Source organism: Pangasianodon hypophthalmus, chromosome 19 (genome assembly GCF_027358585.1).
Source record: "Pangasianodon hypophthalmus isolate fPanHyp1 chromosome 19, fPanHyp1.pri, whole genome shotgun sequence".
Taxonomy (NCBI): Eukaryota; Metazoa; Chordata; class Actinopteri; order Siluriformes; family Pangasiidae; genus Pangasianodon; species Pangasianodon hypophthalmus.
In genome coordinates, this window is record NC_069728.1 from 3,647,775 (window position 1) to 3,718,987 (window position 71,213).

A 71,213-nucleotide genomic window follows, 5' to 3' on the forward strand; every position below is an offset into this window, starting at 1 on the left:
AGGACTGACTGTACACACTGACTTTACTTTTAACTGGTGCAGCTGGCTGCAGATTCTTACACTGATGCATGCACATATAAAGGTCACTGCTGCCTCTGTAACACTCTGGTCTTTGACTGTTATGAAAGTTCTCATAATAGGCAGATTATGCTGTAGTTTTTCTCTTCATATGATAATACAGAAGCAGCAGTAACTTTACTAACTAACCTGGCAACTTCATATGATAATACAGACAATGTGTGGTTCAGCTACATAAACACACACTATATGGCCAAAAGTATGCGGACACCTGACCATGACACTCATATGTGCTTGTTGAACATCCTTTTCCAAAGGCATAGCATTAATATGGAGTTGCCCTCCTCCCTTTTGCTGCTATAACAGACTCTCCTGCGAAGTCTTTCCACTAGATTTTGGAGCGTGGCTGTGGGGATTTGTGATCATTCAGCTACAAGAGCATTAGTGAGATCAGACACTGATGTTGGTGAGGAGGTCTGGGGTTCAGTCGGTGTTCCAGTTCATCCCAAAGGTGTTCAGTGGGGTTGAGGTCAGGGCTCTGTGCAGGACACTCGAGTTCTTCCACTCCAACCTTCACGCACCATGTCTTCATGGAGCTCGCTTTGTGCACAGGGGCATCGTCATGCTAGGACAGGTACAATAATTCTAACACATACAAAGACATCCATATTTGTGGCAACAGTTTGGGGAAGATCCACATATGTGTGTGATGGTCAGGTGTCCACATACTTTTGGCCATGTAGTGTATATTATTGTCTTTATTGTATAGAATTATGGAGCTGGATGCACAGTTAAGTTCATTAACATTGATGAAGCCAAAATTTAAAATTGGGGACATTGGGGAAGAAACATCATAGGGCCTGTTTTGAGGGGCTGTCTTTTGTCCCTTGAGTCATCCACAGACATGCAGTTTTTGCCTTATTACATACCTTCTGACAAACACTCCATGACAAACTGTCTCAACTCAGGGGCCTGAACTATTGAAAGATGTGCAAGTGCAAGAACCTAACTGGTAGGTTACACACAATGCCAATGATCTAATAGCTCTTTTTTTTTTTTTTGCACTTGCTCATGTCCACAACCTGCGTGATCTGGGCTTCATATTGGGGTGGTTGAGATGAGGTAGTTACATGAGATGAGGTAGTTAAAGTATATCCTGGTTTAAAGGCAATGAAAGTAAAACCATTTCAATAAAATAAGCTTAACATTATCTACAACCTAATGACTTGCCATCTGTTTTTGGTTAATGAATGGATCAGTTGTTGGTGTCACAAAAATAACTATATTCCTGAAATATGTGATTTCTGCAGATAAAGTTAGAAAGGAAACAGTTCTGTATGTAGGGTAAGGCTACAGTACAGAGATGAAGATAACAGTCAAGGGGGAACACTTCCAGTCCTAGAGTCCTATATTACAGCACAGTTTGGTGATATTTCCTGCTCTAACATACCTCACTGGGGTTTAAGAGTTTTGTCAGAGCAGGGATTTTAGTAAATTAGACTTCAGCGTCACAGGACTGTGTTTGTGCACCCCCCTGCTGTTAGTGGTTCATCACTGCAGCAGACTGATCCAGTGGTTTGCTTGTGGGAAGGGCCTACTGAATGTTTACACAGAGAGACAGAGGAGCAGAAGTATTTTTCTTAGTCGGGCTCAAAAGGCTCAATCTCAAACACATTTTAGAAAAGGAAGAACGAGCAAGGCAAAAGAGTTCTGAGTGGCCAGGACAAATATGACAACTGAAACAACAGAGAATGCAGGAGGAGTGCAACCAGGCACAAAAAAAGCCTGGGTAAGTGCAAACCCCAGTAGTAACTGCCGAGTAGCTTCTGAAACTGTACTACTGATATTCAGGATTAAAGTATTTACCTGCAGGTTAGGAAAGGGAATGAGTAAGACAAGTGGGAAGAGGGAGAGTTAGTCAGTAAACAAAAATGTGCTTCTGGCATAGTGAATGATGTCCACTGATAGTCTGCACCAGACTAAAAGTTGATACCAAAATGACTACTACAATTTAAACTTAGTATTTAACTCTACTTAGTATTTACACAATCAGGGGCATCATAGACTTTTTATTTAGCTCTGTTTATGTTAGTTGCTGCCTTGTGCTTGTACTGAGTTTTCTGTTTAAAATGCAATGGTCATATTTAAATAGTATCTTTAGCAAAGAATGGGAAAGCCGCTGACCTGAGTACGCAGAGCAGTATAAGCTCGCATGGTAGATAATAATGAATACAAAGTGCCATGATTTGTACTTTGACTCACAAGCAGTGTGTAGAACTTGTGTAAATGTGTGTAAATTTCTCTCAGGTATGATATTTTCTCTGCAAGCTCACTTCACTGCTCCATGCTCACGAATACACTAAATGACCAAAAGTATATGGACACCCGACCATCACACCACTATGTGCTTTTCGAACATCCCATTCCAGATTTAGTCTTTGCTGTTGAGTTCTTCCACTCCAACCTTGGCACACCATGTCTTCATGGAGCTCTCTTTGTGCACAGGGGCATTGGCATGCTGGAACAGGTTTGTGCCTCTTAGCTCCAGTGAAGGGAAACTGTAAAGCTAAAGCATACAGAGACATTCTATACAAATGTGTGTGTCCATATTTGTCGCAGCAGTTTGAGGAAGAACCACATATGGGTGTGATATTCAGGTGTGCACATACTTTCGGGCATGTAGTTCATTAGCGTGGCAACGTACAATAGGCTTACGTCCCAAAGTATCACATGGATTCAAATGTGGTTTCAGAGCATTTTTTAAAACAGTAGAAGTAAATGAACATGGTTTCAGACTGATACCAGTATCAGTATCAATGTATTCCCTAGTTTTATTTACAAAACAGTGCAACTGCCCTGAAAGAAATTCAGGACTATTAATATTTTCTTCTGATCTTTTCTTGGTTGGACTTCATTGACTGCAGTGTCCCATGGGGGACAAACATTTTCACAGCGATGAGGTGAAGCAGATCTGGAAGGAGTGCCAAGAGGAGAGTTTTTGGTACAGAGGTAAAAAATTAGTTTTGCTTAGCTCTCAAAACAATCAGATTTTTTTCTTTTTAAAAGTGAACAAAATGGGTACTAGTTCCTTTACACTGTAGCTAGTTTAAACATTATGCTTTGAGCTTCAATTTAAGTGCTCACAATACCATATTAATAAAGTATAGAATCTTTTAAATGCATTAGTTTTAGTCTAAAGATTTAACTAAAGGAGTAAAATTGGTCCAAACAGTCACTGCTTTTAATGGCTGTCTCTGGATAAAACTGGCTGCACATTAATGGTGTGTGTATGTGTGTGTGTGTGTGTGTGTGTGTGTGTGTGTGTGTGTGAGAGAGAGAGCGAGAGACAGACAGAAAGAAAGAGAAAGTGTATGTGTCATTCTTGTATAACGGCTGGCAGTTGTAGACTCTGACCTTCCTGTGGAATAGAAGGACAATAAATAAAACATTGAACTATTTCTGGATAATTTGTTGTTTTCAAACTTAAATTTTTAACTGTATTTTCTTTCCAGCTCTTCCGCTCTCTCTTGGAAGCATGGCTATCACTGGTGGCCTAATCTACAATGGTAAAATTTTGTTTTGTCTCAAGCAGTTCAGAAGACATTGTAGCCACCATCTCACTGAACAGCTGTGCCATGTAATTGTGTTTATACTGTTTATTGTGTATTTGCTTGTAACAGGGGTTTGGAAACAATCAAAGCGCTTTGGTCCATTCCCTAAACTGGCACGTAAGTCCTTCGCAAAATGAAATGACATTGGAAAATATCCACACGTTCTAAGAACAATTTAATATGAGAATATATTTCAGCACATACTGTTTTGAAGCAACCTGCTTGTGAGCAGAAGGAATCCTGCACACTTAAATAAACAGTGCGTTTGACTTCTGGCAGTAAAGGAACGCTGCATTATTACATTAATCACAAATGCACCTTTGTACACAGTATGTACATTGTTAAACACCAACGTGCTTGTGCAGACACAACCACACCTTAATAGATTTACCTCAGCTGCACCTACTGTGTAGGTGCCCCTTATATATACACATACTGTATACTGTATACTGTATATAATAAACAGCACACATAACACACACGCTGACTTCATGGAAAGACACTAACAAACTGATGTGATCTAAAAGCAACTATTATATATTAATTTAGTTTTAATTTGATATGTGATACAATTATAAATATGACAATGAATATTAGATCTGTCTTTATACCAGCCTTCATTTACAGCCGCAGATTAGTGTGTGTTTATAAGCCCAGCCCAACCACTGGTTATTGAAAGTTTAATAATAATAATAATAATAATAATAATAATAATAATATCACTTTCTTTTAAATTATTAGAAATCATTATGCTTAACTTATAAAACGGATAAAGAGTCCTCAGTATCTAATTAATAGAAACGCCTCACCTCTCTCTGCATTTGCAAATGATTTTATTTACAGAAAAAAATTTTTTTAATGAAACATCATTCAGGGATTACCGTTTTATGATGAGAAATTTTGTTACTGTGTGTTTGTGAGAATAATGTCTTTCTTTTATAATTTTATAGAGGACTCTTTTTACTGAAGTTACTAGTGAGAGAATACGGGTCACTATTCATGGCGTAATGAATGCTGTAATAATATCAGCCATTAGTGATGTATAAGTGATCTGTGCGATGTCTATTGCAGTGGCAGGTATCATTGGTTACGCAGTGGGAAAAGCTTCTTACATGGGAACATGTAGAGAAAAGTTTCAAAAGCTGGGCCCAGACTTCGGCAAAGGCTTTGGCCCAGGCTGGGGTCCAGGGTGTGGGCCTCTTTTCTTTGGAGGCAGTGGACATAGGTGAGTAGTAGTGTGGATTTCAACTTGTAACCAGTGGTGATTTATTATTTTCTTTCACCAAAACATTGCTTTTTCACCAATTCCAGCTGTCTCAATAAAACACACAATACACTGAGTTCTCAGATCTGCCTTGCACAAACCTGACCAAATTTGTTTCACTGTGATGTGATAGTGACAGGTCTTGCTGTTTTCCCCACACATTTAGAACAGGACTACCAAGCAACGCACAACTCGAACTTAAGTCTCAGTACCTGCACTTTGCCCATACACAATACACAATAGTACGATTTTCCACTGAGTGAATGAAGTTTAAAACATGACTTAAATATTTATAATGCTTTGCATTATAGGACTCTGCTCTTCTTTCCGCAGACACTGCACACATGTATGTCAGGAGTGTAAGAAAGTCGAAGAAGCTGGAACAGCGTCTGCAAAACCTACTCAAAGCTGAGGGAATTAAGCGTAAATACACAAATGTATTCAACTACATGATGCCTGCTTCGACTAATACCAGAAGTAATGCAAACACTGGTACAGTGTCATCGGTCATTATCTTATAGAACACATACTTTTGTAGGTTCATTTATGCATTAAAACAATTAAAATGAAGTATTGTCCAAAATAATGTTTTTTTTTTGTCAAATCATGATTTTTTAGCCCATAAGAAAGTGTGTGTACGAGTAAGATTAATGAGAGCAAGTGGGAGTTAAGTCTTCACTAAACACTCAGGTAGTTAAAGGAAAACCCCACCTTGATACACATTAAATATTTAATGTGTTTATACTGAAATATTTCTGATGTGCTTCATGATTCTGGTGCTAATCTGTTGGCTGTTGCTGCATTTTCAATATTTCTGTGAGAAGTTAGTCATTTGTCTGACATCACAAGGGGGATGTTAGCTGTTAGCTGTTAGCTAGTACAGCTACAATGGCATTTAATAGGAAAAGAACTTTCACTGATCTCAAACATGAGGAAAAGAAGTCAGGCGTCAGTGTTTGCTCCTAAAACCACAGACTAAGTGATTCTTTTTTTCTCACCATTTCCTAGAGACATTCAGTGACATATTAATGAGAACTCCCACAATGCAATGCAGGTATACAACACAATTGTATTTGTTGAGGCTAGTTAACGGTCTATGTGATGACGAGCGGGATTAGCATGAAAGTGAAAACTTTGGAAGTTCTTCTGATAGAGCAGAGCGTACAGATGTGGAGGGGAAAGAGTTGGACAGAAAGGATTAAAGCGCTGCTGCATCGCTCTCTTTAGGTAGAGATGAATCAGAAGTTATAAACAGGATTGTGAGTAATGTAGGAAACTGTTAACCAAACTGAAAACAGACCAACATGTCACATTATACTAAAAAAATAAGTCAATGTACAGTTTCATAATCAAATAAATATTGAATGCAGTTGAATATCACATTCATTATAAAGGCTAATATGCAAATATGTTGTTACTTTATACTTACACTGACACTATAAATGATTTTTAAAAAAATGTATTTCATATATTATATCGAACTGTTAATGTAAATGTATAAAACTTTTTTTAAAAAAATGTGAAAGTTATTCAAGAGACACTTTCAAAACAGGTCTATGCGATGACGTCACCACAAGGCAGCACAATAGAGACACAGAAGAAAAACAAAGTCTGATTGGGAGACTTTATTCACAATCCAGAGGTTTAAATAATACATTTTAGTGACTATAAACTTGTCTGAGAACTAGAAAACATGGGATATGAGATATGAGATGTGCAGTGTCTTATATCAGAGCTTTCCCTGAATAACAAGGGGCTCAGTTCCCTGTTCAAGTTAAAGCTGAAGTCTGAGGTCTTTTTTTCTTTTAAATTTTAATCTGAATACTGTGAGCTCACACAGAGACCTTCCTCCATTCGGCTGTAACCTGTTTATTGGTCATTTCATGTTAATTTTAACAGTTTCACAGTCGACGGTAAACAAAGGAAATGAATATTTAAATGAGATGTGCACTCTAGTGTAGAGGTAGTCATGGAAACCAGGGTTACACTAACGGTTATATATTTTCCCTACAATTTTTTTTTGAGTCACTGTTGGATGTAATTTAAACTTCAAGCGCAAAACAAAACAGAGTTACAACTTTCTACAAAAATATTTAGGAGGAAACGGATGCTCACACCCTACTGTAAACAAAACTATCCGTTTCCACCAATCACCGTGCGCGACACACGGATTGACGTGTGCGCTGGCCAATGACACGAATACAAAACAAGAGTTTCCGGGTGGGCGGTATCCAATCGCGTATCGCCAGAGGGCGGGCTTTCTCCTTTGCACGAGGAAGCCGCCGCGGCTGATTTGTCGAGACAAGAAATTTGTCCAATGGCCTTCTTTAGAAGGCGGGGCTTTGTTCTGAACTCGACCTATCATAGTGGACCTCGGGCGGGCGTAATGTGTTTGGGTGCAGCGGACATGATTGACTCATCTCTTAACCAATCGTTGACGTCGTGTGGGCGTGGTTAGGGAATTCGACGTCCACCTGAAACATTCGTGGGCGTGGCTGACACTGGCATGTCCCGCCTCCTGGCCGGTCTGCAGATTCGCACACAAATACAGTTGAGTGTTTGATAAAAATGCACTCAGATGCGACAAGTAAGTACATTAGTGTGTTAATAGTGCAGTTTTCTCGACATGTCTCGACACGGGCTCGCTGAGGGGAAACTTGTTGCGCGGAGAAATGCTTTGAGTTGCTTGGTGGAGCCGTGTTTTGTTGGCGTTTGACGCATTTTGTGATGTTAAAGTAGCCCTTCTGTCCGAGCGGTGATACACATCAGAGCAGACATCAGACCTGCACTGGGGCTCTTTGTATAGGTGTTTTTTCCTGCGCTGCCTTGAGGCATGACTTCAGGTCAAATCGTGCCTATTGCATTGCATTAGTCGTGTTGTTTCTGGATGGAGGAAGCAGTCTGATCGAGCTATCTATCAGATCCTATTTAGACAATGCACTTGTAGTCTAATTACCCTTAATACCCTGGGAATCTCAGAGCCCCAGTTCTGGTCACTGCATGACACACTCTAACATCTGCACTCAGTGCATCCAGGGCAGGGATTGTTCTTTTCTTTTTATTTGCACGGAAAAATACAGGGGGTGAAAATTGTGACGCAGTTGGCTAAATTTTGTAATGCCTTGCCTATGTGTCGTGCATAAGTGTGTGTCTGTGTGTGTGTGTCTGTGTATGTATATGTATATGAATGAGCCAACCAAAATGATCAGGACTCCTTTGATTACAGAAAGAGATGTTTTGTGTAGCATTCATCAGTTCATCAGAGTCAGAATTAAAATATTTCACACGGAATTGTGGGAATTGGTGTGCACTTGGCCAGACCCGAGCCTTCGAGCTGCGTCATGTGGACTACAGGCCCCACAAGTCCCTCTACTCCCCACATACTTTGTAAACTCGTCACAAGTTATAAGTGCATGCTGTTGTGTTTGGTGTGTTGGTGTGTGATTAATTCGTGTCCTGTGGCTCTGTAGTGGTGTGAATGACTACAGCATATTGACCCAGCTTGCCAAATGTGCCTCTTTAAGCTGGAAAAATACCCTCTATAATATTTGTTTTGAACAATTTATCTGCTTGTGAGTCAAAAAAAAAAAAAAAATCATTTTTGTTTGTTCTGACATTTTGACTCCCATCACAGTGTAAATTATGGATCTGAAGGATTGGATAATGGTTCCTCCTTAATAAATCTATAAATAGGCAGCCATCATTTTCTTAGTGTTCCTCTGCCTCATACTGACATCGTAATCTTCCAGACTGCAAGTATCCAGTGAACTTATTCTCACTGTGACCTCTTTATCCTCCTGAGAGATTTAAAACAATGGCTTAAAGGTACAACAATCGACTTTCGAACAAACATCTGATTAGTACAAAATATTCTAGAAATATGTACATGATAATAATAAATTGTGTAAACAATGGCGTCAGTAGAAGTCTATTACATGGCCGAGAAAACCCATGTGGACTGCGTGTCCGTGTTTACATTAGCCTCCTGTCAGTCCTTTTTTTTTTTTTATAGACACGCCCCCAATGCTTCACTCACCTTTCACTCCATCCCCATCTCAGTCTCTACAGAAAAAAACGGAAAATATAGCAGAATCTGGTTCCAACCCAGCCTGATACTTTTACCGTGAGCAGAAATATCATGCAGCGTGTCTAAACAGCTTAACGATTAACGTAGTAAAACGAGAATAAACATTGTGCTTTTCAAAGAAGGAGAAAGTGACATTTCTCCTAGACAGGTTTGTTAATGCAATATGTATAAAGCGTTGAATTTTTTAAATGGCCAGCTTTACATAACACCTCAAGTAGATACACATACTACATCTTTTTAGAAATATGTGTAATGCCAGATAGCTGCATCCACCTCCCGAGCTAACAGTGACACCTAGCTAACACCGGGAGTGATGTTCAGCTGAAAGACACATGGGAGCTCATTACAAAGAAAAACAGGACAGAGGTGACACTCTTGACCGTTCTCGCAGCAGGTAATCACTAACAGCCGAATTTCATGTATTTAGGGTGTTATAAATTGGCTGTTAAACAGTTAAATAGCTGAAAAGCCAGCAGAGATTTTGGGGACGTACTCATGTACAAGGGTGGGAATTGCAAGCAGGTTCAGGAAGTAAAAAAAAAAACAACATTTGACACCTACTCAACCGATAGAGCTCCAGTCGTTAATAATGCACCTTTACGTTACATGAGTTACAGTTCAACTCGACACGGCATGATTTCACGCAATCAACTTCCACAGCTCACTGTTTGACTTGTACCACATCAAGCCATGACCCACATCCAAACTAGGCTGAATTAGGCTGAATTAGTTGAATGTGCTGGTGTGTTGGTGGATGACTATTGGTGGATGTTAGCTGATGTTTGCCTCTCTTGCAGATTTTCAGCTGAACTCCCACTTGTCCACACTGGCCAGCATCCACAAGATCTACCACACATTGCACAAACTGGTAAATATCCTTCTTCCTCATCTTCTCCATGCACACTGACACCGGAGAAAAGCCATCTCAGAAGCTGCACACTTCAGAACCAGTTGTGGAATCTACGATTCCATTATTTGTAGATATTATTTTATCAGTCTCCTTGATATTGGTCTTGGCTAGTACGTAATGTCTGTTCACATAGGACACTGTGTATGTGTGACTAGCTAGTTAGCTATTTTGGAAGAGTTATGGTAAAACTATGATCGAGGGAACAGCCAACTGTCTGAGTTATTTTTTGACTTTCAGTTTCATATTTTTGCATAATTGTACTGGTTTCTGAATTCTGCTGAAAGCATGGTGTGTTTTGTCAATGATAATAGGCTCAGTGATAATTAACAAACATGAACGCTCATATAAAGTATATATATATAAGAGATATAAATACACACACACACACACACACAAAAAAAAAAAAAAATATATATATATATATATATATATATATGTATATGTGTGTGTGTGTGTGCATTTATGTATTTATATCTTATTTTTGGCATGAATTGAGGTAGTCTCATAGGTTATTGTGTTTTTTATTTCCTGAGACTCAGATGGGAGAAAGCAGGCAGCATCTGTGAAGGTTAGAGTCTTAAGAAAAAGAGAGGCTGCCTCCTGATTTCTCCACGCACACTCAAGCGCACACACACTTGCCTTGCACAGCAGTATGCTAATGCATTTGACAGGCTCTGCTGCTTTGTATTTTGTGTGTGTGTATAAGAGAAAGAGGGCCAGTGTATGATGCTGTTTTTTTTTTCCTCTCAGAACCTGACTGAGGACGTTGGCCCAGACACTCACTCCACAGGTAATAACTTCATCTGTAGTCCATTTATCCAACCCCTTTATAAACCTCCTGTCCTCCGCAACTACCTCACAGAACTTGATCAACATCCCAGAACCACTGAGTGTGTGTGTGTGTGTGTGTGTGTTGCTTTCAGCCTGTTGCTCCAAAGCCATGCCCCCGAGGAAAAAGAGGAGGCCCACTGCAGGAGATGACCTGTCTGCAAAGAAGAGCCGCCAGGACAAGTACACCTCACAACTCCATCCCTTCCTAATCATCTCCTCATCTGTTTATTCACTGAATCATCAAGCCCTCTGTGTGTTCGCTGACATAGCTCATATTCAGTCCATCTGTCTGGCATAGCTATCTATCAATCTGCCAATTAGTGGTTCACACTGTTGCATAGCAGAGAGTCATAATACTTTATTTGTCAGCTAATTAGTCCACATGATCCAATTTAAAATTAACTCTTAAATTAGGTGAACTCAATTTGCAGGCATTTCTGCACTTAGTTTTCTCAGTTTTATAACTCTAGCATTGTTTTAATGCACAGAAATTAGACACGCATCAGTGCAATCAGAAGTGGAAAAAGTACAGAGAAATTATTCTTTTATACTTTTCAATCATTCAGTCTGTGTATGCATTAATCCTGGTCAGGGTCGATGGATCCAAAGTCTATCCTGGGAATACTGGCGCGCCCTGCACACACACATTCACACACTCTTTCAAACGTAGGGGCAATGTAGAGCCACCAATCCATGAACTGACATGTTTTTGGGAAGTGGGAGGAAACTGGAAAACCCAGAGGAAAACCACACAGACACGGGGAGAACATGTGAAACTCCACACAGACAGAACCTGAGCTCTGGTCTGAACCTTGGAGCCTGGAGCTTCACCACTGCGCTGCCACTATGTAGTTTGCAAGTGAATTAATCAGAAGTAAAATATCCTGTAAATAACCATTATTAACCTTTAGCTAAAATTCAACTTGCTAATTGCCTAGCTAATTATTTTAGCTACTGAAATCGATGCTAGTCTAACCTGGCATTAGCAAAGAAAACACTCTAACTTGGTTAAATATGTGCCTCTGTGATCCACAATGCTCGAGAACGAGGCTGTAGAATCTGTGCATTTTAGCTGACTTTGGAGCTTCGTTTCCAGCAATAATAACATCTCAGATGCTGCCATGAAGCTCATTATGTTTCAGTCGATCATTCTTAAAGTCACCAGGTCATAGACTTTGTTTATTCAATCGATCAGTATTTTTGGAGAACCGGACTGCGGGAGCCCGACCGCCAAGTCCAGCTTCGATGCCCTCTCCTGTGCGTGTGCTCTCGTGTCACCTTCAAAGTAAACAAATGCTCTTTGACAAGAACTCAGCAGTAGCTACCATTTCTAGTGCTAGTTTGAAGCTGTTTTAATGTATATACAGTCCAACATCAAAAGTATTGGAACAGCAAGGCCAGTTCTTTTCTTTTTTGTTATACACTGAAGACATTTGGGTTTCAGATCAAAAGATGAATATGAGACAATAGATCAGAATTTCAGCTTTTATTTCCTGATATTTACAACAAAGGTGTTAAACAACTTTCGTTGCAGACCACCCAATTTTTAGGTGAGCAAAAGTATAGGAACAGATAGCAATAACTGCATCAAGCCAGCAACCCTCTGACATTATCAAACTGTTGCGTTCTACTTTTTTGTTGCTTTTCCAGGCTTGTACTGCAGCCTCATTCAGTTGTTGTTTGTTTTGGGGGTTTCTCCCTTCAGTCTCCTCTTCAGGAGGTGAAACGCTGCTCAATTGGGTTAAGGTCTGGTGATGACGTCTTTTGTTGTGATGGCTGTGTGTTTTTGCGTCATTGTCTTGCTGCATGATGAAGTTCCTCCCAATTATAGTGGATGCATTTCTCTGTAAATTGGAAGACAGATTGTTTCTGTAGACTTAAGATTAGTGAGCTCTTTCCAGAAGCAGCCATGCAAGCCCAAGCCATGACACTACTTCCACCGTGCTTGACCGATGAGCTTGTATGTTTTGAATCATGAGTAGGTTCTTTCTTTCTCCACACTTTGACAAGTTTCCATCACTTTGGTAGAGGATAATCTCAGTTCCAGAACTTTGTGGATCATCTCTGTGTTTCTTTGTGAATTCCTATCTGGCCCTCTGATTCTTACTGCTGATGAGTGATTTGCATCTTGTGGTATGGCTTCTATATTTCTGTTCTCGAAGTCTGCTTCAAACGGTAGATTGTGATACCTTCACCCCTGCCCTGTGGAGGTTGTTGGTGATGTCACTGATTGCTGTTTCTGGGTTTTTCTTCACAGCTCTCACAATGTTTTTGTCATCAGCTGCTGTTGTTTTCCTTGGCCGACCTATTCGATGTTTGGTTTTTGGTACACCAGTGGTTTCTTTCTTTTTCAGGACATTCCAAATTGTAGTATTTGCTATGTACAATGCTTGTGCAGTGGCTCTGATAGATTTTCCCTCTTTTCTCAGCTTCAGAATGGCTTGTTTTTCTCCCATAGGCAGCTCTCTGGTCTTTATGTTGGTTTATCCTTTTTAACAACAAATGCAGTCTTCACAGATGAAACCCAGGGCTCAGACCAAGAGTAGACATTCAGAGCTATTAATTGTTTAAACAGTCAATTTAACAGGGCACACCTGGGCAAAAAGAAACTTGATAGTCACATGTTCTGATATTTTTGATCACTTGAAAAATGGGTGGGTTCAAGCCAAAGGTGCCATGTTCAAAGTTGTTTAAAAGATCTAGATGTAAATATCAGGAAATGAAAGCTGAAATTCTGATCTATTGTCTCATATTCATCTTTTGATCTCAAACCCAAATGTATTCATCTGTCCATTCTGTATACCACTTATCCTACACAGGGTCACAGGGAGCCTGGAGCCTGTCCTAAACATGTTTTGTAAGCTGGTTGGCATATCGAAGTTGTCTGTAGTGTAGGAGATTGTGCCCTGTGATGGGTTGGCACCCCGTCCACGACTCACAAGCCTACAGACAATTTAGATCCAATCAGCCTACAAAGCATGTTTTTGGGCTGGGGGAGGAAGCCCCAGAGGCACGGGCAGAACAAACTCTGTGCACACACTGCGTAGGAGGGAATCGTACCCCCAACCCCGGAGGTGTGAGGCAAACGTGCTAACCACTAAAGCCACTGTGCATCCCCCAAATGTATTCACTGTATAGCAAAAGAAAAAGAAATGGCTGTTCCAGTTCTCTGGAAGGGACTCTGGGGGACAGTATCAATTTACATATTAGCTGGATAAGAGAAGTACTTTGAAGGTCTAATTAAGAATGTAATGAGTTAAAATTAATTTTTTTTTTTAAATTTCATGGAAATGTAATTAAGTAAGAGTATAGATAAGTTTTTATGTATTTGACAAATTATCAGTGAATATTTTGGCAGTTTTGAAATGACGCAAATGATCCGCAATGTTTTTGAAAGTCACGCCGTATAATTTAGATTATAATTCTTTTTTATTTATTAAAGTTTATTTAAATTTTAATTCGCTTCACTGATTCAGGCTTTACCTCTTTATTTAATGAGTTTGGGAAGTCTACAAATATAATATGCAAACGGCAGTTTTTAGTCTGTACTTTAAGCACTCTGACTATAAAATCAATCTGATAACTATGGAAACAGACAAGGGATAAGAAAATGAATTTTTTTTTTTTAAATTGTAATTTAATCATGTGATTATTTTGCAGTAGTAAAGTATAGTGTACAATATAAAATCGATGAAATATAGGCAAATAAAATCATGTTGAGATTTACATTTCAAATAGTGTGTTTTGTACACTGTGTGTATCAAGGTAGGGGTGTGTGTGTGTGTGTGTGTGTGTGTGTGTTTGTGTGTTTTTGTGTGTTGACCCATTTCTTGAGACCTGTCTTGGTTTTCAGTGTCTACAGAAGACAGGAGTCATCACATATCCAGGAAGCCGAAGCTTTCTCCAGTAAGAGATGTCTGGAGTGGTTTTATGAGTATGCAGGTAAAACTTATACACAATATCATAGTATCTTTTATTTCTGGATGACTAATATGTAATATGTGAAACATGTAGAAGAGTTAAAGCTAAAAAAAAAAGGGAAAAGAATTGCTCCTTGATATCCCTAGTTTTCAAGCTACAAGAAAGAAAAAGTTGAATATTTGATTGATGATCATTTCTGTAACACAGTGAAGTGCAGTGTATAAACTGTAATGCGCACATTTTTACCTGTATGCATGTCTGTGTCAGGTTGTGATGACGTGGTTGGACCAGAAGGCATGGAGAAGTTCTGTGAAGATATTGGAGTGGAACCAGAGAATGTAAAGCACCGTCAAATTCAAATAAATATTATGAATGCAGAATGCAGCCATTAGTTCAGCTTTGTATGTTTGTGTATTTAGTGTATTTGTGCATTGTCTATGGTAATTTCTAATTTCTATGTTCATTTATATATTTTATATCACTGTATCAGTTATATCACTACATCATTTATATCACACTAACTAGCTGGTTGCATAATAAATCACATTCTTTTGTTTTATTTAAGAAGAGAAATCGTTTCATTGGGCTTCATTTATCAGTCTTTTAGTAAAGTTGTGTGTAAATGTTTGCAAACCAAACTAAAAATTTCTGCCAGATTTACAAAAGTTTTGGAAACACTTTCTTCATGCTCACTTGTGTATATTGATGAACACCGAGTAGGATATAGTTTTTCTGCGATTTTTATGAATACCAAATCACTCGGGTAAATGCTCGTACAAAAAATTTAGGAATGAATCAGTTTGTCATAAATGAGGCCCATTGATGGCATATCTATACTAAAAATGATCTCATTAATACAAATTATAACTAAACCTTATGCTACTTTTATGAAGAGTAGTTTATACTACAGAGATTTTATTGTTCACTTGAACCTTATTCAAAAATCCATAAAACACATTAGATTGTGAGTCTATTGTCATGTGCGTGTGTGTGTGTGTGTGTGTGTGTGTGTGTGTGTGTGTGTGTGCGCGCAGGTGGTGATGCTGGTATTGGCTTGGAAACTGAATGCTCAGAGTATGGGCTACTTCACCCTGCAGGAGTGGCTTAAAGGAATGGGTTCACTGCAGTAAGACTGTTAATTTTGCCTAACCTGTGACACACATAGCCTAAAGTGTAATCCTTGCACAACCTGTGCCACTTTAGTGTACACTGGGGCTTTGCGATGAGATGATGTGTTATCAATATTGTGATATAATACCATCATGAGACACTTTTCTTCAGTGTCTATGCTTTTATTATTGACTGAACATTATCGTACTTTTAAAGTTCAGTAACTGACTTAACATTAAAATGTACCAGTTGTTTTATTTTCCCTACTTTTCTTCATGAAATACATGACATTTTTATAAAAACCTCTGAACCTAGAGTGGTGATTTTATTAGCGTTTTGTGTAGCAAAACCTCAGCAAAATTTATTATATTATATATTTCGAAGTACATCATGTATCATGAAGATGGACATTATTAATTTTCTGTGACTTTAAGCCTTGACCGCTCTGCATTTTTTTTTTTTTTTTTTTTTTTTTTAATTCCAGATTTATAATTTAAGCCTACTGTAACATTTGAACATTTGCTGAAAATGGTTCATACACTTGCTGCATATTTTCTGTACATCCGGAAGATTTAAAAGCAGCATTCGCTAGATGGTGCCTCGGACGCAAATCATCTCCCAGATACATACAGCATTCGAGCCGACAAACACACACACACACAGTATGGCCAAAAGTTACCTGACCATCACACCCATATGTGCTTGTTGAACAGTTGGATTGTCAGAGTCAAAACATCCCTGTCCATGAAGTTTTGTAAGTCGAACTGTAAAATGTTTAGTGATTTTATGCACAGTGATGTTAAACACAGTGTTGAGCTCTGTCTCTTATCGTCATCGTGATTATTGTCATGAGCTGCGTCTCAAATCGAAAACTCTGAGCTTACATTCAAATGTATTTACTAATCTAGAAAATCCAGAAGACTGGTACAGAAAACAGAGCTTCGGTAGGTTTGAAGTCTAAATTGAATTTTAAAATTCAAACGCTAACTGTAATAGGAAAACCCAGTTCGTGTTATTACTCAATAATGGTCTAGAATAGTGCATAGTATGTGATTTGAGACACAACGTTTGGTTAGAGAAAGGAGATGGATGGGGAAATTTGTCCATTTTCTTGCTCAAATTTTCTTGCTACTGCAGTGTGTCAGGATAGTGAAAAAGACTAAAATAGCATGTGTTCCCTTAAATCTTGACTCCCAGTAACATTTCAAAATATTAGCACACAAAATCCATCTTAGATATTTCTAATATTAGTATTTATTTGTAAAATAAATGAATGAATGCATTGTTTCAGGTTTCTCTTGTGACCCATTTATAGATCAAGTGACCCTTCGTTTAGGAACCCCTGCTTTAAGTCTTGTGATATTTTGGACACACCACATTTAAAGAAAGTAAACACCTGACACTTTGACTTGCATAATGAGTGGAACCTGCTCTGTTTTTGCCGTCTTCTCTTACAGTGGGTTTATCTATTCAAAAAACTTAATGAAGTTTCAAGTTTATTTGTCATGTGCACAAAATGTCAGGGACAGTTCAACATTGAAATGCTGGTTGTGTGGCTCAGGGAGTCTACAGCTGTGCAGTACTATATATATGTATATATATATATATATATATATATATATATATATATATATATATATATATATATATATATATATATATATATATATATATATAGAGAGAGAGAGAGAGAGAGAGAGAGAGAGAGAGAGAGAGAGAGAGAGAGAGAGAGAGAGATAGATAGATAGATAGATATAAAAGAATAAGGGGGAAGGAGAAGGGGGGGGGGGGATTATGTACAAATACAATATGTATACAAAATATGCAGAATATATTAGGGAACTGGTATGGATTCCTAGTAAGTATGTCGGTAATTTGCAGATCCTAAATGTAGACACTGGAACTGTAGAACCAGCTACTACTTCTGCTACTACTCAGCTGTCTTACAACGCGTATTTCGTTCCTCCCTTTTCTCAGATGTGATTCAACTGAAAAACTCAGGAACTCTCTAGACTACCTGAGGTCGATCCTCAATGATGCCACGAGTTTTAAGCTCATTTACCGATACGCCTTTGACTTCGCCCGGGTGAGTGAATGTAAATTTTACCCTTTACTAAACTCATTACAGCAAGTATTCACCCCTTTCTTCAGTGTCGTAGATAAAAAAAACTATTATATGGGTACTTTGGACTGACCCACTTCATGTCTCTGAGTTACCGGTCTACAATATGGGCTGTTTCACATCATTATGGTCCCTTTAACTCTTAACTGTGTAGCTACTCATACTTCCTTATTAATTGGTCCACAATACTGAAACATGCAGTTTTACCTAGAGTATCCAGACTGATGAGCAGTAAAGTGAGAGAGGAACGGTCTATAAGAAATGTATCAGTTTAAATAGTCCATGAACAAAGCCTGACTGTATTCAGTATTGAATAGTAATATGAACAGTAATGTGCAGTTCTGTGAGATGAGCTTAGGCACCTGTACAAGACGCACAAAGCTAAAAAGGCTGTGATTTATGGCAAAATATTGGTTGATTAAAACTCATGGTATAACTTCTAACGTCTGACCTCACTGTTTACGTGCCTTTGCAGGAGAAGGATCAGAGGAGTTTAGATTTAAACACTGCCAAGTGCATGCTGGGACTTCTACTGGGGAAAACCTGGCCACTATTTCCTGTGTTTAACCAGTTTCTAGAGGTACTGCTTTCATTCTTCACATTAATCATTTATGCCCAATTCACAATAATGTTCTTCGACTTCGACTTCTACTTCTACAGTGTGGCTAATTTAAATGGCTTAAATGGCTTATCCTGAGGCAAATGCATTATGTTTTTTGATACGAATATTATCCCATAGCCACAGTACTGTGGTCTGATCAGTAATCAGCAGTTCTATATCTGAAATCTGTTTTTTCTTTCTCTTTGGTTGCAGCAATCCAAGTATAAAGTAGTAAATAAAGACCAGTGGTGCAATGTTCTAGAGTTCAGTAGGACCATTAACTTGGATCTCAGCAACTATGATGAGGACGGGGCTTGTAAGTACACACATACACACATGATCCACACATAGTGTTCCCCCCCAAAGCGTTCGCCCTATCGTCGAGAGATTGCGAGTTTGAATCCCGATGATGCCACAGACATCCATGACCGGGAGCCAAGGGAGCAAAATGTGCTGTGCTGTCTGGGTGGGAGGGATGGCATACACTCTCTGCCCTGTCAGTCACAGTGACACTAGCCAGTGTGAGTTCATGTATGTGGAAGAGGGCGGATAGCGCTTTCCTCTGAGTGTGTTACACCGCCCTGTGATGCAGCATGAGCAGCAGTTCGAAAAGATGCTGTTGGCTGGCTTCACACGTCTTGGAGGAGGCCCCGGTTGGTAGCTGTGGTATGATGGGGAGAGATGGCTGGTGGGTGACCAAATTGGGGAGAAATCTGGGGGAAAAAAATCTAGAAATATTGCTATATAGGATTTACTGTTTTGTATTTCAGGGCCAGTTTTGTTGGATGAGTTTGTGGAGTGGTACAAAGACCGAGAGATGTCATAGCAACAACCGTCATTGCCTCTACCATCACCAACATCTAGAAACTAATCGGCAACAGGCACCGTGGCATCAGTGAAAGAATTGACTTAGAAATGGTCCTTACAAACAAAACATACCCGGACCAGGTGGGGCAAACTGTAGGTATCCTGCCAGTGAATTGTGTGTGTGTGTGTGTGTGTGTGTGTGTGTGTGTGTGTGTGTATGAAAGTGTGTAAGTGTGTGTGAGTGAAAAAGTGTCAGCGTTTCATAGTGTAACGTTCACATGTTGCCCTTCTCATAAGGGTTATGTGTGAGCGTCAACACTGATGATAAATAGGTAAAACAGCACCTCAGCCCTAAATTCTCACCTGATGTCCTGACCAACCTGCAGTGCATCATGGGAAAGCACATGGCCAAGCTCAGTGCCGCTTCCTGCCACCCTACTGTGACGTGTCTAACTGTGAATGTTTGAATGGGTGTTCAAGAGGGGTGATCTGTGATATCCCACATGGTAGGGTAACTCCTAAATCCCTAAATAGTTCCCTTCTTATCCTAGGTGATTAAACATCATGGGGTCTCATTTAAAACACAAACACGTATAAAAATAATCTATAATGACGATTTTAAAAAATCTGTCTTGTAAATGAGTCAAAATAGCCATTGCTGCTGATTATGATCTGAAGTACAGTGACCAAACATCAGATCCTCACCTGTTACATTACATTAAATCATTAAAAAGTCTCACTTATTACAGTGTGTAGTTAAAAAAAAAAAAAAAAAAAAAAGTCATTCCTTTAAAAAACTGATTAAAAGTTATCACAATGGACAGTGGCGTTTCATTAACTGTGAATTATAAATGATAAAAGTGCTAAATCGGCCCTCCTTACAGAATATTTTCTGAACTGCTCATTGCTATGTCTTTGTACAGATTAACTTAAACTGATAAATTACACAGGGTAATTATTATAAGTTTATCATATTTAATAACTACCTGCCATTGAGCTTTTTTTCCCCCTAAAATATGTATTTGACTTCTTTTATTTATCATCGTTCTTCCTCGTTTAGTCCGCATCTTTAAATAGCACATAACTGAACTATGTGCGTTATTGCTGTAAAGTTTCAGACTTCGCCTCACGTGGTTGCTGTTCTCGAGAAAGAATGCCAGAGGAGGTGACTGTTAAATAGTGACTTTTATCCTTTGTTGTCTTTTGAGGTATTGAGTTTGGGGGCATGACACAGAAGTGCAAATCTGAGGTTCTCTGTTAGAGACAGATCTCTTCTCTATGTCCTTGGTATTACAGACGAAGCAATGGTTGTAAAAAAGTGGAGGCTAAAGATATTTGTGTTCTTCATGTGATTAAGTAATGTAACAGGATTTTGTTAACCATACAAAAGTTATGATATTTCTTGGGCAATATAGTAAAAATCTTCTAGTGTGCCAACGTTAAGAGAGGATTATTGTTATTAAGTAGTTTTGCTGTCATTCTTATCTCATTGTTATTTTTCCTTAGTGCACCAATTATTTAAGACAGCATTGTTAAAGGGAGTTAAAATGCTCGTATTGGACAAGTAAGAGATTTAAGGCTAGAAATAAAAAAAAAATCTGCAGATTGCCCTTCCTTGGTCACTCCAATTCTACGGATGAAGTTACTATCAGAGCTGTATGTTTCATTGCCCCTCTGTTTTACGCATTGGTGTGCCCATATAGTTTCATGCTCTCCAGTAGAATCTACATGGATACTTCGACTCAAGCCGATTTACTTTAATGGATCACCCACAGACACGGTTTTTCTCTTCCTGTTGTTCCAAACAAGTGTTCCTTCAATTCACGTATTACGCAGATAAAATGGCATGATGAGGCTGTCCCTTGAAGTGGAAGGGACATGTGATGGGAAACAAGCTTCCACAGCAAGACCTTAAGCCCATAGTGACTGTTGCATAGCAACTGTTTAACATTCTAGATACATTTGTAAAATGTTCAGTTTTGTCTCTGGCTGTGGTGTGAAGCTAACTTGTCATCTGAGTGGACAAAAAAGTGCATGCGTACTTCATGCAGAGCTGTCTGAGTATAAATGATTTTTATTTTTTTGTAAATGTTACGGTTCTTTTTCCTTTTTTGTACAGGTATTTGTGAATTTATTGTGCTTATTTTTTTTTTCCACAGCCATGGAGTCATTGTTTTATGAAAATCATGATTGTCATGGTATCTAACGCTTAAATACACTTTCAACCTCATTTGCTGAAGCGTTTCTGTTTGCTTTCTTTTACTCTCCATTTTCACCACGTGCTAAACCACACCAAACAGAAGTCATTGCGGCACCTGAATTTATGCACAACTCATGTTGAATTTAAGCGCTTGCAAGAATAACATAATGACAAATTACAATGGCCGATGTATTGTTTTTTTTTTTCTTTTATGATTTGATACAGCTGTTTCATTGTCTGTATGTAATGCACAAAAATCATAAAAAAACACGAACATATACAGTGCAAAGAGCATAAATTTAATAAGTAAGTTGTTAGATGTAGTTAGAATGTGTAGTGGGAGGAACTACATGTCATGACTATAATTAGGTAATTACAATTAGAAAATCAGATTCAGAAATGTGTAATTACCTTAAATAATGTAACTGAAGTATATGGCTGGGATAGTTTTATTATTAGATGTGTTTCTTTTCATGTATGTAAATTCTAAGCACTGAACACATAATATCTGAGCACCACTAAAAGAGTAACAGCTTCTTTGGGGTTATGATTTTGCTTTTCAGTGATTACCAAATGTGTTCTTTTACAGTGTTTGCAAGAATAGGTGAGCTGACGTAATAAATCCAATAAGCCGTGCATTTTGGGAAAAGCAAACAATTTTGTAACGGTGAAACGGTTTGAATTAGCTTATAATCAGTATTTGGCAACGAACGACTATGATGTGCAATCTGGAGATAATATAACCTAACGTTGCTATAGGCACTTTTGTTCCTGTGGCTGCGGCAGTGTTTGATCAGCAGATCTCTGTGTTATGACTGTTGCTAAGACTGTTTTGCTAGCAATGTTGGCTAATGCAGGGAGGACTGGCTGACTATCTCATCTGACTGTGTGTATGTATGTATGTGTGTATATATATATATATATATATATATATATATATATATATATATATATATATATAATGTGTGTATGGATGTGTGTATATGTGTCTGTTTTCACTGTAACCTAATCTCTACATTCAGTATATAAAGAGGTTTGTTAATGAATTGTGCCATTTAATCTTTCATACATTTTCTGCTTTTGCCATAATACTTTTTTCCTGTGCTAGGTATATGCTGCTGTCTAAGACCCGAGCATGCTCTTCTATTGTAATAATTCTGCGTAATATTAAGATAAAAAACATACATTTCCCAACATACATTTCCCAAGTGTTTAGATTTTAATTATGTGTTGCTTTAGACATTTAATCTTTACATACATTCCTTTTTATTTGTTTTAAAATGTGCTTTTGTGAACAATATCCAAGAATAAAAAGAAACAACTACAAGAGATATAAGATAAATGCTAAAATTAATTTGTATAAATGTGAAAGACCCTTTGCAGTCAGTATATATGTTTGTATATTTAGTGTATCACTAGAAGTAAATGAAAAGTAACTAAATATCAATTTAGTCTCAATTAGTGAAGTTTTTCGGTTTCTAATATCAGTATTCTCTTGTGATTTACTTAAACACATGTACATTAATGTATAAAATTATACAGTCTTTTTACATAGTTAAATAGTTTAGGAAATATTGAAGACCCCTTCAAATGTTGTACAGTGTACTGATGAGTTGGATCTGACAGATGAGATACTCCTGTCAGATTCTGAAACATCTACTTCCTTGAAGTTTGCAGTGTTTTTACTTCCTGTAGACACCCTGTGTTCAGTAGGAAGGGGCTCTTCCTCCGTAATTAACTGATAAGCTTCCCTACTGATTACTTTCCTGAGAGCTGAAAGACTCAGAGGTCAGACTGAACCCATCCATTGCTCTCCTCTTCTGCTGAAACAAGAATCTTCTTCGCTCCTGCCTTTGACGGGCCAGAAAGCTGTCTCTTAGATACTCTCTAGCATTGTCTTTTTCTGAAGAAGCTGCAGGTGTATCAGTGATAGATTGGGATGCATCCTGAAGTGCAGGGTCCATAACCAGACGCTTTCTTGTTTGCCTTTCTTCGGACGAGGCATGCAAACTGGGCAACTTTGATTCTAATATGGTCTCATACTCTGTTGTAGACAACACTGTTCTACTGCTTGATCCTTGTGTATTTGCATATTTCTTGTCACCAGATGAGGGATTTGAACTTGTCTTTCTGAATACCTCTTCAGCTTGAATAAATACTTGATCTGGCTGCCCATAAGCGTCTGGGTTTGATGAGAATGGAGACCTCCTTGGCTTGGGAAGTTGGTTTAACATCCTTGATTCTGTTCCTACATCCACTGATTCCCACTTCTGGGATGAGAGAGATGGCGACAAAGTCTGGGTCTGAGGTTCAGACTGCCTAAATTGAATGTATCTATTAAGCCTTGGCACTCCATCTATTTGGCCAAAGGAATAATTTTCCTTTGTAGTAAGTTTGAACTCATCCTCAGATGGGAAACTTTGTTTGCTTTCCAAATTTGAGCGACTTAAAAACTTTGATGGCACCAGAGATGACCGGTAAGGTTGTGATTGCACAGTATGAACATTCCTTTTCACTTTTGGTAGTTGATTAAAAGATAAATCTAATGATCCAGATAAATTATCAGCAGCATTACTGGATTTATCATTTGCTGCTGTTATGTTCTGATTTTCAGATTGTGTGAATTGAAGAGCTTTCTTTACTTTTGGTATATTATCAAGAGATACTCCATCAAAGAAAGTGTCTTTTGTGCTTGATTTTGCCTCATTAATGCTTGAGGAGCTTAATGTCTTCCATTCTTTTTTGGTCATTTTCTCAGTTGGAGATTGTGACTGACCTGAGGAATAAGGTTCAGCTTGTGTGAACTGAATGTATCTTTTCACCTTTGGCATTCCATCAAATGATGAACCCGTCTGACCAAAGAAATCAGCTCCCTTAATGGGACTAACTTTACCCTCAGATCTTGTAGACTGCATTTTTTCTGAGAATTCTGGTGTGACACTTTCTGTAATTACGGATGTTGAGGGTGACTGAGCTGAAGGTTGAGGTTCCGATTTTATGAACTGAATGTATCTTTTTACTTTTGGGACTTCATCGAAAGATGTGTGTGTTTGTCCGAGGAAAGTGTCTTCCTTAATGACTGTTCTGCGTTTTCTCTCAAATGAAGAATCAGCGCTACTAGACTCTGTTTTTGTTGCCAACTCTGGTGTGACTATTTCAGTTTTGAAAAATGGCGATGGAGACTGATCTCCTTTGATATGTACAGAAGACCGAGTTGGAGGATAAGCTTTGGCTTGTGAAAACTGAATATACTGCTTTACCTTGGGCACTTCATCAAGGGATACACCAAGTTGCCCAAAGAAGTTGTCTTGTTTTTTTGAAAGGACTTCTTTGTCAGATTTTGCGTCATTATTGATTGAGGAGCTTAATCTCTTCCATTCTTTTTTGGTCATTTTCTCAGTTGGAGATTGTGACTGACCTGAGGAATAAGGTTCAGCTTGTGTAAAGTGAATGTATCTATTGACCCTTGGTAGTGAATTAAGATTTGTTCCTAGTTGACCAAAGAAATTGTCTTCTGTTACAGGAGGTTTGACATCAACCATGGATAAATTTGATCCCCATAATTCTCTTTTCTTTGCTACTTCTTCTGTGACTCTGTGGGTGTTTGAAGACTTTGGTGGAGTTGAATGCTGATGTGTAAACTGAATGTATCTCTTCACCTTGGGCAGTTCACTAACAGATGCATCCATTTTCAGAAAGAAAGTGTCTTCATTATTTGACTTGCTATCAACAGGCGAAGAACTGGACCTCCCTAATTCTGTTTTTGTCAAAACTGGTGTAGCTGTTTGTCTGTGTAAAGACAGAGATGAAGGCTGAGTAGAAAGCTGTGAGAACTGAATGTATCTTTTCACTTTTGGTATCTCAGTAGATGCACCAATTGGTCCAAAGAAACTGTGTTCACCAGCAGCTGGTTGGATGTAATCTTCAGATCCTAAAGCCTTCATCTTTAATTCTGAGCTAGCATGTATTATTTTTTCTGTCCTGTTGGTTAAAGAGTGCGACAACGGAGGTTGTAAGCGAGGTTCAGATTGTGTGAACTGAATGTATCTTTTCACCTTTGGCATTCCATCAAATGATGAACCCGTCTGACCAAAGAAATCAGCTCCCATAATGGTCGGACTAACTTTATCCTCAGATCTTGTAGACTGCATTTTTTTTGAGAATTCTGGTGTGACAGTTTCTGTAATTACGGATGTTGAGGGTGACTGAGCTGAAGGTTGAGGTTCCGATTTTATGAACTGAATGTATCTTTTTACTTTTGGGACTTCAACAAAGTATGTGTCTGTTTGTCCGAGGAAAGTGTCTTCCTTAATGACTGTTCTGCGTTTTCTCTCAAATGAAGAATCAGCGCTACTAGACTCTGTTTTTGTTGCCAACTCTGGTGTGACTATTTCAGTTTTGAAAAATGGTGATGGAGACTGATCTCCTTTGATATGTACAGAAGACCGAGTTGGAGGATAAGCTTCGGCTTGTGAAAATTTTATATATTGCTTTACCTTGGGCACTTCATCAAGGGATACACCAAGTTGCCCAAAGAAGTTGTCTTGTTTTTTTGAAAGGACTTCTTTGTCAGATAAAGAACTGGAACTAACAGATTCTGTTTTTGTCACTGACCGAGGTGTGACATTTTGTGGGACTTCTGTCTGAATTGAATTCTGATACTCAGATTGTGTAAACAGAAGCGCTTTCTTTACTTTTGGTATATTATCAAGAGATGCACATATTCCATCAAGGAAAGTGTCTTTTGGGCTTGATTTAGCATCATTATTGATTGAGGAGCTTAATCTCTTCCATTCTTTTTTGGTCATTTTCTCAGTTGGAGATTGTGACTGACCTGAGGAATAAGGTTCAGCTTGTGTAAAGTGAATGTATCTATTGACCCTTGGTAGTGAATTAAGATTTGTTCCTAGTTGACCAAAGAAATTGTCTTCTGTTACAGGAGGTTTGACATCAACCATGGATAAATTTGATCCCCATAATTCTCTTTTCTTTGCTACTTCTTCTGTGACTCTGTGGGTGTTTGAAGACTTTGGTGGAGTTGAATGCTGATGTGTGAACTGAATGTATCTCTTCACCTTGGGCAGTTCACTAACAGATGCATCCATTTTCAGAAAGAAAGTGTCTTCATTATTTGACTTGCTATCAACAGGCGAAGAACTGGACCTCCCTAATTCTGTTTTTGTCAAAACTGGTGTAGCTGTTTGTCTGTGTAAAGACAGAGATGAAGGCTGAGTAGAACGCTGTGAGAACTGAATGTATCTTTTCACTTTTGGTATCTCAGTAGATGCACCAATTGGTCCAAAGAAACTGTGTTCACCAGCAGCTGGTTGGATGTAATCTTCAGATCCTAAAGCCTTCATCTTTAATTCTGAGCTAGCATGTATTGTTTTTTCTGTCCTGTTGGTTAAAGAGTGCGACAACGGAGGTTGTAAATGAGGTTGAGCTTGTGTGAACTGAATGTATCTCTTCAATTTTGGCATTCCATGAAGAGATGCGCCTATTTGCACAAAGAAATTATCTCCCTTAATGGTTGGACTTATTTCAGCCTCAGATCTTGTAGACTGCATTTTTGTCAGTAGCTTTGGTGTGACACTTTCTGTAATTACAGGCAATGAGGGTGACTGAGCTGAAGGTTGACACTCAAATTGTGTGAACTGAATGTATCTCTTCACCTTGGGCAGTTCACTAACAGATGCATCCATTTTCAGAAAGAAAGTGTCTTCATTATTTGACTTGCTATCAACAGGCGAAGAACTGGACCTCCCTAATTCTGTTTTTGTCAAAACTGGTGTAGCTGTTTGTCTGTGTAAAGACAGAGATGAAGGCTGAGTAGAACGCTGTGAGAACTGAATGTATCTTTTCACTTTTGGTATCTCAGTGGATGCACCAATTGGTCCAAAGAAATTGTGTTCACCAGCAGCTGGTTGGATGTAATCTTCAGATGCTAAAGCCTTCATCTTTAATTCTGAGCTAGCATGTATTATTTTTTCTGTCCTGTTGGTTAAAGAGTGTGACAACGGAAGTTGTAAGCGAGGTTCAGATTGTGTGAACTGAATGTATCTCTTCAATTTTGGCATTCCATGAAGAGATGCACCTATTTGCACAAAGAAATTATCTCCCTTAATGGATGGACTTATTTCAGCCTCAGATCTTATAGACTGCATTTTTGTCAGTAGCTTTGGTGTGACACTTTCTGTAATTACAGATGTTGAGGGAGACTGAGCTGAAGGTTGAGGTTCCGATTTTATGAACTGAATGTATCTTTTTACTTTTGGGACTTCATCAAAAGATACATCTATTTGTCCAAAGAATGAAGGGATTGACTGATTTGAAGGTTCAGCTTCAAACTGTGTGAACTGAAGAGATCTGTTCACCTTTGGTATATTATCAAGAGACACATGGATTAATTCAAAGAAATTAGTTTTGCTCTGGCTTGATTTTGCATCATATATGGAATGTGATGTTCCTTTTGCTGTGACCGTAGGTGTCACTGGTTGTTTGAGTGGGGACAGAGGCTGTGAATCAGGAGGCTGTGGTGAATGTTCTGTGAATTGAATTCTTCTCCTTACTTTTGGTATTCCTTCAAAGATCACACCTATTTGTCCAAAGAAATTGTGCTCATCAACAACTGCATTGCAGTCTTTTGATGGTGTATTATTTCTCTTCACTTGTGTGCCTGCTTGCATGATTGGTACTGTCTTATTTAAGGGAAAGTATGGTGACAGAGTTTCAGAGAGCTCCTCAGATTGTGTAAACTGAATGTACTTCTTTACTTTTGGCACACTATCCAGAGAGGCAGCTATTTGTCCAAAGAAATTATCTTCAACATTGTGAGGTTTGGCATGATCTTTACCTGTTAATAGAGATGTTTTTATTTCATGTGTTATTTGTTCATCAATTAGTGGATATTTTTTCTTGGAGGGATGGTATGGTGAAGAGGTTTGGTGATATTCCGATTGTGAGAACAAAATGTGTCTCTTTACTTTTGGCACTTCATCAAATGATATAGGTATTTGCCCAAAGAAACTGTCTCCCTTAATGGCTGGAGTGAGTTCATGCATGGTTTGAGGCTCAGATTGTGTAAACTGGACATATCTCTGCACCTTTGGTACTGCAGGTAGTGATATACTTCGTCCTTCAAAGTAAATACTGATTGTGTCAGATGGGGATTCTGTTTTTGACACTGCCTCAGGCCTAGCCACTTGGTTAATTGATGCTGAAAGTATTGAAGGATTTGAGAGTTGTGATTCAGATGGTGAAAACTGAACATACCGTTTCACCTTTGGTAGGTCATCAACTGATATAGGTATTTGCCCAAAGAAACTGTCTTCATTAGGAGTTGGAGTGAGCTCAAGCACAGTTTGAGGCTCAGATTGTGTAAACTGGACATATCTCTGCACCTTTGGTACTGCAGGTAGTGATATACTTTGTCCTTCAAAGTAAATACTGATTGTGTCAGATGGGGATTCTGTTTTTGACACTGCCTCAGGCCTAGCCACTTGGTTAATTGATGCTGAAAGTATTGAAGGATTTGAGAGTTGTGATTCAGATGGTGAAAACTGAACATACCGTTTCACCTTTGGTAGGTCATCAACTGATATAGGTATTTGCCCAAAGAAACTGTCTTCATTAGGAGTTGGAGTGAGCTCAAGCACAGTTTGAGGCTCAGATTGTGTAAACTGGACATATCTCTGCACCTTTGGTACTGCAGGTAGTGATATACTTCGTCCTTCAAAGTAAATACTGATTGTGTCAGATGGGGATTCTGTTTTTGACACTGCCTCAGGCCTAGCCACTTGGTTAATTGATGCTGAAAGTATTGAAGGATTTGAGAGTTGTGATTCAGATGGTGAAAACTGAACATACCGTTTCACCTTTGGTAGGTCATCAACTGATATAGGTATTTGCCCAAAGAAACTGTCTTCATTAGGAGTTGGAGTGAGCTCAAGCACAGTTTGAGGCTCAGATTGTGTAAACTGGACATATCTCTGCACCTTTGGTACTGCATGTAGTGATATTCCTTGTCCTTCAAAGAAAATACTGATTGTGTCAGATGGGGATTCTGTTTTTGACACTGCCTCAGGCCTAGCCACTTGGTTAATTGATGCTGAAGTTGTTGAATGATTTGAGAGGTGTGATTCAGAGGGTGAAAACTGAACATACCGTTTTACTTTGGGTAGGTCATCCAAGTATGCATCTATCTGACCAAAGAAATTATCTCCTTTTGTGGTTGCACTGGCATCATCCTCAGAAGAGAAAGTGCATTTCTTTGATTCAGTTTTTACAACTTCATTAGGGATGATTTCTTCTGCAGCTGAATAAGGTGGAGCTCGAATTGGAGGATATGACCTACTTTGTGAGAAATGAAGATATCTCTTTACTCGTGGTATTGGATCTAAGATTTGATCAATCTTTCCAAAGATACTGTCATCAAAAGATGAACTCACATGGGGCCTCTCTGACTCAGATGTTCTGTCTATTACAGATGTAGACTCCTGTTGATGTGGAGGTTTAGGTGGAGAGATCGAGAACAGAAGAGAATTTTTCAGCTTTGGTAGTCTATTAAAGGCTTGTCCTATTGTTACAAAGAAATTATCATCGTTTGTGGTGGGGTTGACATTTTCTGAAGGCGTCATTGGTTGTTTTTTGAAAGAAAAGCCCAAGAAGCCACCAGTACCTTTACTGTTTGTGGTTGCTGTATTGGGTTCTGGCTGGACAGCTTTCTTATTTGTTTCAGACCCACTTCTGTTAAACATCAGTGCACTTAGTCCGCTAAGACCTTTAAGTATCCCTCTCTCTTTCTCTTTACTGTGCTTGTCCTCTTTATCTGTACTGCTTGAGGAGTTGTCATAGTCGATATTGAGAAGCCTGTCTGGGCTTATGACTGGTGTGGCATCAACTCTAGGAACCGTATGTTCTAATCTTATCTCAAGTTTCCTGGGGTAGTCTCCTTGTTTGTCTTCATTTTCTTCACTACAGCTACTGGTACGTGATCTGTCTTCCCCCATCAGACCGGTGGTCTTTCGACTGGTCCTATAAACAGGATGCACATGGTATTGTGTAGGTTCACCTTCATAATCACTGCTAATATTTGAGGATTGAGAGCATTCTTTGTACTCTGTAAACTGCTCATCATCAAAACTGTCTCCTCGAGTATAAGTCATGTGTATGTCTGTTGGGTCCAGGGTAATAGTGTCTTGTCTGAACTGAACACCTGTGCCTGTTTTCTGGTCTTCAGTTAGGATATCTTCTTCAAAAGGGGAAAGTCTGTTTTCACCATAGTTGATGTCATCATTTTCTGAGTAGGAAATTTGTGTTTCTGAGTGTTCATCATCCTCTGGGTTGACTGTGTATTCTGTGGGTCCTTCTTCACTTTCACTTGAGTTACAGGAGCTTGGTCTATCAGACAGTTCATCTACAGACGTTTCTTTGGTTAGTGGATAACCAAGAGCAGCAACATGTGAAACACGACTACTTGATCTTGGCGAGCCCTCAGTGAATGAAAAACTGTCTCCACTGTCATTCCATAAATCTGGGTCCAGTTCATCCACACTCTCTTCCTTCGATTCAGACTTCGGTGGAAATGCATCAGTAATAAATCCTGGTATTGTTGCCTGATGGTCCATGCTGGCTTGTTCATCTTCTTCTTCATATATGCTGCCTGTAGGGGAATCTACACTTTGTTCAGTTGAATCTTTTGCCTCATAAGACATCCGGGGTCCTTGCTGTTCACCTGAGAGAGAGGATGCAGGTGAAATACTCCTCTCCTCTAATTCTGTGGTGTCTTCTGGGTCTGGGATATATTCATACTGCATTCCTTTGCTACTTTCAGCATTTAGGCTCTCAGTGGATCTTGGCCTTGTCATTTCTTTGTTTTCCTCTGTTAGTGGCACTTCTTTGTGCACCTCAATATTCTCTGTCAAAGATTCCTTTTTCTTTACATTCTCATACGTTGCTGCAACATCTGTATTGCTCCCAGATGGACTGTCTTCCACAGTGACATAATATGGAACACCCCCTTGTTCCTGTATTTCTGTAATGCCACCAAATGTCACTCTTGGACCTTCATGCACTTCTTGTTCTTGGTCATCTGCATCCGAATAGCCTTCATTCACATATGGCCTCTGTCCATTTGTGGAAGTCCGCGAGTTTGAAGGTGATGTAGTAGCTTTCCTCTTATTTCGGATTCGTTTGTAGCATTTTTCCAGAAGTGGTCTTAATATAACACCAAGGACAAAGGCCACAATGAATGTGATCAAGACAGACAGGCAGACAGCTAATACAAACTGCGATTGTTGCACTGCTCGTACAGCTGGCACATTCCTCTGTATGTTGTCCTCTCCGTTAAGCTCAACCGGTCCAATTTGTGCTTCTCGTCGCAGTCTTCTGTCATGAGCTCTTTCACGAACACGTAGATTGAAAACTGACACGTGCTCTTCCTGGTATCCTGAGACGCAGACATAAAGTCCTGCATCACGCTCTACGGTGTTACTGATATGAAGGAATTGTCGGCTGTCAGAGATTTGGCCATGGGGTGTCCACCAACGAGTGTGCATGAAATCTGAAGAAAAGAAACAAATTTCATTATTATGACCTATATGCTATGATGGCTGTTAGTATGTAGTACTTATGCTCATTAGATAATATGTATAGCCAAATTCCATGCAAATAACTGAATTAGTACCTTGGTTGGAAGTGCTACAGGAAAGAATTAATTCCATCCCCTCATCCACAGTCACCTCTTTTTTGACACCAGGTGTGTTGTATACAGGTTGTGGACAGACAAGATCTGATTCCTCCAGGTACAGCAGGTCCTTTCCAGCATGATGAGAGGGAGAGAAACACACCACTTCCCATGCAGGATTACCCAGTTCCCTGTCAAAGCTGAGCCACCTTCTTATTGTATTTAAGTTACAGTCACACCTCCACCTATTTTCAGAAATGTCCACCAACACATTCAAGTTCCGTAGAGACAGGTAGGCTGGCACAGGTATGGTGGCCAGCAGGTTGTAGCTCACATCAAGGACCTAAGTGACAGATGCAGTAACTCTTAATGTGTCATCCACAAAATATTTAAAATATATTTAAAGACATGGTTTGTTACCTTTAGTTTTTGCAGGTCTTTAAAGGCTTCAGGGTGGATGGTGTTGATGAGGTTATGTTGAAGGTGAAGCTCACCCAAGTGAGTACAACCAGCCAAGTCAGCAGGGCCAATCTCAGAGATTCTGTTGTGGGAGAGCTGGAGTACTTTTAGGGATTTAATATTGCCCAGTCCTAAGATGGAGAAGCGAGATTGACTGTTACATAGACATCTGATTTTTCATGGTTAGCATACCCCAGGTGTGGAGATAGTGACTCCATGTCCAGAGTACATGTCTATGGCTCAAGAAGTTATGCATTTAATGTCTTTATGTGTCTTGTGCAAGGTTAATGATTCCTTGTTTACTTTAGATAAAAGCATAAAAAAAACAACAACAAAAAAATGTATCTAAATGACTAAATGTATCTATTTGTGAAAAAAAGATCCTCACAATGTTCTTGTTATGGCTTTACTCTGGTCATGTCACCAGTTAAGGTTTTAACTTGTGTTTAGGTTGTTTCTTGGCAAGACTACTTGTAGTTTTTGATCTGCCACTACAGATGTGTCCATTACAACACAAACCTGCTGGCTTTTTACCACTGTCTGTGACCATGGGTAAAGATTGAGCTAATACACATTTAGGTATCGATATATCCTGCCTCCTATCTTTTACAGTAAGAAAGATTTACATAATTATACATTGCAGGATTTGACTGTAATGTCAGATAAAAGCTTAATTAAGCTTATACCAACACTATGTAATTTCCTCTCACTGTATAATTTAATATAGAATATTAGGTAACACTTCATTCGAAGACTATCTGCTTTGGGCATTTATATCACAGGCATAAGCTCTGACTCTAGCTAATGGAATCCACAATTGGTGGACATGAACTTTGCATCTGAGGGTATCATTGCAACAGATGACAAGGCATTTAAAAACTCCTGTGTTTATGAGATATAAGGTATGTTGCGACACCTAGGACCTATAAGGATAATAAATCCTTATTAAAACTTTGGATTTCTTGATTACCACTTTTTTATATTTTTCCTCCTTTTGAAAACATATGTATGCACAGTGCTATAAAGTGACATTATGTGCCAATTTCAAAGCAATGGAAAATTTTATTTCAATTGTATGAAATTGAACAAAACCCACCCTGTATTCATTTATTCAAATTCTCATGAAGTAAGGATGATTTCTGCACACATTTTTACTAGAGGTAAGCTTGTAATGCTAAGGTGATTTTATTGAAGCAAAAGAGTACATTAATGAAACATGAACATCACAGTTCTGAGGATTGTGTAGTGAAATATAATTATGATATGGTAGCAATTTATAATTGCTGTATATAAGAGTAATCTAAATGTTTGCATCGTCTTGATTTCTGAATAGTCATCTATTCTGTTGTTAATACAGATAGCTGCTACTGTGTCCTCATTTATACATTTACATTATGAGGTAGTTTCTAATGCAACAGTATTCATGTAGAGAACGTAATGTTTTGGCTGTCAGTGCAGGATTTTGCTGCTTTTATTTTGAGAGCTGTATTGACTGCTGAGCAGAACTGAGAACTGGTCAGGGGTTTATTGGAAAAGAGTAGAACGTCTTGTGTACACAGACTCAAAAACAGCTAAAAGCACACTTCCTCTGGGAACAGCCATGTTATGCCCGAGACCTCTTACAGAAGGTTTTCCAAAAACACTGTGGTGGTAGGATCATTTTGGGAACTTCCTATATTTTAGACTGTTGTTGAGGAAAAAAAAAAAACAGCCTGGACTATAGTCTTTTAATGTCTCTGGGTTGTGAAAGCTGATCCTGGTCTTGCCAGTAGGGATGGAAAGGAACCAAAGCCCCTTGGCATTAATTAACAGTACTGTGGAAAAACAGAGAGGTCTTACCAGAAACACCAAATGACACTTTTTCAGAAAATAGAAAATAAACCCAGTTACTATCTGTTGTGGAAAATAATTTGAGTAATGCCTCCTTGACATTAGAACAAAAATGAGTAAAATAGTGGTTATACTGTATTTAATAATCCTTGTTATTGATGTGGTATTGATACTACAATTGTGAATGGTGCCAAACTGTATGCTTATTTTCCAGGCACAGTCTAATACCTTACTGCTCCTTTTAACCCCTTAAACTCCCACAATCCACCAGACAGTCCAGACTTGTATTATACTATAACTATATACCTTTTCTAATAGTTTCACTATTGTTCTTGAATATTTCAAAGTAGCTACCAGGAGTTATTTTGGAGTGGGAGCAACAACATATATACATTTATGACCCTTCTACTCCCTTAATCCCAATTTAAAACCTGGTTGTTACTGAAAATATGCTTATTAGGATGAATAATGAAATAATAAACTGAGGTTTTAAGCACAATTGTACCAGGTGTTCAGTGTTTGTGATAATTTGGTTAATTCGTTGTGATAAAAGCTGGTATAGATGGCATTACATACTTTTCCTAGTATGTAATGATTTTAAACAACTCCTAAACCTATTATTTTCATATGGTAATATTTAGTCTTTGGTCTACTAAATATGGTAGTCTTTGGTCTACTAGTTGATTATGTGAAAATTAGAGATATTATCCAATGATGCTAATAATCACTGAATAGTTATTTACAGTATAAGCCCATCTTTTTCCTGTACCTTAAAAGAAAAAGAAGAAATGTTCCTTATTCCACTTTGCCTGGGACACACCCATGTGAACACACATATGGCAGGCAGAACATGAACAACATAATGACAAAGATAACCATGGAATGTGATGAGACACGTCTTTTCTTTACAACCCGTAATAAAACACTGAAATGATTGTGCCCAGCCCTTTAACACTACGTGGAGGTGTTTTCATTGGTTAAATGATACCAGTGATTCAGTGTCGATAGTATTACAGAAGAAAGGTCTTTCTTTCGATTACTGTGTTAAACAGTGATTTACAACTGGGCGGAATTTTAGTTTGTTTATGTGAACGACAGAAGCACTAGAGCATTATGCTTCAGTCAGAAATAACCCCACGACCACCACAGCCAAGCTGTGATACATGTAGACTATGTATGTTTTAGAAAAGGGCCTTGTTAGTATATGAACTCCTTGTCTTAGTACTTATTAAAACTGGCTTATGAGCTGCTGAACTGTTTCTCTGACTAAATCAAATATTTAAGGTGGTCATAATATACACTGACCATCCACTTTAATAGGAACACCTGTACACCTGCACATTTATGCAGTTATCCAATCAGCCAATCATGAGACAGCAGCACAATGCATAAAATCATGCAGATACAGGTCAAGAGCTTCAGTTAATGTTCACATCAAACATCAGAAGTGTGATCTCTGTGACTTTAACTGTGGCATGGTTGTTGGTACCAGATGGGCTAGTTTGAGTATTTCAGAAACTGCTGATCTCCTGGGATTTTCACACTCAACAGTCTCTAGAGTTTACACAGAAAGGTGTGAAAAACAAAAAACATTGAGTGAGTGACAGTTCTGTGGGTGGAAACACCTTGTTGATGAGAGAGGTCAGAGGAAAATATCCAGATTGGTTCGAGCTGCCAGGAAGGATGTAGTAACTCAAATAAGCGCTCTTTACAACGTGGTGAGCAGAAAAGCATCTCTGAACACAGAACACATCGAACCTTGAGGTGGATGAGCTACAACAGCAGAAGACCACATCAGGTTTGACTCCTGTCAGTCAAGAACAGGAATCTGAGGCTATCATGGGCAAAGACTCACAAAAACTCAACAGTTGAAGATTAGAAAAAGAAAATCACCTGGTCTTTTTCCAGTCTTCAACTGTCCAGTTTTAATGAGTCTGTGCCCATGACAGCCTGAGATTCTTAATACTCAAACCAGCCCATCTGGCACCAACAACCATGCCACAGTTAAAGTCACAGAGATCACACTTTTCCCCCATTCTGATGTTTGATGTGAACATTAACTGAAGCTCTTGACCTGTATCTGCATGATTTTATGCATTGTGCTGCTGCCACATGATTGGTTGATTGGATAACTGCATAAATGATCAGGTGTACAGGTGTTCCTATTAAAGTGGCCAGTGAGTGTACATTTATTATAATACAGTTGAATTTTCAAATTTAACTTGTCAAAAGATGATTAATTTTCTATAAAAAGCAGTTCTGTCTGCAATGCAAATCACAGGCTTATATTAATGAACTTGTCAATAGAAACAGCTAACTCACATGGACATACTGCTTATGGTGTATGATGAACATAATCTAAGCCTAATAATAAATGGATTAAAACATGCTGTTATTTAACAATGAAAAATGTATAATTGTTGGTATGGTGATGCTTTCTTTAAGGAGATGTTAACTGAACCTTTAACTGAATTTTATGGAAGGAGTCTACAGTGTCATTAAGTTTTACAGCATGTTGAAATCTTCAGGACTTTTCCAGTTTCCTGCCAACACGATGAGCTGCATTTTGTCTTATTGGCTTAAAGAGAAAGAAAAAAGAGAGGCGGGTGAAGGGACTATTTATAGTTTCTATAATATAAGTGATAAAGTACCACGTCATTCTTTTATAAATAATAAAATGCAATTGTTGGAAAAGTGCCTTGGTATAAGAGGAATAAAACACTTCGGGCCATTCTGTTATAGGAAAATAATGAACTTTGGGTTTAAACGACCCTCCACATCGCGTTGGATCACATCTCCCCACCGGTTGATGTTTATCTTGCTATAAGACCCATCATATTTTATTTCTTACTTAATGACTGTGGATTATGATATCACTGTTGCCACAGTGGCATGATTTTTGGAGCTGGTGTGCAAGTGGGTGACATTCTCACCTCTTGGCAGACATTTGAGCTGGTTTCTGTCAGCAGACAGCGATTGTAGATCAGGTGCCCAGGACACACATCTCTGTTTTCTTCTAGTCAGGGTCCTTGTGCCCACAATACCTTGGATCCCTGAACACATGGATAGACTCTCCAGTGAATTATTTCCCACCCACAAATGCTGAAGCCCTCGCAAATGCATGTGGCCTGACCCAAGAGGAGCCAGAGAATGCAAGGCATTATGTGATAGATCCAGGGCAGTCGCAGTTACTGGGATATGTGCAGGGGCCTTGGATAGGCCCAATGAGGCACAGTTGACGAGCAAAGTCTTTTCACATACGCAGGAGGCTGGACAGGTAGAGATGGGGGAGAGGGTTTGTACTCCCCACAGCTGGAAAATCAGAACTGCAATGCAGTGCACAACGCTGGACACTAACATCACAGCAAACCCTATACAATATAGAGACAAAAGATTTGTACCAGCAGGTAGGTCAGAAAGACAATATAAATAATGTGATTTCAGAGTGTGTTCATCATGCTCTTTTTAATCCCTATGGTGTGAAGTTCTTCTGAAGTTCTCCATATGATCAGTTTCTATTTTACGTTTTGTCATTTTAATGTCAGTATGATTTTGCCTTAAACCTTTGAGAAAACTGTGTAAGAATCTGTGAACACCAACACCAAATACAAAAAAAGATCAATCACAAGTCAAGCACCTTTTTAAATAACTTTTCTGTCATGACAATATAAATGCAATTTGTTTACACGGACAGATACTGTGTATATTTAGGCTTTGAGATTTTCTTAAAAGTGTAAAATTACAATTAAAAAGAAAATATTTTTACGTACCTCAGACGGCTTTCAAAGCCACTTCAGAGGGAACTCTATAATACTTGCTCAGAATGTATCATCCAAACACTTTTGCTTGCGACTGGGAACTTCTTTGACTTTGACTCGAACCCACCTAAGATCAAAGTCTGCACTGTATTGCTGAAGCATATGAACACACACATGCACACAGATGCTGTTGTAAATAACTTACAGTCAATCACGTGTGTAAGTTAATTTCTTACTATGGTTTTGCTCCACCAGTGCATTTTAAATAATAATTAAAAAAACTCTATAAGGAAAGGTATCATATTAGTAAATAATCACCACGTTTTTTTAAATACTCAAATGTATTTATTCAATGCAAACATTTTAATGAAAAATTATTTCCCTTTTACACTGCACCTGCATGTATGCATGTTACACAAGTTAATGACCACTAGTGAAAATGCAGCATGGTCATCATCTGAACACTTCTTAAAAAGAAAACATCATCATTCAAATAAATACTACACATGAAAACTACGATCCAAACAAAAATAATGTGTTATATTGCACAAAATATCAAACAACTCAAATACCATATGTTTTCTATTTTCATCTTATCAAGGATATTATTTAAAGCACACATAAGTTCATATATGACTGACAAATATTTTTATCTTTAAGCTGAAGTGTATCCATGCCCATTTTTTTTGCAGCACACGTTATGGTTTTAAAATCATATGGCACTGTTAAATAAAGTAAACCTAACTGGGCACTTAGAGCACATAACATTTCGGATGCAAATCAAATAGTAGTGCCATTGTACTATGACTGGTGCTATGACTGGTGCTAACAGCAGTTAAGCAGATTAAGTGACTTGTGAGAACAGGGTTAAGCTATATGGTGAACAGGTCATCCCTTTTAACACAGAGCAAAGACTCATATATCATATATATTGCTAATACATTTCAGTTTCTTGAGGAAGTGAACTGAGATTTGTTTTAAAGTGAATCTTGGACAAATAAGCCATATACAGCTGCCAACATACATCTGTATAGGAATATATAAAACATATTAAGTGGCATAAATATCTCAGACAGCCTGTGTAGTACCTCACGACCCACAAGGCTGCCTGGATTTTCCATAAGAACTTTCATTAGTCTGATGATGCACCATGTTCTAGAGAAATAATGTGGATTTCATAAATTGTTACAATCAGAAAAAGATAATACTGCTATTACGAAAAACATCCGCCAGAAATCTTGATCAAACCTTCATAAACAACATACTGCATGTACGAAAAGCTAAAGAGCATTCAGCTGTAAAAACTATAAAAATGCCAAGGTGAATCAACTGTAAATCACTGGCAGCTCTTTGGCCAAATCGTTACGAGATAAAAAGAGGAGTGCTTGTGTAGGGTGGGGTTTAGAGTAATGAGTAATCCTAAAAATGAATGTGTGTATGATCAAGACTTAAACAGAGCAAAATCAGAATATGAGTGTATTTAGGTTTTATGTAATTATGGCTATAGACCAATCTCTATATAACGATTACCAAGACTTTGTGTTGAAGTACACAACTTAATCTTGCAGAGCTGTTATCAATTCTCAAAAACACTGACAGGTGTGTTAGTGTGTGGGTGTGTGTGTATAAGTCTTGTGGAATTCCCCTCCTCTCAGTGCGCCACTGCACAGGGGTTGTCCGTAGTCTGGCAGCCCATGTTGGGATATTTGACCTGCACTCTGAACAGGGTCCCATCTGCACACATACAGAGCTTGTACCTCTCCAGGCCTTCGTTGAAGTACAGCTCACCCCCCACAGAGGTGTTAGGGATGCGCGATGTACTAAACATCACAGAGCCATTCAGAACAATGCTGTTCTCCTGTGTATGACATGGTAAACAGGGATTACCTGGTGAGGTTGAAGGGCCACAGAATTCAGTCATGCATCGATTAAAGTTTTATTGAAGATCGTGCCATGAAAGTGGTTCACCCAATATACATAAACACCCTCAAATTAGTACTGTACTCAAAGTAAGGACTGAGTGTCAAGGTTTCATTTAAATTTCATTCATCACTCTCCAATTATTTAATCTCTATTGTTACACAAAAACACCTGTATGGTAGATAAGTCTCTCTGAAGCAGAAGACAGTACTCACAGCTTTGAGCTCAATGTCACCACCCATCCTGAACTCAACTGTCTTGCCCATGATGAAGACGCCCTCGTTTCCACGAATGATGGCCTTGCCGTCACCTTTGATCGTGAGATCGGACGACGCATTGCTAGTGATCTGTATTTAAAAAAAAAAAAACTCACATTTTCACATTTAATATTCCCTTTATATCAATGGTTCTTAAAGTGGTGTCCGTGAACTATACACTATATAACCGAAAATATGTGGACACCTGACCAATCACAACCATATGTACTTGTTGAACATCGCATTTCAGATTTATTCCACCTTTCTGTGATAATAAGCTCCACTCTTCTGGGAAGGCTTTCCACTAGAGTTTGGAGCGTGGCTGTGGGGATTTGCTACAGCATACAGAGACGTTCTATACAACTGTGTGCTTCCAACTTTGTGGCAACAGTTTGGAGAAGAGCCACATATGCACATACAGTACTGTGTAAGTAAGTCTTAGGCACCCTATTTTTTTAGTACAAACATTTTTATAGATTTTTATTTTATGACTTCTGCATTATTGATTCAGTACAAAAAGATTTTAGATTCCAAACATTAGTTTTCCAGCACAAAATTAAATGTTACAGAAAAAATGTTTGTCTGTCAGTAAAGAAAGCAGCAGATTACATAAGAGACACTTTTCAGACAAAAAAAAACATAATGAAAGCTGCTGGGTTTCGCTGCAAAAATAAGAAGCAAGTCAACAGTCAAAGTCTCCAGAAGAACTGTGACTGCTTCTGCAAGATGCTCAGTAACACTTACAGCTCATTTCCTTATAAAACTGCACACACTGTACCTGAGACTACTATTTTTTTTTTTTAAAGTGAAGGATCGTCACACCAAATACTGACTTTTTTTCATTTATTACTGTTTACTGCTCTTTATGGTAATGCTCTTTTTTTAATGTAGAAACATTTAGTTTCATTATTTTTGAAGGCATCTTTGTTCTACAGCATTTCTTTGCATGTGCCTAAGACTTTTGCACAGTACTGTATGTATGAAAGAGGGGTTTAAGATGCTTTACCAATACTAAAGGCATAGCAGTGAAAATTAAAAAAAAAAACGTTACACAGCATAAAAATGTCATCAAGAATCATCTAAGAATAAAATGCCAGCACAATGACTGTTTTCTGCAAACTTATCTGTATCTGGAAATTCTTATAAGAACAGTGAATCCAGTTAGGTAAATTATATGGTGCTAGAGATGTTAAGAGTGAGAAAACATTTAATAGTTAATCATTTTTTCCAACCAAAATTAGCTCCTGAACCAAAAACATCAAAGGATAAAATGTACAACAAATAAATGCACAACAAAAAACACTCAATCAGAATTTGTTTTTGCTTTTCCATTCTGCCATCTTAATGATCATTAGCTAGATACCGTAATCTTGCTCTTACAGTAGCTTGGTTTCCTACTCGTTTATCCGTAATTCATTAAGAAATTTTATCTACTCAGGAGCTTACAACAAACTGATTCTTAATGACCAAAACATCATCTGACATGCTTATCTCTGATAATTTCATTTCCTTGTTTATGTGGTTAGGATTGATAGCGAACTTTCTCAAGTTCAGTTTACTTTTGTTCTGCTATACAAATTTTAATTTTTATATGTGTCCTGTTCATATATGAGTCCTGTTCATATATGAATAAAAAGTTAAGTCGGAAAGTATGTGTCAGATATAGAATACTGTGATTTATTTTGGGGAGATGAGATGAAAACCTGATAGAAGAACACTCACCCTTTCAGTGGAGGCTTTCTTCACATTGAGCACTTTGACCTGTTTGGGCAAGTGGAACTCGTGGTTATCGAAGTCTGTGCTGAAGAAGGTGGTTTGTGTGCGTGGGTCAGTGAAGGAAATGCCCAGGTCACTGGTGATAGACGTCTTGTCTTTCTCAACACTTAGTCTGGTGTTCCCTTGTTTAAACACCACCTAAAACATCCACAAATTCACACAAAGAAGCACAAAGGGACATTCATTGAAATTCAAGAAATAAAAAAAAAAGCTGTTAACTATGTAACTAGGGGACTAGTAGCACTTAACTTACAAAAGTATTAGAAGATGTATGTGACTTGTTAAGGTTTAAAGACTAATCAGTAGAAGTTTTATCCACACTCACTGGGTTGTTGTTGCCAGTGATGACAAGGTCCTGGTCCTTCCTCCCTCCCACAGTGCTCTTGTGCAGTGGGTGAACCACCCCCATGTCAGCTTTCTGCTTAAAGCGCAGCAAGCCGCTCTCGTGGAACTCCATGCTGTCGCAGCCATTAGGACCGATCCGAATAACTGTCCAGATCACCAGAGTTATCTGACACACAGTGAGAAAGCACGAGGGGAGCCATTAAGACTTCATTCGGAACATCTGCTCATTCATGCCATTATCTAATCAGTCAATCATGTGCAGGCAGCGCAATGCACAAAATCATGCAGATACACGTCAAGAGCTTGAGACAGTGGTCACATCAAACATCAGAATGGAGAAGAAAATGTCATCTCAGTGACGTGGCATAGTTGTTGGTGTCGGACAGGTTCAGAAACTGCTGATCTCATCCAGAGTTTATACAGAATAGTGTGAAAAACAAAATACTAAACTCAAAAAAAAAATAAACTCTCAAGACTCTTGTGATTGGCAGTTTCTTAAAACTCAAACCAGCCAGTCTGACCCCCAGACATGCATTTTTGTCTCATTATGATGTTTGGTGTGAACATTAACTGAACTGAAGCACTTGACCTGCATCTGCATGATGCTGTCTAAGTGTAAGAATGTGAAAAGTGTAAAAACAGTAACACACTACAAAAAATGACAAGTGAACACAAATCTCCTCTTCAAATTCACTCACAATGAGGTTGATGAGTGCAAGCAGGAAGAGCAAGACTATGATGCACACGGCAATGTTGCCCTTTCGACCCCTCAGCCCTGTCTTGTGCAGTCTCTCCTCCTCGATGGGCACATATCCAGCCTTAAAGTTACTGTTGTGTTCCTTACTAACAGTCCTTCGCTCGATGGCCTTCTCTCGCATTGACTTCTTCACCGGACCATTTGAGCTCTCCTGTAGGGAGGGAAAGGGAGGATAGTTATTTTAGACACATTTACTTATACACTTATATTTCTATATTATATGCTTATACACTTACTCTAACACTCAAAGGTTTGGACAACTGCTCATAGAATGCTTTTCTATTTTCTACTATTTTAGAATAATAATAATGGCAATTAACAGTATATTTCACACTATATGGCCAAAAGTATGTGGACAGCTGACTATCACACCCATAAATGCCCATTCCAAAACTATTGGAAATTAACAAAGAGTTGGTCCCGCCTTTGCTGTTATAATAAGCTCCACTCTTCTGGGAAGCTTTCCACTAGATTTTGGAGCGTGGCTGTGGGGATTTGTGTTCATTCAGCTACAAGAGCATTATGCAGCTGTGCATAAATGAATGCTCTAAAACATCAATGAACTGAAGCAATGTTGTAAAGAAGAGCAGGTCAAAATTTCTCCAAAACGATGTGAGAGACTGATAAACTCCTACAGAAAATGCTTACTTCAGGTTAGTGTTTCTAAAGATGGTTCTACATGTTACTGAATTAGAGGGTGTACTTATTTTTCCCTCACCTGGTTTCTGAATGTTGGTTTACTTTTTGGAAAAAATGACTACATATTGAAATCTGTTGTGTTTTTTTCTGCTTGTTTGTTTGTTTACAGAAGGTGGTTCGGACCACACCGTGCTGATTTACTTTAAAATGGATTAAATGTACTTTTTTGGCATTACTCTATACACAATAATCCATAATAACAAAGTGAAACATGTATTTAGAAATTTTTGCAACTTAATTACAAATCAAAAACTAAAATTTCTCATTAAATAAGTATGTAGACCCTTGGCGAATGGCACTCCGAATTGTGCTCAGATGCATCTTTATTGCTTTGATTATCTTGAGATGCCTCTAGAACATGACTCGAGTCCATCCGTGGCATATTCAACTGATTGGAAATGATTTAGAAATGCACTGTGAGGTCCCACATTTCCCAGTGCACATCAGACAAAAAAAAAAAAAAAAAACCCATGCGATGAAGTCCAAGGAGCTCTCTGTAGACCTCCGCAATCAAACTGTGTCAAGACATAGATCTGGGCAAGGGCATAAAACCATTTCTCAACATTTTAATGTTCCATCATTGTTATATGCTAGAAGTTTGGAACCACCAGGGCTCTTAAGGCAAAACTCAGTAACTGGGCTAGAAGGGAGGTGACCAAGAACCCAATGGCCACTCTAACAGAGCTTCAGAAACCCTCCGCAGTGATGGGAGAACCTGCCAGAAGGACAACAATCTCAGAAATACTCCATCAATCAGGCCTTTATGGTAGAGTGGTGAGAAAGAAGACACTCCTGAGTAAAAGGCATGTGGCAGACACTTAACTGACTCTGAGAGCTTGAGGAAAAAGATTCTCTGGTCTGAAAAAATGAACTCTTTGGGCTGAAGTGCAAGTATACGTCTGGCAAAACCAGGGACTGCTCATCAACTGGCTAATATCATTCTTACAGTGAAGCATGGTGGTGGCAGCATCATGCTGTAGACAAGGAGATTGGTCAGAATTAAAGGAAGGATGAATACAGCCAAATATAGAAAGTTCTTTGAAGAAAACCTGCCCTAGAGTGCACTCGACCTCAGACCTCAGGCGAAGGTTCACAGTTCAGCACGGCAACAACCCGAAGCCAAGACAACGCTGGAGTGGCTTCGGGACAAGTGGCCCAGCCAAAGCCCAGTTTAACTGTAGAGAGACCTGAAGGTGCTTCTACAAAGAACTGAATAAAGGGTCTGAATACTTGTCTTACTGAGAGATTTCAGGGTTTGATAATACATTTGCATTTGCAAGAATAGAGAAAAGCATGCTGCTTTGCTGCACATTCATGAACAGACAGATGAAGCTGATTCGCAGCTCAGCCACACAGTGGCGCTCAGGAATGCAGCACGCGCCAGTCTGTCTCTCCACTGAGTAACGGTGCGACTAAAAATAAATCACACCCTCCTGTTTCGAGCTTCTATACAGCAACCGATAAAACTCAACACTTTCTGTTTCCTGTCGGGAAGAAATAAAACCAGCAGTCGAACGAAACAAACGAAAATGGAGACACTGTTTAAAAAAATTAGTATTTTTTTCCCCCATAAACGGTATGAACACGAACCATGCAGAAACCTGCACTTTTACACATTCAGATAATCAGCTAACAACACAGCCACATCTCGCACTGAAGCAATGACTCAAAACCCAGAGAATGAAGGTAATAAAGCAGGTTATTTGACTTTATAAACAGACCTGCTCGGACGCCATGTTGACCCTCCCTCCCTGTCCTGCGTCTGACAGCGCCGAACAACACGCACAGGAATGATCCACTGGACAACCGGGGAGGGGGGGGGGACACTACAACCACTATATTATTAACACAAATTGCACCAATTGTAGTGCGATGACTATAAAATATACAACTTTAAACACAGTACTATACGCAACTGAGGCATATAAGATAGGACCATCCTCAAAAATGTGATTATTAGATAGATTTTAGGCACACAGCTCACGTTTTGAATGGTTTGGTCTGTGTCGTAGGAGGCCAGTTGTTATGGGTCTGTACTGAGCTCTCCAGAAATGGGAAGCCCAGATATAGCAATGCCCATGTATTTATCCAGAAGCCTTTAGACTTTGGGTGGTAATGAGGGAGGCAAGAGCACAAAACATGACACCACCAAATTATGTACACAATATAGCCAAAAGTTTGTGGCCACCTGATCATAACACTCATATGTGATTGTTGAACATCACATTCCAGATGTATTCTCCCTTTGCTGTTATAATAAGCTCCACTCTTCTGGGAAGACTTTCCACTAGATTTTGGAGCGTGGCTGTGGGGATTTGTGTTCATTCAGCTACAAGAGCATTAGTGAGATCAGGCACTGATGTTGGTGAGGAGGTCTGGGGTTCAGTCGGTGTTCCAGTTCATCCCAAAGGTGTTCAGTGGGGTTGAGGTCAGGGCTCTGTGCAGGACACTCGAGTTCTTCCACTCCAACCTTCACACACCATGTCTTCATGGAGCTCGCTTTGTGTACAGGGGCATCGTCATGCTGGAACAGGTTTGAGCCTCTTAGTTCCCGTGAAGGGAAACTGTGAAGCTACAGCACACAAAGACCCTCATATGGGGAAGAACCTCATATGGGTGTGATGGTCAGGTGTCCACATACTTTTGGCCATACAGTGTATTTGAAAACACATTACTGTACTGAAACAAAATACATTACTGTATTGGTTTCAATGGCTCTACAGTTTGTACATTTGTACATTTGTGTCAGCATGAGCTAAATATGATTCATTAAGCTGTCATTATTTACATACAGGAAGTACTAGAATTCACAGAGATGTTTGAGGTCAGAGCTGGCATGGCACTTTAGGTACACTTATGTCAAGTCATGCCAGTTGTGTGTTTATTTTTTTCTTTCTTGCATTTGTGTAAAACTTAATTTAAAATAAATATTAAATGAAACAATACACTTCAAATCTCCTGTGTTTAATTGTAGCATTTATGTAGATGAAAGATCATGTCATGTCCAAAGTATGTGGACACCTGACCATCACACCAATATATGGTTCTTCCCCAAACTGTTGCCACAAAGATGGAAGCACACAATTGTATAGAATGTGTCTGTATGCTGTAGCTTTACAGTTTCCCTTCACTGGAACTAAGAGGCTTAAACCTGTTCCAGCATGACGATGCCCCTGTGCACAAAGCGAGCTCCATGAAGACATGGTGTGTGAAGGTTGGAGTGGAAGAACTCGAGTGTCCTGCACAGAGCCCTGACCTCAACCCCACTGAACACCTTTGGGATGAACTGGAACACCGATTATGTGCCAGGCCTCATCGCCTGACAAGAATGGTCTAATCCCCACAGCCACACTCCAAAATCTAGTGGAAAGCCTTCCCACAAGAGTGGAGGTTATTAAAACAGCAAATAAGGGATTAAATCTGGAATGGGATGTTCAACAAACACATATGAGTGTGATGATCAGGTGTTCACATACTTTTGGTCATATTCAGTACATACAGGCTTTATTACTTTTTGCATTATATATCATATAAGGTAATGCATTTTGTACCAAATGTCAGTTTGTTCTATTAATTCAAATGCAAGATTAGGAGAAATTCATCATGCTTGGAGCATTTAGATTTTTTTTTACAATGGTGTGCTTTTAAATTTGTATATGCTTACCATGGTATATACACTCACTGGCCACTTACCCAGCTTATATATACAACTAAGCCCTATGTAGCTAAGTCAGGGGTGTCAAACTCAGCATTTTTGTCCACATCAGCATTTTTATGAGACCCCAAAAGGCTTCTATCAATGAACACTAAAAATGTAGGCTCTAAAATTAGAATTATTCTTGAAAAATTTAATATTCAACATATTCTTTAATATTGTGTAATCACAGTGGACTGAGTCCTGTTATTGAAATTTGATTTATTAGTGCCATAAATAAGTATGGTACAAATAAATAATGTGTTAAGCATTTTTTTTTGAGGCTTGAGGATGAAAATATGTGTCCCAGATTACCAAACATGTCATTAAATTATGGCTTTCAGTTGCTCTTGACAAAAGGGTGAGCCTTGGTTCTTTACAATAGGAAAAGGTATAAACTTTCCCTTCAGCGTGAAGATTTCTGAAATGTATCATGTGATGGGGATTTTGTTTTATTAATGGCAAGAAAGCTTAGACAAAGTGGAAATTCCAAAACTGTCCCAAAATACCTATCCTACTACAACTAAGTAACACATCACAATCCTTATAGGTTTAACTGTAACGTTTATGTAGTTGAAAGAGATCTTCACACACCAGTTACTTTTGCAGTTTAGCAGGGGAACTAGACTAAACAACACACCACCACATACATGTAAACAAACTCCGACATCTAACACCCGCTCTACAATAACAGCGTCTTCTTTACAACACTACAGGCCTGAAGTTCCTCTCAGGAAGTGGACAACTTTGAGCACTCAGAGCCTGGGGGTGGGACAATTAACACTGTTGCTACAACTAAAGAGCGTCCGTAGCATCCTATCCAACGGCAAGTGCAGGATTGTGTGTGTGTGTGTGTGTGTGTGTGTGTGTACAAAGGCAGGAGGGCAGCTGTCGTGCAGACTTGCATCGGATTAAGAAGTGCAGTGCTTTGCTCTGGGACATCCTGAAGTCTTTAACAAGATTAAAGGCGAGTTAGATACTGTGTAATATGGCAGACACGTTGCGGAGGCTGGTGAACACTTCATCCTACAGCATCCTGCAGCAAAAACTAGAAACCTGGTACAAAGACTATCATGTAAGTTCATGCACTAATGGCATTCACACCATATTAAGGTTAACTCACCATGTAGGCTAAGTGGTCAAGTCTTAAAGGTGTGTGATTACAGTCTGATCTGATATGGTACAAAGCATTGTGTTGGAGTTACAAGGTGTTTAGTCTACTTATAGTTAATGCATTTAGAGGCTATAACAAGTTATTAAGATATAACTACACCGAAAGTCCCAACTGGACAAAAACCAACAAACTTTACAATGGAATGTTTGGATTTAATGGCAAAGTTAGGTTGCTATGGACACCTGTAGTCAGGGCAGCCACACAACCATCCAGGGTTTCAGTAAAGCCAACCTCCATGCCTCAGACTCGGTAGTGAATGAGTCTGGACTTGTAAAGTCCTCACACAGTCTGCTCTGTGTACACACCGCATATTTTTACCAAAAAAAGCAGATGTACAACTTAGGATTTTGAAGCACGTTACAGGAACAATTAAATAAAAATATAAGCCACAGTTTTGCTTAGTTGCAGCAGTTTTACTTCTATACTCTCTCATACACTCCTGTAGCAGCCTATGGGAAGTGCTGGTAGAAATGAATTACTGTTAATTAATGTTATTGTAGACAAGTTGTTATAAAGAAAGTAACACAACAACATTTAAAAAAAAATCAAACAGTTGTTGATCAAAATAACTTATCAGCTGTCATACACTATATGGCCATAAGTATGTGGGCCTTCCGCTAACTTGTTGGAGGCACATGACTGTGTAGTATGTTTTTGTGTCGGAGTGGAAGAACTCGAGTGTCCTGCACAGAGCCCTGACCTCAACCCCACTGAACACCTTTGGGATGAACTGGAACACTGACTGGCTCTTGTGCTCTTAATAGTCATCCCAAAGGTGTTCAGTGGGGTTGAAAAAACAAAACAAAAACATACTACACAATCATATGCCTCCAAAAAGTTTGGGGAAGGCCCACATATGGGTGTCATGGTCAGGTGTCCACGTACTTATGGCCGTATAGTGTAGTCTACCGGCTTGATGACCTCGGCCTGTAGCTGATCAAACCAAGATGCATTTTTCAGCAGGGCTGTCACTTACTCACTGAAGTGAGAGCTATTTAAAAACCGTTTGGCGGTCTCAAAAGAGCTTATAAGACCCTATGTTGTGGCTTATGACCGATGGCTGGGTGACATTTGCTTGCGGCAGCAGATAAAGGTGCAGCCTTTTAGTCCCATATTAACTAGCTGATTTAACTGACTAGAGTCAGACACTTCTCCGATCAGCACTGGATCATATTGATCTGTTCCCACAGGTGATCTCATGTGACCAGAACCTGAACCGGTGCTGTGAGCTAGTGGAGCTCACCTCAAATATCCAGGGGCAGCTGTTCACTATACTCAACCTTACTGCACAAGAAGGTACAAATCCTGGTGAAAATCAAAGCTTTGCCTTACTAAGTTTATGAGATGTTCTAGACTCTGCATGATGCTCTTTTATTTTTTTTATTTACTTGAATTATGTTTAGCCTTCTTCTTTAAACACAGGTTTCACTGACACTACAAGCAATTTGCATATTCGTGTTACCCACTATTTGTTTCACCATTGTAATAAACTCAGGAACATTACTGTTTTTTTTTTTTTGGCTGTCTGCCCAAGGCGGTCACTATGCAGGAGTGGACACGCTTAAATCCCGCTTGCTGCCATGGCTTGGTACATGCTTCACCATGGCAAGCGCCTCTGTCTCTTCAGACACCAGTCTCAATCTTATTCAGGTAACTTCCAAAATTGTGCTTGAATATTGCAAGTACTTTCTTAGCTGGTGCAGAACCTGGTTTGGATCATTTCATTGTATTTGCAGTTTTTGAGCCATCCCTTTGTGTCATGGATACTGCCTGGGTGTAATATACTGTACTGTACGTGTATATGTGTGTGTGTTGATTAGGATAATGTGGAGAAGGAGCGAAGGATCCGTGAGCTGTCGTTGTCCCATGAGAGTGACATGCAGAAGATTGAGGACCAGCTCTGCTCTACACGCATAGAGCTGGATTCTGTCAAACAGCAGTCAGTATCAGTTCCACTTACCTAGCAGACCAAGCTGCACTTCTGCAATCACTGCTACTTTGTGTCACTTACCCAAAACATGGTTTCAGTTATACTAGATGCATAGATTAATGGTAGCATTAGGTCACAGCATATATAAGCCTGGATTTTATATGTCCTCAGACTTGCTGATGCTAAGATTGAACTGGACTCCACCAAAAACAGATCAGCGACTACCCTTCTTGCCACAGAAGATGAGATACTGCACCTGAAAGCAGAGTGAGTTACATGCCTTCCACTAATCAGAGGACACAAAAGTAGATATATTAGATAAGATAATACATTTTTGCACCCAATGTCTATTTATTGTATTAATTCAGAAGCAAGTTCATCGTTTTTGCCACACTTCGATCTTAATATTTATAGGATTGTGCTTGGACATTCATGTATGCTTGCCATAGTATATACAGTACACTCAGTGGCAACCTACCATATATGTATTTTGCTGGTGAGTAATTAGTAACTTTAACTCATCTATTGCAATTCGTCAGCTCCCCATTACCCCATGCATCAAGGACTACCATAGTGGCTGGTGAATCAATCTCAGAACAACACTGACTCTGACGTGATAGTGTGTGTGGTGCTGAGTGTAACTGGCAGAGGTGGAAAATACTTGAGTAATTGATTGTACTTTGTTATTATACTTACGCATTGTTTTGGTGTATTTATACTTTACTTGAGTATTATTGAGTAATACTTACACTCTTACCTTTTTATTTAGACATTCAAAGTACTCATTTACAAATCATGAACGTCTTTTCTTCTCTCATTGAGTCATTGTCATTCGAATGGGCTCAGTTTAGCATCCTATCATTTCAGTTCAGTATCCAAAAAAAAAAAAAAACAAACAAACTGGTGACACACTGTATTTAGCGCTAGAGCTAGCTGTGTGTGTCTGAATGATGCCAGGTTAGACTAGCATCGATTCCAGGAGCTAAATGATAAATGATCTAGGCAGCAAGTCAAATTCTAGCTAATGGTAAATATTGATTATTTTCATGATCTCTTACTTCTGAATAATTCATTCATTATCTAACTGCATAGTGTTACTGATGACCAGCAAATTTATACAGATTGAATGAAGTTTTCAGGCAAAACGTTGTAGTTGGTTTAAAATGAAAATCATCTTTTAGAAAAGTATTCATTGTTTGAAACATTTAGTTTTTATTTTTAATACTTTTTAATACTTTAGTACATTTAAAAGTAGCAACTTTTTTTTTTTTTTTTTTTTTTTTTTACTTTCACTCCAGAACATTTTTTTGGCTGGATACCTCCACTTTTAATTGAGTAAGATTTTGACACATTATCTATACATTATTATCTAAACATTATCTATATATATCTACATTTCCTCATCCCTGATATCAGGTCTGATATCATTATGATCTCCTTAGTGTCATTAAGAGTGTTTAAAAACAATCAATGATGCTGCCATATCTGATACCAGTGCCTCAGATACTACCATGTCATGCCATGCTTAGAATAGTCCAACATTCAAATAATATCCAATCAGTTGTGAACCCACTCCACTGATGGATGGGGTAGAAATGGGCCTGAAAGTCTAGCAACAGAAGGACTAGAGTCAGTAATTGTACACCTAAAAAAAGGGCAAAATTTGCAGCTGTCAGGAGAAGAACATGCCTCCCACCCCCCAGCTTCATTGTTGAATGTTTTTTCCTTTTCTGAAGCACATTCTTTTGAGACATGTGAAGACTTTTTAGCCCAGGATTTCCATTACTAAAGTGTGTTGTGTGTTGGTGTAGGTTGCGGATGGCCTATGATCAGGTGGACCTCTATAAGAAGAAACTGGACGTGCTGGAGGACTATGAGAGGCAGGTCAGATTACTGAGAGATGAGGTCACATTTCTCACTGCTGAAAAATCCATGCTACAGGAAAGGTAACACACACACACGCACACTCTTGGGTATCATCTGTACAATGTTCTAATTCAAATTCTAACATGTTCTTCATCTAGTCACAGATTAGACTGGCAACTAAATTCTACTGTTTAGTACTGGGTGATTTACTTCCTCCATGTCTCAGGCTGGTGAGGAGTCGTTCTCCCAGTCCTCTTCCCCGGCGGAGTCGTAACAGCAGTCCTGTGAGGAGCGAGTCTCCTACACGTGCCCAGCTCACCAGCTCATCTCGGCATGCCCGGCTTGTGTCACGCTTCTCTGACCTGTACGCCATTGAACGGCTGGAGGCCCAGAGCCTCCTCCGCCGCTACATCGACGACTTGGAGAAAGTGCAGAGGATCATCTTCATTGCTGCGGTGGTATGAAGCAACTGTTACTGCTTTACTCTGGCATTATCAGCAATGTCAAACTTTTGCATCAATTTCGTGTTTGCTTTTGTCTAATTATGTCAAATTTCTTGCTTATATTCTTATTTCTATTCAGATTTAATTATAAACATCTTAGTATTATGCTGTAATAACTACGGTATGTTAAAAGATTAAATCAAAATGCCATCATGTCAGTACAATTAATTTGCTATAATGTGTCACAGTACAATGATGCATAAAGAATAAATACTGATTGACCTTACTGTTGAACCAACAGGAATCATTTCAGGCAGCTAAATTGGCCTATCGTCAGTTTAAGCTGCGTGTGAGGAAAACTCTTTCTCCTACACACGTGGGTCCTGAGAGTCTGGAGGATGCCGTAGTGGACTACATCGTCAGAAACCTTGACCTTTACGATGTGCAGACAAGTGTTAGTGTATGTCCTTGGCAACGGCCTAAACATCTTACTTTTAAAGATTTTTTTTTTACACATAATATATAATAATAGCATTGTGAGTACAGTGCTCCATTTATCCTCTATCTAATACCATTTAATTAAAAAGGAGAGGTTTAAGGGTTAGTACCAACAGCACCATTCTGGGGACCACTAATGTGCAATTATTCCTCAAACAATTATATTGCTCTGATGGGGCTGTATTTTACACGCAGCAGTTACTAACACTAAACGCAATAAGTAACAGTACTGCCATAAAGAGAGACCACTCCACACCTTCCTAACCACTTAAAGGTGCAATAGTTGATTTTTAAAATGACATACTTATACAAATAACCAGGAAAATATGTCGAACATAATAAAAAAATGGGTTAAGCCGTGGCCTCAGCACAAGTGAATTAAGTGTAACTGTTTGGAAAACTGGCTTCTGTCCAGAATGGTTGCATGGGTTTGGATGAACCTGCTGTCAGTCAATTGTGTCAGCCACTGTAGATTTTGGGGCGGAGCTTTGGGAACATGGGCGGGAATGGGGGAGTAGGTTCAAGGATAAAAAAAAAATCATTCAAATGTCCAACCCACCTACTAACCATTAGAGATCTAATCTTGAAAAATGGACTAATCTTATGTAATGCACCTTTAATCATAAATAGCTAATTCTATGTTTCAATAATAGCAACACTGATGCAAATGTCACACATAATTAAACGGTCAGACTACCGTTTTCCCTTTGTTGCAGGATGTGATCAACTCAATGAATGTGAACCCACGTATATCCTTCCCTCCAGAAGTGGACTTTATGCTCATCAGTAGTTTCATCAGAGAGATGTGTAGAATTGCCTTCGACATGCAGACGCTGGATCTTCCCCTAGACCTCGCCTTTAGCTCTGATGGAGAACTCTACAATGACATCAAGTGAGAGGATATCCATCCTTTCGTTATTTTCACACACTACCATGTCACAAATGGTGCAGAATGAAAACCTCAACATCAGTATACACAAAAGTTTAGATGGACTAATAGCACTTTTCTATTGAACAGTGCATTATGGGGTGGCTCGCTAAACTCACTATGATCCAGCAGTTTGTTGTTATTTATAACTTAGTGCAGGTGTCAGAGATAGATGAAAATCTTTGAAATTAGCGATTTTATTTTTCCTCAAAAAAAAAAAGCTTTACTGCAAATTATTTTTTTAAGTTGCTACCTTACATTAGCTACTTACGCTATTTGATTAATGGATTAGCCAGCGCCAGCTAGGTAGCAAATGGGAGCTCAATCAGTCATGACTCAAAGCTCTAAAATCTTTTATACCAGTGAAAGTTTTACGACTACAATTTGACATTGTACATACAGTATTAATCAATTAATAACACTGTCCTTACCACTTTGAGATAGTATTTGATGTGCTATCTTATGTTGCACTTCAGGTAATAGCTCTCAACGTGAGCATGACTGGCATGAAGCAGGGGAGTTCCATGACCAGTATGGGCAGGCGAGTAGGAGAGAGTAGGGGTGAGTAGGGGTAAGTAGGAGAGAGTAGGGGTGAGTAGGATCAGTAGGGGTGAGTAGGAGAGAGTAGGGGTGAGTAGGGGTGAGTAGGGGTGAGTAGGATGAGTAGGGGTGAGTAGGGGCGAGTAGGAGAGAGTAGGGGTGAGTAGGATGAGTAGGGGCAAGTAGGAGAGAGTAGGGGTGAGTAGGAGCGAGTAGGGGTGAGTAGGATCAGTAGGGGCGAGTAGGAGAGAATAGGGGTGAGTAGGATCAGTAGGGGTAAGTAGGAGAGAGTAGGGTTGAGTAGGGGTGAGTAGGGATGAGTAGGGGCGAGTAGGAGAGAATAGGGGTGAGTAGAATCAGTAGGGTTGAGTAGGAGAGAGTAGGGGTGAGTAGGATCAGTAGGGGTGAGTAGGAGAGAGTAGGGCTGAGTAGGGGTGAGTAGGGGCGAGTAGGGGTCAGTAGGGGTGAGTAGGAGAGATTAGGGGCGAGTATTGGTGAGTACGGGTGAGTAGGAGAGATTAGGGGTGAGTAGGGGTGAGTAGGGTGAGTAGAGGTGAGTAGGGGCAAGTAGGAGTGAATGGGGTGAGTAGGAGTGAGTAGGGGCGAGTATTAGTGAGTAGGGTTGAGTAGGGGTGAGTAGGGGTGAGTAGGAGCGAATGGGGTGAGTAGGAGTGAGTAGGGGCGAGTATTAGTGAGTAGGGTTGAGTAGGGGCGAGTAGGAGAGATTAGGGGTGAGTATTGGTGAGTAAAGGTGAGTAGGGGCAAGTAGGAGCGAATGGGGTGAGTAGGGGTGAGTAGGAGAGATTAGGGGTGAGTATTGGTGAGTAAAGGTGAGTAGGGGCGAGTATTAGTGAGTAAAGGTGAGTAGGGGTGAGTAGGGCGAATAAGGGTGAGTAAATGCGAGTAGGAGCGAGTAGGGGTGAGTAGGGTTCAGTAGGGGTGTAAAAGAATGCAAGCTTAGGGTGAGTAGGGACGAGTACGGGCGAGTAGGGGTAAGTAAGGGTGCAACAGAATTCAAGCTTAGGGTGAGTAGGGGTGAGTACGGGCGAGTAGGGGTAAGTAGGGGTGTAACAGAATGTAAGCTTACAGATATAACCCTGTTCTATGAACACTGGACTCACTCATCAACCTGAGCTGAACTAAGGGAGAAGTCTGGGGTTCACTTATATTACTGTGCTGCACCGTCCAATGGACAAACACTATAAATATCTTCCATTGCAGACACACATGCGTACGTATAAACAGAACTTTTCTAATAAACCTAATTTCTCCTTTTTTTCCTCAGGTACAGGCGTAGTTACGATTCAGAGTTCACTGCGCCACTGGTGGAGTATCACGTGTGGCCTGCACTGATGGAGGGAGACACAGTCATAGTGAAAGGAGAAGCTGTCACCAGGAGAGGGGCATTGGTATACACACACACACACACACACACACTCAGCAGAATGCTGTCCAGGGAAATCACTTTGCTCTGCGCCACTGTTTCTGTCTGCTGGTGTTCAGGAAGACAGATAGTGTCAAAATAGAGCATCATCAATTACACACAGGTTCATTCATTAAAGCACCCACTCCTTTCTCCAAGACACCTCTCTCCACTCACAAAAAAAACACTAAACCACACTCCCAGTGTCACATGGTGTGTGAGTTGTAACTGTGCAATCTGGGAGTGTACATGTGTTTCTAATGTGTTAGTTTGTTACAGTAGTGGATGTTCATTTTAACAGTATTTTGTATTTGTCAGTATTTGGCGTAATAATAGTTTCATGTGTTGGGTGTGCTGGTGTGTAACACACTGTGTGTGTTAGTTCTGCAACAGTAATGTTCTGTGTTGTGTGTGTTAGTGGAGGAGCCGAAGCCGCAGCTGCAGTCCAGTTCGCTCTCGCTCAGGAAGCCCCAGCCGCACACTTGTAAGTTAGTTTTATCACATTCAATCACATTCCTATGATATTTGTTTACTAAGGACCGTTTAAAGGTATTTGTAAGTGTGTGTTAGATGGAATGTTAAGTTTTGCATTCCTTTTGCACATGCTTTCTTGGTCTGGGGGTAGGTATATAATATATAATATATTCTCCAGCTCATTACTAATAAATGTAAATATGTTTGTTATCCTCTCTCTCTCTCTCTTTCTCTAACACACACACACACACACTTTCTTTCAGATGTCCAGTCGTAGTCGGAGCCCGTCCCCTGGACGTCTCTCAACCAGTCGACTGTAAATTTCACGTGTAAAGCCACTCAGAAGGTGCTGAAAAGACTCTAATTTCAGATAAATACCATTACCATTAATCATATTTTCCTTTTGTCTATTTTTTTCTCTTTACACAAAGCCAATGTCAGGGGCATCAGATGGACACCAGGAATAAGCTTTAATAAATCAGGACTACTTCCACAGTCTACATGCTTAGTACATTACACCGTAGCCTTAAAATAACAATAAAGGTCTTCAGTCTTTGGCCTATAGCTATGGCTAAGGTGCTTTATCTGGCAAAGACCGCAAACTTTTTAAAGGTGCTATGGTTTCAGTCTTTCCTATACAGTATATGTGATTTTGTGTGTGGATAGTGTTCATTATTTAGACAGTATGTTGTTCTTTACAACAGGGCGGAGTCTCTGTAGTGTAGCCGTCTCCACTCCTGCACAGTAGCACTTTGAGATCTTTCTCTGATTCTACTGCAGAAGTACAGTGTGTGTCCTGTGTGATAGATTTTTATATTAAAATTCCAGGCAGCATTATTTTTTATAGTTGTCCCAATATTTGTGCTAAATTTCTCCCAATCAAAAAGCCTGATCATTTAAAATACTTACTTGGTTACTTAATTACGTGAACATTTTCAAAATGTTGGCATTTTTTAAAAGTATAATACAGATAATAGACAATAGCACTACTTCCTTAATAATCATTGATAATCACTCTACCAGTTAAATGTAATGAGCATGGGTTCCTTATTATATTTGCATAAATTTATAGCAGAATGCATGTTTTTTTTAATACATTAATGTATTTTCTGCATGCTTTGCCACTTTACACTTGTGTTAGACCACTGTGTTGGCAATGTCACATCACTGGTGCTAAAGTGCTAAAGTTTACTCATCAAGACCACTTCACCATCACATTGATCCAAATGGATTGTGGTTTTAAAATGTTTACTGTTGTCAACATCAGGGTGCTCATTGAGGTGCTCAGCGTTTTTCCTTTTATTTGAATCACTGTGTTTTATTGTTTTCTCTGTCATGAAATAATATTAAGACATTAAAAACTAATAAATCAATCCTGAGTGAGATTTTGTTAACATGAACTTGTTTTCAGGAAACGTTATAAAGTCTTTCTATGCTCAACTGTTATTTTTTCTTATTATAGAAGGTTGAACCTTGACAACTAAAACATTTCACCATAGTTGTAATTAATTTAGAGCACAAGATAGATGGAATGGAGATATTCTACAGTGCCACAAATAGCACAAACAGTATGTGGTTTTTATTTTCATTTATTAAACTCAACCCTTTAAAAGTATATTCAGCATTCTCCACTAGAGGTCCAACACACACCACAAAAGAGCACAAATCTTATGACGCATGAAAGGAGTTGTTAGTTTCTGTCAACTTACAGCTTCCAAGAACCATATAAACACTGTGTCTTGATAAAGCGCTGTAACTTTTTCTAGCCGTTTTTTCACAGAATTATTGAACCTTTCAAGAGAATGGACAAAAATGATTGCACAAAATCAACATTACACACAAACTCAAACAATTGGACTCAAACAATTGGACTCCATCAGTGGACAGTGGGTAGATTTTAACCAGCCGGACTTCTTGCAAAAACTGTGGTGAATTTATTGGTTGCACAATTGCACTATTTGTCCATATAGTACACAATAATAGAAGGGATTTATTTATAATTGCACTATCCGTTGCACACAGATGAGGATGGGTTCCCTTTTGAGCCTGGTTCCTCTCAAGGTTTCTTCCTCATTTCATCTCGGGGAGTTTTTCCTTGCCACCGTCACCACTGGCTTGCTCATTAGGGATAAATTCAGAGTGATAAATTCAAATATTTACAATATATTTTTGTGAATCCATTTATTTATGTAAAGCTGCTTTGTGACAATGTCCATTGTTAAAAGCGCTATACAAATAAAATTGAATTGAATTGAACAATTGGAGAATATGTACCTAACAAAGTAATTCCTATAGGAACTTATTCTTTTTTTTTTAGTTAAAAAAACAATTTAAAAATAATATACCCATATGAGTCAAAATAACCAAAAATACCACTAAAATACCATCAGACACAATTTGGGCCATAATTAAATCTGTGTCAAAAATCTTGAAAAGTTGAAAATGTACCTGTTTCATTAGCATACTGCATCTCGCATTGTGAGAAAGATGGTGAGGGAGTCAAAAATATAAAATGTAAATTATGGGGATGGATCACTGATGCGGTTTTATGGTTGGTGGTCCAGGGGTTCTTGTGAGGTTAACAGCATCACAAATTCTGCTTAATAACAGGATATTTTAGCCAAACACGTGGTTGCCTCTTCCACAAGGTTAAGATTTATCCATAAATGGATCTTTCAACTTTTCAAAGTATTTGACCCCAAATATCCCAATCATTCAAATCACCACAAAGTAATTGTATCACGAATTGAGGATATTTTAGACCAAAACCAGGTTGGCTTTGCAAGAAGATTAAGGCATGGCCATACCTAAGAATATAAAAGAGCTTAAAATTTTCTGCATGAAAGCCAAGATCCCTGTAGCAGTGTTTATTAAGGTGCCAATAATTATGTAATAATTTAGTAAGAATTATAAAACAAAGGAAGAATACTTATAGGGCAAATAGGTGAAGTATGTAGATTTTAGGTGTAATATATTTAAATATATACTGTTTACATGCTGTAAAGCAAAGAGATCTTCAAAAATAATGAAATCATTGATAATAATGAAACATTTTCTAAAATATTAAAAAAAGAATCTACTATAAAGTGCAGTAAACAGCAATAAACAATGTCAATATTTGTCATAACCCTTCACCTTTAAAAATGCTGACTGGTAAGTTTTCTAAGTGTCTTGGAGAACCTGTCACAGTTCTTCTGGAGAGTTCTTCTGTCTGTCACACTTGCTTCTTGTCTTGTAATATGTTCCTTTCTTCACTCACATGCAAATGTTTTTCTGGCAAATTTTTTTTTTGGAAAAGGTTTGTAAATCTAAAAATTGCTCCTTTTTACTGATGCAGTAATGCAGAAGACATCAAACAAACGTCTAAGATAAAATCTGTATTTAACAAAATAGCCTTAGTGCCTAAGACTTTACTGTATACATTACTATATGTGATTACAACTTGGTTTATTAGCAGTTCATTATCAGTTTTTAATTACAAAGTGTTCTTTATTATTGCCAGTTGCTTGTTTAAAATAATAATTCGAGCATTTCAAATGTAATCAGAAACAATCGTTATAAGATGGAGGCCGTGATGATATCAGGCCACATAAAAGCACGCTAAAATAGAAACATGCTGCTAGGGAAATGTCGCTCTCACAAAGAAAGCAAATAAAAACATTTAATGGCTGCCACAGCATTATATAACCTCCTGCTGCCAAATCATGAGCCAGGAAGCAAGACTGCTGCAGTGCAATTGTGGAATGCTTCAAGGCCAAATCAGACCAGCAAATTATAGCACAGACTGGAAATACTGCGGACACCACGTGCAATCACGTGGAGACCTTTTCAGAAAATACATTTCTGCAATGAACAGATGATTGTGTATATTATCACTGAAATACCCTGACATGAGGTTATTTTTAGTCCTGTTGCTGGCTGAACTTTTTCGGTTTGTGCTCTGTTTTATTGACTCAGGCAGAGACCCAAGACCTCCAGCAGGTTAGGTTGGATTTGGGGCCTGTATTTCTGAAGACTGTGAAGCGCTATGCTTATTATTTGAGGCGTATGTCCCACAGTCACTGTAGTTTGCAGGAAATTATGGGATACAAACTGAAATTAATATATACAGTGTTTTTGGGAAACTTCTGGAAAACACTTGGGAAGTTGGATCAACTCTGCTCTCCTAACCTTAACAATTACGACAGAAAGAGAGAAGGCTTAAAACTGGATTCAGATCAGGAGAGAAGTCTACATTGTAGGTTGCTCAGGAAAATCTGAAAAAACAATCATTTTTTTGACTGATTTTGGATAATCATGTAAAGGATCTGGTTTGAGTTCAGGTCAAACTTTGTTTGAAAGCTTGATGGGGGAATAAAAAGTTAGGGTAAGAGTTTGGCACAAGGAGGAGCTCTTGCTCTACAGGAGTGTAGCAGATGGGCAAGACAGAACGAAGGTTCTCAGCAATGACGTTTACATCAAGAGCGGAAAATAAGCCTAAGAGCTTAGCTAACAGGGTGTGTACTTGAGAGCGGACTAAATAAGGGAGAGAGAAGACAGGAAAAGGATTTTGTCTTTGAGCCGTCAAAAGCCAGTACACATCACTTTCCTAGAGCAGAGTCTGTGGGATGTTTAATTAGAGTAAGGCTGTTCCTCAGCTCCAGAAAGAAAAGATATCCACAACAAGTATTGTACAAAGGGCATCAGGGGGATAAGAATCAGGGATGGTAATCTTATTAGCCTGTCAGTTTTTAAGAACATTGTTTACACGCTTGTCTAAACTCATTAAAAGCCCAGTGATGATACCAGCATCAGTGAAGATGCTGTGGTCACAATTACTAATCAACACCAGCTAATTAGGCCATACTAATGAGACGAACAGCGTTATCATGGACTTATTAAAAACAGACTAATGATCTCCCTTTGGCAAGATATCCAGGGCCCTGGCCTTTAGCAAACCTCCTCAAAAGAGAGACAGAGTTTGGGAGAGAAAGAGAGAGGAAAAAAACACAGAAGCTTCATGATGAGTGAGCAATGGAGAAATTAGGGAGAGAGGGCATGTTAAAGGCCAAAGAACTGTGAGGCAAATAGTTTAATTACAATGTAAAATAAAAATCTAGTTCAAACCATAATTGCTAAACAAGTCTGGCTTGTGACAATACCACAGATAGCACTGGAGCTTCAAATGCAGAGGCTTGAAGTCTAGGAGAACCACAGCAATGCAAAACTAAAAAGGCTTTGCAAAGTTTGATAATTATGTGGTTGGTATAATCAGATGTAAAATAAACTTTAGTGCGGCTCTCCAAAGCTGAATGGGTCACTATATAAAGACTAATTTACTCTGTACTTGTTGGCCACCATGAAGAACAGCCAAGAAGATGTACGAAGTTTCCTCACTCCAACCACCACACTTCAAATTTTTTCCCTTTCGAAATGTTTGCTGTTCAGGTAAGTGGAATCCCTTGCATGCAGGAGCTGGTTTCTGTCTCATTAACCATGCTGTGAAACCTTTCAGTTTGACTCCTTGGGGACACGTATGGAAAAAAGTTTTGCCAGGAAGCACTTTTCCAGTAGTGGACACAGTGGGATGGAATATTCCCATAGATATCCCACACCCCAGTATAGTCAGACTGGCAGAGTGAGATGCCGGGGGTCAAGCGGAATGATTGGTGGGGTTTGGTTTGGGTCAGTGGGGCCTGGTCAGAGCCATACTGGTCTATGAGGGGATGCAGGATTTCCCACCAGTGGAGGAATGTTTACTCAGGTGTGATGTGGTTAAAGCTGGGGATGGCAGAACTTGGGTTCTGTTCCTTTAGTGTGTCTATCCATTCAAACACACTACTTTCACTGATTCTTCTCATCCATTGGCTCCTGGGTTTTCCATCAACTCCTAGGCGCCTGGTATACTGTATGTCATTTCAAAGTAATCTACATTACTTTAAAGTAAGGTACTAACTTTTATTCAAGATGTCAAATTGAATAAATTTAATATTTACAGCAAGAAAAAGAAGAAACTGGAAGAGAAAGTAAGCATTGGGAAAATGACTGGAAAATGAGCTTTTGACATTGTTCTTTTGGCCTTCCATTCTGTAAAAGACATAAAGGTCTGTGACAGGCCTTTGACAGGAAATGGGTTTAGAGAAATCCCTAAAGAACAGAGTGGACCAGAAACTAACGACACCACAGTCAGCCATGATGGATATACCTATGATCTATTGGTTTTTGAATTTACCAACAGAATTTACATTCTGACTACTGCCACCATTGCTGCATACCATGAGCTATCTACAGTATCAGGTCAACTTTGATGTAATGTCAGAGTTACAGCTATCCATTGTTAAAGCTGCTTTCAGATTGAAGAGTATAAGGGTTAAGGTTTTTTTTATTTCCCAGCTCTCCAGTGATTCAGCAGGTGATAAACCCATTAATGGCTGTAGCCTGCTTTATCATAAGGACCATCAAAGTGCCATAAAAATTTACAGATTTTTATGGATCCTCAAATCATGGCCTAATGGACAAAATAGTCACACTTCCTGTCTTTAATGTGGCTGGTGTGTCACCTGGAGAACTTTTTACCAGAGCTAATGCACATGGTGACCGGGGCCTTGCTGAAGTTTTAATGACTCTGTAGGCTGAGTGAGAAACCATATCTTACTTACTAATGATACACACTTCACTGGGCTGCCTGAGAAAACTCATGAGTGAATGCTTTTGGAGTTCACTTTGAGCAGATTTGGGGCACAGTTTGTTCTTCGGTTCACATCTATCCCTCTATCTCCCTTATCTATCTCCCAACCCTATTACAGGCCTCACTAAGTCTTCCCCCCTCTGTTCCCTCATGTTCTTCATCTACACTTCTCCCTCTCCCCCTCCCTCTGGTACAGAGAGTTTGATGTGTCCCCGTTGTGTGGAGGAGTTGTTCTGAGTGAGTTCTCCTCTGGCAGGCTCTGTGTGGTTTCTCCCTCTGGACAAGACACAGAAACCTGGCGCAAACCCCACAGTCCAGCCTAAGCGTCCTACTAAATCACCCAGCACGATGACACAGTTACGGGCGACTTCACTGAACCACATAAATCAGCTATGATGTGAAATTTAAATGAGAGTGGGAGGGAGAGTTAGGAAGATGGAGGAAAGAAAATGGGAAAAAGTGAAAACACTGTAGAAAGAGCAAATATGGAGTGTGTTAGAATAGTCAGTTGTATGTGTAATGGAAAAGATCAAGGAACATACTATTATGCATAGCAATGAATGTACACTGCAAAATACAAATGAACCAAATGCAAATGAACAATGCCCTATATACAGTGCTAGCCATATTAGTACTTACGTACAAAATATGAATACATGATAATGAAGCTGTGAAAAAACCTCGTACGAACTTTATGTCTTGGATGACGGATTAGACGTATCACTGGCTACAGAGAATTAAGAGAAGAATTGTACAATGAATTACTGAATGTCTACAGGCAAAAATGTAGAATGAATAAAGCTTTTATCAAGGTAGTAATCAGGAATTACTGAAACTGATACGTCCCTTTTTTATTTTAAAATAAGCAACAAATAACATGCAAGAAGGTAGGCTTGCAGGTAGGCTGTGATATTTTGGCGGGTCCTGATAGGGGACTTTAAATCAATAGATTACATTGGGTTACAATGCACAGGCCTACTGGATAAAAACTGAACTGCAGAACAAGGAAATAGCCATAGTCCATAGACAAGTGAGAAACCACACATAAATTGGTAGTGACAATCATGACAACCGCTAATTTAGGGTGAATTATGTTTTAACAAGTTTAACAGAATAAAAGACACATGTACATAGTTCAAAACACAGCATGAGTTCTGTTTCTCACTTGCACACACACAGGCAAATATACAAATGTTTCATGAGCAAAAAAAAAAAAAAAAATCCATGTGATAGCAGTGAAGCTGGTGTTTATGGACGGACTGAGGCTTCTGGGTGTGGTGACTGTGTAGGCACAGCCTGCTCTTTCTGAGGTAATGCACATGCACACACTCTAGCACATGCACAATCCTCACACACTAACATAGTTTTCTTCCTCTCTTAGGACTAGTTAAATTCATCTGGAGCTGAAAATTGTAGAGTGTCCTTTTGGTTAGGCTTTTCCAACACCTGGGAGATGGACTGAATGAGACCTGGGAGATTAACTGAATATGTGTGTGTGAGAGTGAAAAAGAGAGAGAGAGCAACAGTTCATGAGAGAGAAGGAAGAAAGAAACACAGCATTATCCAGTATTACTGTACGCCTCTCTTGGCTTCTTGTTTTTTTGCCTTGTTTCAGCCTCCCTTCCTGTGGCGAAATCCTCACAGGAGATGTTTTAATGTATCTGTGAAGTCATATCTGCCTCCTGCCAAAATCAGCTGGTCTTAAGAGAGTGATTAATGAAGGTATAACCCCCACAATATAAAAACACAATTAGCCGTGACAAAACAACCCTCCGGTACAGCACTGTCACAGCTCCGCATCCCACTCCAGGGATTCAAACTCAGCTCCCTGCATCTTTTGCCTGTTAGCATCGGTCATAAAACAGTTCATCTGTTCCATATCTACAGTAATATTTTACTACAGGTTCTACCATCACATTCCAGTTTACCATTTTACATCTGGACTTTCACTATTATTCAGAACACTTCTGTATGAACGTGTCATCCATTGCAGTCAATTACAGGTCAAAACACTTTGAGGCTTGTGACCAATCTTTATAAGATACAACAGGAATGTTAGAGATGGGCTTCTGTCACCCAAACAAGACTTTAACGAGAAGGTTTCCATTTTCCATGGCCATTTACTCCAGAAGAATTGAGATTCGAACTTGGTTTTGTGCTGTAGCCTGTAGTTGGACAAACAGTCCACAGAATGGCTTTAATGGATGGTAGTGATTTCCAAAAACAAATCATTTTCATTTAGAGAAAAGTGCCGGGCAAGAGCCAAATAATTACTAAAACAAATATTTCTGTCTAAAAAAAGGAGCTTGACCCAGCAGAGGATGGTACTTGAGTTCATGATATGCAAAGACCATTATATGTACATTGTAAAAAGCAAATAAACAGAACAACCAAGCACTAATGTACTGTGATCTAAGTAGGTAAGAAATCCAACATTTCAGATGCAACTTTCACTGAGGAAGCTCAATGTTTTATTCTTAAAATTTCAGTCAGTGATGAAGTTTTAATTAGTCCACAGATAGATTTGGTACTGGCTTAACATGCTGGAACTGACAAGCAAAAAAAAAAAAAGTCCAGGGTAGGGAACAGTAAGAGTGCCATTCTCCAAATCCTAACCAATGTTGACAGTAGTGTTCAGCATGGCTGCCTATATGGGCTCCTTATAAGAAACACATGGGCAATTAGGAGTAATAGGAAAAGCAGTGGTTTAATAGTGTGTGCAAGCGGGGTGCCTGTCCAGGTGTGAGTGTCCTCAACCCCACAAATCTCCTGAGATGTGTTATTAACTGTTGTCTTTTTCTAAGAATATTGAGAAGAGAAGTGAAGAGAAGAGAAGAGAAGAGAATTGTGAGTAGCATTGTAATAGAATTTGGTAGAGGGTGGGGGCACATTTAATAAATATACCATCCTCCAAAGTTTCTACTGCAAGAGTTTAGAGAGCAGCTGCAAAAGCACTCAAGCAGAAAAGAACGGGCACACACACAGACACACACAGACATGCACTGATATACATACATATATATATATATATATATATATATATATATATATATATATATATATATACACACATAAAAGTATATACAAAAGTATCCATGCACACTTGCATCTACCACCTTTCTGCCAAGTTTTACTCCTGCTCATCCCCAAAGTAAAGTGTGCCTTTATATACAACACAAACCTTCACACAAACTTGAAACTTTTTCTAAACCTTCCCATGTGTGTATACCTCTACATATTTTCATGGTTCCCCAGTGACCTCAAATCGTGTCTGATTTATTTCGTCTCAAGTATTTCATTTCGTATTTTCTTTGTGCCTGTAAACTTGAACTTGGATGAACTTTTTTCCCTATAAAGCACGTACAGCAACACAGGTTAATATTATGAGCAAAATATGAATGAGGCTCAGGTAGTCAGAACTCACACCCATTTTCTTCCCCCCAGAAACACAGAATACACAGTCGGTATGCAGACGACGCCAATGCTGAATGCATATCATATCCCTCAAAACCAAAAGAACAAGAAGTAGTTTAAGCAATGGCTTTATTGGTAAGACTGTGAAAGCAATCATAGTGTTGTTTGGCCGCACCTTTAGAAAGTGAATAAAAAAGTCATGGTTATAGAAGTTGCAACATGACACAGAAAACAGATAAAAATATTTGCACAAACATCTTCACAATAAGAAATTTTAATAAACAGACTTTAAAGCAATTATCCTATTGTAAAATTCGAACAAAAGGATTCTGTAAAGTGGTCGATCTGGGTTTGTGGCATTTCTTCTTCATAACTCCCTGGTTTGTTTCGACATCCACATGAATACATTAATGCTCCGTTCCCAGTTGTGCCCACATGGATCTGTTTAGTTCGTCATTGGATAACAGATTCAATTCCTTGAAAGCTTTGTGTCTAAACAATAAATGGCCCAGTTAAAGCTGAGTGGTGAACCCAGTGTTGTGGTGGTGAAGGTTATAATTGTAGCTGCTGTGGTTGGATCTGTCAGTGTGGTTCCAACTTTCCCAGCGATGCATCCTGATGTGTGAAAACATTTTGTACTGGCTCTGCATTTGATGTCAATTAAGGAACATTCTCACACACTCTCACACACAGAGTTTTCCTTGTGGGGACCAGCCCCCCCCACAAGGTCAAAACTGTCTGATAGACCTATTTTCAACATTCCTACACAGATATAAAAAAACAAGCCCCCACACACACTAAAGGCATTTATGTTCCTCCGTGGAGTGATGGGGGAACACTTGGAGAATATTTGCCACACACAAAGAGGACCACATCAGTTCCAAACTTCATCTCTTGATGGCAGTCTCAGTCTATGACACAGTGTATCATTTCTACACACAGACACTATATAGAGGACCAGATCTGCCAAAATAGATTAAATCAATCAATCAATCAATGCATATAGATAGATAGATAGATAGATAGATAGATAGATAGATTTGGTAGCAAGTGAACAGTCAGTTCTCGAAGTTGATGTGTTGGCAAGCGTAAGTATCTGAGCGACTTTGACAACGGCCAAATTGTGATGGCTAGACGACTGGGTCAGAGCATCTCCAAAACGGAAGATCTTGTGGGGTGTTCCTACCAAAAGTGGTCCAAGGAAGGACAACCGGTAAACTGGTGACAGGGTCATGGGCACCCAAGGATCACTGATGCACTTGGGGAGTGAAGGCTGGCCCGTCTGGACCAATCTCACAGAAGAACTACTGTAGCACAAATTGCTGTCAGAACACACAGTGCATTGCAGCTTGCTGCGTATGGGGCTGTGTAACCGCAGACCAGTCAGAGTGCCCATGCTGACCTCTGTCCACTACTGAAAACACCTACAATGAGCACATGAGCATCAGAACTGGACCATGGAGCAATGGAAGAAGGGGACCTGGTCTGATGAATCAAGTTTTCTTTTACATCATGTGGACCGCCGGGTGTGTGTTCCTACAATGCATGTCTTTGGACTTGGGGAGGAAACTGGAGTACCTAGAGGAAACCCCCAAAGCATGGAGAGAACAGGCAAACGCCACATACACAGGGAGGAGGCAGGAATCGGACCCCCAACCCCGCAGGTGCAAGGCAAACATGCTAACAACTAAGCCACCGTACCCACGTATGTGTGTGTGTATATATATATAGCAGTGTTTTAATATATAAAACATCATTACTTACTTGAAATAACCTACATGTGCTATGTAGGTTTTAAATAGGGGAGATGGCTTCCAGAGAGTGTTTACTTTGTTAGCTGCTTTGCTCCATAACAGTAATATCACATGTCTATTAAATTTTATTTATGTGCTTGCCTTGGGTTCATTAGTGTCTATTGTGCCAGACAATCTGAAAAGATGTGGACATTGAGGAACAGTATTAAATACCTCCCTTTTGTACATTCTTAAGGAGAAGGATGTATATGAGGTAGAGGTAAATGTTTTAAGACCACGTATGGTGTTATGTAGCTCTGAGATTTCCTTCAGGAGATGCCCTGCTAATTAGATCAAGTGTATTTGCCATAACTGGAGCTGAAAATCACTTACCTCAATTGTTTCTTCTTTCATTTTCAATGTTAAGTTTTAATGGTGTTGTCTGTATACATGCCCGTTTCTAAGCAGTAAGTATTTGCAAAGTCTTTTGTAAATGCTGCACACTTTTGTGTAAACGCTGCCTTTCTGGTACTTGTTTTCATTTTCTATTTCAGTTACAATCAGCAACCATGTTTAGACCCTGGATGTTTTTTTGGAAAAAACAAGAAGACTCTGTAAGTAGTAAAGACATTAAAGGTATTAAACTGCACTTATTTTACATTCTGACACTTCTATTCTCTCTGCCGACGCAGCTCTCTCTCTCTCTCTCTCTCTTTTTAAATTTGACCTTGGAGAGGTCACATACGTAAATTGATCAACAATGTTAATAACAACACAATTTCAGCTGTTACAAATGAATTGTACAAAAAATACAGTTTTTTGTCCTTCCTTACTTAACATCCATTCTTAACAACTTAACCAAATAATTCAGAAAAATGTACTAAGAAAATGTGCTAAAAATGTACTGTTAGCAGAGTAACAAACGGCGACATAAAAGCTTTTAATAATCTTGAAATATTCTAAATTTTTTAAGAATAGGTTTCATTTTTACAGACTAAAAGAATATAAGTTGATCTTCTGTTTTGAAACCATAAATAAAGCCTTAGCATTACTACATTTGAATGTATGCATATGGAATTTACATACGATATAAAAAGACATTTCTCAGGTACACACAAAAATAAAATCAATTACAAAACTTACTTTTCAAGTTTTACATAATTACAACTTCAAAATAGATAAAGCAGGATTTCATAGTGTAACAACATGCACAGGGTCCTTCATTATACTGATGGCGTTTAGGTTATTTATTTATTTTTTTACGTTATTTAGTTTTGGTCTTGAATGTTAGGGACAGATTTACAGTTATGAGCTACACATGCACCTGTGTGCACACACACTTAACATCTGCAGTTCTGTGTCCACAACAGGAGCCATAAATACTGCGTACTGCATGCTGTTTTCAGTTCTCCAGAAGAGTAAAGGCCCTGTGCAGTTTGGTACAGCCCACTCCCTCTCCACTAAACTAATTTCAGTGCTTAGTGCTATGTTAGCAGAATGTGATGTACCTTTAACCTTCCACATATAAACTAAAGAACTTGTGCCTTTTATGTCCACTAGTGTGTAACCGATTATAAATACATTATTTGTATTGAACAGATAATGGATCCTAAATGAATATGAATACAGAAACAACCATTGTGTTCATATTCAGGCAAAATGTAGACATATTGTTCTTCTCTTTCTCAGTCTTTTTAGGGGAAACAAGAGAACAGTGGTGTGCATTTTTGATTTGCAGTATACAGTATATCTGCAATACAATAACATTATAAACAGAACCTTGCAGCCCATCTCACAGAACTTAAAAAAAAAATAGCGAGTTCGTTAACATTATACTAATGGGAGATTAACTATTCTGTTTTAGCCCAACTGTTTTAATTAATTTAAAAAATATAGTAAAAAAAATTATTGTAAAACATGTATGTTCAATGTACATGTTTTTCATCATTCTTAAATGAATGCTTTTCAGCATTATTAAAACAAATATATTGTAATAGATTCTGATAGTTTGTCCACTGAACTGAATCTTTGTGGAATGTAACAAACTCAAAAACTAAAGTAAATCTGATAAAATATTATTAGACGGTTATTAGATGGTTGTCAACTGTAGCCAATAACAGTTTCTTGATTTGGGAAAGACATTGTTGTTTTGAAACATAGTTAGCTTAATTACTCCTTCACATTAGACAGAAGATAGAAAGGTTTCCAGAAACTTCTAAAGGGCATCTGGTTCCGGATATGAATTAAGATATGTTGTGCAAATTGCTATTTATTGTTTTGTTGTTATGATTTGAATAAAAAATGCCTTTTTTTCCACCAGCCCTGCTTTTTATTTTTTTTTCAATTTTTTCCCCCTAGTGTTTCTAGGGCGTAGTGGTACGGTTAACATTAATAATCAAACAAACAAAAACTTCCAGTACATACCACGCCCACTTCTGGCTTAAAAATGAATATGAAAACAT

At 38.9% G+C, this 71,213-nt stretch overlaps 5 protein-coding genes across 7 annotated transcripts; 3 read left to right on the forward strand and 2 right to left on the reverse strand.

Moving 5' to 3' along the window:
* Positions 1-1,600: 1,600 nt before the first annotated feature.
* On the forward strand, positions 1,601-5,463 carry ociad2 (OCIA domain containing 2). The gene is made up of 6 exons (XM_026946830.3): positions 1,601-1,807; positions 2,943-3,027; positions 3,531-3,584; positions 3,699-3,746; positions 4,701-4,854; positions 5,227-5,463. Exons 1-6 carry the CDS (start codon positions 1,748-1,750, stop codon positions 5,303-5,305), a joined length of 480 nt encoding a protein of 159 aa, XP_026802631.3. The 5' UTR covers positions 1,601-1,747; the 3' UTR covers positions 5,306-5,463.
* Positions 5,464-7,368: 1,905 nt separating this feature from the next.
* Positions 7,369-21,521, forward strand: dcun1d4 (DCN1, defective in cullin neddylation 1, domain containing 4 (S. cerevisiae)). 3 transcript variants are annotated; one of them, XM_026946945.3, is made up of 11 exons: positions 7,369-7,480; positions 9,778-9,848; positions 10,641-10,680; positions 10,814-10,901; positions 14,575-14,663; positions 14,910-14,980; positions 15,677-15,768; positions 17,730-17,838; positions 18,350-18,454; positions 18,689-18,791; positions 19,246-21,521. In XM_026946945.3, the coding sequence occupies exons 1-11, from the start codon at positions 7,462-7,464 to the stop codon at positions 19,299-19,301; spliced, it is 843 nt and encodes a 280-aa protein (XP_026802746.1). In that variant the 5' UTR covers positions 7,369-7,461; the 3' UTR covers positions 19,302-21,521. The 3 variants fall into 3 exon arrangements, with proteins under 3 accessions (XP_026802746.1, XP_034169706.1, XP_053098030.1); XM_034313815.2 differs by having other exon boundaries at positions 7,422-7,443; XM_053242055.1 differs by lacking the exons at positions 7,369-7,480; positions 9,778-9,848; positions 10,641-10,680 and having other exon boundaries at positions 10,855-10,972.
* A 1,170-nt stretch (positions 21,522-22,691) lies between these two features.
* LOC117599794 (uncharacterized) lies at positions 22,692-38,439 on the reverse strand. The gene is made up of 5 exons (XM_034313895.2): positions 38,226-38,439; positions 37,389-37,826; positions 32,587-32,756; positions 32,167-32,509; positions 22,692-32,043 (listed from the first exon to the last, which is right to left on the reverse strand). Exons 2-5 carry the CDS (start codon positions 37,813-37,815, stop codon positions 23,234-23,236), a joined length of 9,750 nt encoding a protein of 3,249 aa, XP_034169786.2. The 5' UTR covers positions 37,816-37,826; positions 38,226-38,439; the 3' UTR covers positions 22,692-23,233.
* A 96-nt stretch (positions 38,440-38,535) lies between these two features.
* sgcb (sarcoglycan, beta (dystrophin-associated glycoprotein)) lies at positions 38,536-45,763 on the reverse strand. Its single transcript, XM_026946815.3, has 6 exons — positions 45,689-45,763; positions 43,210-43,419; positions 42,492-42,677; positions 42,113-42,304; positions 40,349-40,480; positions 38,536-40,071 (listed from the first exon to the last, which is right to left on the reverse strand). Exons 1-6 carry the CDS (start codon positions 45,701-45,703, stop codon positions 39,865-39,867), a joined length of 942 nt encoding a protein of 313 aa, XP_026802616.1. The 5' UTR covers positions 45,704-45,763; the 3' UTR covers positions 38,536-39,864.
* Positions 45,764-48,506: 2,743 nt separating this feature from the next.
* On the forward strand, positions 48,507-58,262 carry spata18 (spermatogenesis associated 18). Its single transcript, XM_026946968.3, has 12 exons — positions 48,507-48,736; positions 50,026-50,131; positions 50,370-50,485; positions 50,656-50,774; positions 50,937-51,032; positions 52,577-52,711; positions 52,858-53,089; positions 53,376-53,534; positions 54,289-54,464; positions 56,326-56,449; positions 56,882-56,947; positions 57,201-58,262. The coding sequence occupies exons 1-12, from the start codon at positions 48,650-48,652 to the stop codon at positions 57,255-57,257; spliced, it is 1,473 nt and encodes a 490-aa protein (XP_026802769.3). The 5' UTR covers positions 48,507-48,649; the 3' UTR covers positions 57,258-58,262.
* Positions 58,263-71,213: the final 12,951 nt, after the last annotated feature.

What these genes read in the sequence shown, in the direction of transcription:
- spata18 (XM_026946968.3), top strand. Translation starts at nt 48,650, where the DNA reads ATGGCAGACACGTTGCGGAGGCTGGTGAACACTTCATCCTACAGCATC. An exon ending in TCACCAGGAGAGGGGCATTG is followed by an intron (nt 56,450 to 56,881) that starts GTATACACACAC and finishes TGTGTGTGTTAG; the next exon opens with TGGAGGAGCCGAAGCCGCAG. An exon ending in GAAGCCCCAGCCGCACACTT is followed by an intron (nt 56,948 to 57,200) that starts GTAAGTTAGTTT and finishes ACTTTCTTTCAG; the next exon opens with ATGTCCAGTCGTAGTCGGAG.
- dcun1d4 (XM_026946945.3), top strand. An exon ending in AAAGGAATGGGTTCACTGCA is followed by an intron (nt 15,769 to 17,729) that starts GTAAGACTGTTA and finishes CCCTTTTCTCAG; the next exon opens with ATGTGATTCAACTGAAAAAC. An exon ending in ACGCCTTTGACTTCGCCCGG is followed by an intron (nt 17,839 to 18,349) that starts GTGAGTGAATGT and finishes GTGCCTTTGCAG; the next exon opens with GAGAAGGATCAGAGGAGTTT.
- sgcb (XM_026946815.3), bottom strand. An exon ending in TCACTGGCAACAACAACCCA is followed by an intron (nt 42,305 to 42,491) that starts GTGAGTGTGGAT and finishes TGGATGTTTTAG; the next exon opens with GTGGTGTTTAAACAAGGGAA. An exon ending in GTGACATTGAGCTCAAAGCT is followed by an intron (nt 40,072 to 40,348) that starts GTGAGTACTGTC and finishes TGTCATACACAG; the next exon opens with GAGAACAGCATTGTTCTGAA.
- LOC117599794 (XM_034313895.2), bottom strand. Translation starts at nt 37,815, where the DNA reads ATGTTAGTGTCCAGCGTTGTGCACTGCATTGCAGTTCTGATTTTCCAG. An exon ending in GCTCAAATGTCTGCCAAGAG is followed by an intron (nt 32,757 to 37,388) that starts GTGAGAATGTCA and finishes TCTCCATCTTAG; the next exon opens with GACTGGGCAATATTAAATCC. An exon ending in AAGACCTGCAAAAACTAAAG is followed by an intron (nt 32,510 to 32,586) that starts GTAACAAACCAT and finishes TCTGTCACTTAG; the next exon opens with GTCCTTGATGTGAGCTACAA.
- ociad2 (XM_026946830.3), top strand. Translation starts at nt 1,748, where the DNA reads ATGACAACTGAAACAACAGAGAATGCAGGAGGAGTGCAACCAGGCACA. An exon ending in GGAGAGTTTTTGGTACAGAG is followed by an intron (nt 3,028 to 3,530) that starts GTAAAAAATTAG and finishes TTTTCTTTCCAG; the next exon opens with CTCTTCCGCTCTCTCTTGGA. An exon ending in TTTGGAGGCAGTGGACATAG is followed by an intron (nt 4,855 to 5,226) that starts GTGAGTAGTAGT and finishes TTCTTTCCGCAG; the next exon opens with ACACTGCACACATGTATGTC.